Below are 72,089 nucleotides of genomic sequence, written 5' to 3'. Positions count from 1 at the left end.
AATGCATACATATGAGGAGAATGCTGAAGCCTTTACCTATCCATTGTTATATCCCCTGTCTGATTCCCAGTTCATACGTTGGAGAGCAGTAGGAGATCCCATGATGCCTCTTAGCCACTTACTGCAGAACCAGTTGTGTCTGGTTTGGGTAGTGAGTCACTGAGCCAAAATGGCTGAACGGATTTTCAAGCCCGACATCTTAAAATGACACTAGCAATCGGGGCTTTTAGTTTTGTAATATAAGGCACAGGTGAGGAATCTTCAAACGTATCTTCCTATTGTAAACGATTAAACAATGGTGCATGTGGAGGATGCATACAAGGTAATATGGATGGAGAAGCTATTTTTTTGACCTTTATTTAACCAGGCAAGTCAGTTAAGAACAAATTCTTATTTTCAATGATGGCCTAGGAACAGTGGGTTAACTGCCTGTTCAGGGGTAGAACAACAGATTTGTACCTTGTCAGCTCGGGAGATTTGAACTTGCAACCATCCGGTTAGTACTAGTCCAACACTCTATCCACTAGGCTACCCTGCCGCCCCAAACGTGCAATTACCGTGATTACTAAATGCTTGTACTTTTGGTGGCTTGACCTACATTGCATACTCTATGAATATGACCATAACGCATTGATTTATGGCCTTTATGGGGGAGGTGGGGTGGTTGTGGAGATTCTTATGACATGGCCAGCTGTAAGATCAGAGTTTAACAGGTTGATGAAGTACATTTTCCTCCATACAATAAAAAGTAAAGTGCCTTGAGCACCTGGGAAAGCTTTATATAAATCAAAACCATTGATGAATTCCTACATTTGTACATACAGATACAGACATGGTGAGAATCATGTCATATGTTATTTTGGGATTGAATGTTCTCAGTATACTGTCTAGTGAACTAAGTACTTTAAAGTTTTCTGCTAAGTCTATGGGGGGGAGAGTGTTGTCGACGCGCAGCGGGGTGTCTAGGAAACACAGCAAACGCATGGCTACAAGCTCACACCGCAGCTGGCTGTTTCCAAAACATTGCAAATTATTCATAAACGTGAGCTTGCGTTATTGAATAACTTATAACCCGAAAAACGATCAGAAGACATGACTTATTCAGCAGCATTGTTAGAAAAGGTGGACCCGTTGTTGTTGTTGTTTCGAGGCTAATATGATGATTCAACACAGATGTGGGGAGAGGAATTTTAACAACAACCCAAAAAAATGTTTAAAGCATTGACATATAGTATTTACCTAGCGTCTTATTCATAATCCGTACTCCCATCTTTTCAAGAAACAAAATGGATAACTTTAGTTAGCAGCACCTTTGGAACTATTCCACCTGTTCCATTGGGCCAGACTACGCATATTGACCACCTGCGCAGTATTTGAAGGGGGGGGGGGGGGGGGGGGGGGGGGGGGGGGGGGAAATAACATTATTTTGACCAATAAGGGCTGATACTGATAAGAACATTCTGCTTGTCTCCAAACCACTTTCAAATAGGGCCTCATGTATAGCATCCCTTGTGAGTGTTCCCCATTTTGAGGTTGACATTGGCCAAATGGCCTCCTATTCTCTACATAGTGCGCTATACTTGACCTGGAAATAGGGTGCCATTTGAGACGCATAGATTGAATGCCACACTGCTATCTCTACCTCTGGGGTTCAAATGTTGTGACCACCGCAAAGCATGTCCACCCGGCCTTAAAAATGACTTCTCCCCCAGGCCAGAGCTACAATAACATGTGTAAAAAAATCGATGCAAGGAAAACTTTGGTAAGTCCTCAATAGGGACGGTGGACAACCAACGGCGGTATTGTCAGAAAGACAAATTCTTCAAGCGGTACTGGGCCTCCGTTCATTAATATATACTAAAACATATCCCACTGCCATCTGTTTAAAGATGACACAAATGGGTTTGGTTTTGTGTGCGCCAAGCACTCAGGCAGCAGGGAGCTCATCTGAACCTACACTACGGGCCGATTAAGCCTTTGTTATCATTTATGTCGAATGCCCCTCTGGCTTTGCTAATAGCGTCCGTTTGGCCTCCAAAAGGGAATTGACAACGGCGATGCCAGGAGCTCTGGAAGGATGAGGCATTGTTGGAAGGCTCTGGGAATCCCATTTGGTAGAGAGCGTGACGTGTGTTGTACTGTTTTGTGTTGAGAGGGAGACTGGGGATGCCAATCCAGTCATTGAGAAGTGCTGGAGAGCACTGGGAGATCAGCACCGTGGCTGCTGAATGACAGATGTGTGAAATTGCATTGTCAAGGTTGACAGCTGGGTAACTGGGCGGCTTCAGCTTGGAAGGATAATGGCATTTCACTTAGAGGGCTGCTGGTATGGAAGTATGAGGTGATGTGCTAAGTACGTAGTTGGAATACCAGTGTGGAGGATGACTGGGGGAGACACTGCAATAAGTGAAACCTAAGCAAGCCTAAATATCTTGTTTTGAGTAATAATTCACTTCACAAAAAAATTCACTTAAAATGTGTTTTTCTTTTCAATTATCACTCAAAATAAGATATTTAGGCTTGCTTAGGTTTCACTTTTTATTGTGTAGGCCTTGAACTGCATTACATTGCACAATCATGATCCATTTATTTGCTGATGCAACTCTAAGTAGAAGGTAAGAACTTTTAATGTGATTATACCATGCTGCTCACTCTAGAGTAGACTGAAGATGTATAGAGTACATTTACAGTATGCAGGATATGACACGTTGAGTGGTTTATGCGTTCGCTTTGAATGAGTCAAGATTGGAAGACTGAGTGATGTGATTGCCGTACAGTACATGATAACATACACAAAAGGTGCCGTTGACAGTCATTCAACACATTTTCTCAAAGTGGATAGACGCTCTCCCCTTGCCCATTCAGTTATAATACAAATGACCTTCTGCTGATTTAAAACAGAGCGCTTTGGACGCAAAAGCCCAGAGGAATGAGCTGACTTACATTACAAAGCAAACTGTCGAGGGAAACTCCCGAAGTCTGCACTATTGCTGCTATGCGTTCCATTTATAAGCCACCTCCATCAACCTCAATACTTTTGTCTTCCACCACTACAAATATCACCTGCAGGTCGATGGTGAATTTTGATCTGGGATGGTTCCTAGGATTCATGGCGGAGCTAGCTGAAAGGCCGTTTCCAAACAGAACCACTGGAGCAGGTACAAAGCATTTGGATGTATGTGTGCTGTGTGCGTGGGGCCCGGGGCTGTGGTGTCGCTCACCGTAGAGGCTTGCAAAGGGAGCTAATTTTTCATAATCAGTGCCTGTTCCACAGATGTCAGGCCTTAAGTAACCATGGACCACGGAGGAAGAAAACGTTGAAGATTCCGGTTGAGTGACAAGGGCTGGTTAGAGAGGGGGAGAGGAGAAAGAGGATGAGGGAGACTTTGTAAAAGAGAGAAAGAAGGGGAGTGAGGCAGGAGGGAGGGGACAGAGAGAGAGAGGGAGTAAGGAAGGAGAAAGGAGGGAGGAGAGAGAGACTGGGTGAGAGAAAGAGACAGTGAGAGGAAGAGAGAGAGAAAAAACAAGAGAGAGGGAGAGGGAAAGTAATTACATTTGAGACCCTGGTGCAATACGAAACCTTCTTAATGTCAGGCCTGATGAAGGAGAGTGCCCCCATGCCTCCACGCCTCTCCCTGCACGGTGTTGCATCTCGAGTGTTGGTCAATTAAAGCGGCGGTCACGGATGACTGGAGCTGGCAGGCAGGCAGCGGGCGTGCTACGTGAGATTTGAAGGCACCGTGCTCGGTGGGTCGTGGTCACCCATGGATAGCCTGATAGGTCTCTCTGTGGAATGTAGATGAGGACAGTCTTATTCCTCTGTACTCTCCTCCACCTCTCTATATGCATCCCAAATTGCACCCTATTTAGTGCACTACGTTTGACCAGAGCTCTATTGGGCCCAGGTCTAAATGAGCTTTTTATTAGGGAAATAGGGTGCCATTTGGGACGCACACCCTCTCTACCTCGTCTAATTCCCTCGTCTTCCCTCTTTCTCCATTCTCCACATTTGCTTTTCCTATCTCCTCCCCCATGCTTTGGATTAGCTTCCTCAAGCCCAGCGTTTCCTCCTCCTCTTGCATACCTTCTTTTCTGGACTCAACAGCGAATAGAAAATGAGGTGGAAAAAACTGGCCATCACACACACACATATATACAGTGGGGAGAACAAGTATTTGATACACTGCCGATTTTGTAGGATTTCCTACTTACAAAGCACGTAGAGGTCTACATGGGTACACTTCAACTGTGAGAGATGGAATCTAAAACAAAAATCCAGAAAATCACATTTGCATTTTATAGCACGACATAAGTATTTGATCACCTACCAACCAGTAAGAATTCTGGCTCTCACAGACCTGTTAGTTTTTCTTTAAGAAGCCCTCCTGTTCTCCACTCATTAGCTGTATTAACTGCACCTGTTTGAACTCATTACCTGTATAAAAGACACCTGTCCACACACTCAATTAAACAGACTCCAACTTCTCCACAATGGCCAAGACCAGAGAGCTGTGTACAGGACATCAGGGATACAATTGTAGACCTGCACAAGGCTGGGAGGAGAAGGCAACAACTGTTGGCACAATTATTATAAAATGGAAGACGTTCAAGATGACGGTCCATCACCCTCGGTCTGGGGCTCCATGCAAGATCTCACCTCGTGGGGCATCAATGATCATGAGGAAGGTGAGGGATCAGCCCAGAACTACACGGCAGGACTTGGTCAAAGAAAACCATTAGTAACACACTACGCCGTCATGGATTAAAATCCTGCAGCACACGCAAGGTCACCCTGCTCAAGCCAGCGCATGTCCAGGCATGTCTGAAGTTTGCCAGTGACCATCTGGATGATCCAGAGGAGGAATGGGAGATGGTCATGTGGTCTGATGAGACAAAAATAGAGCTTTTTGGTCTAAACTCCACTCGCCGTGTTTGGAGGAAGAAGAAGGATGAGTACAACCCCAAGAACACCATCCCAAGCGTGAAGCATGGAGGTGGAAACATCTTTGGGGATGCTTTTCTGCAAAGGGGACAGGACGACTGCACCGTGTTGAGGGGAGGATGGATGGGGCCATGTAATCGCGAGATACAACCTCCTTCCCTCAGTAAGAGCATTGAAGATGGGTCGTGGCTGGGTCTTCCAGCATGACAACAACCCAAAACACACAGCCATGGCAACTAAGGAGTTGCTCCGTAAGAAGCATTTCAAGGTCCTGGAGTGGCCAGGCCAGTCTCCAGACCTGAACCCAATAGAACATCTTTGGAGGGAGCTGAAAGTCCGTATTGCCCAGCGACAGCCTCGAAACCTGAAGGATCTGGAGAAGGTCTGTATGGAGGAGTGGGCCAAAATCCCTGCTGCAGTGCGTGCAAACCTGGTCAATAACTACAGGAAACGTACGATCTCTGTAATTGCAAACAAAGGTTTCTGTACCAAATATTAAGTTCTGCTTTTCTGATGTATCGAATACTTACGTCATGCAAAAAAATGCAAATTAATTACTTAAAAATCATACAATGTGATTTTCTGGATTTTTGTTTTAGATTCCGTCTCTCACAGTTGAAGTGTACCTATGATTAAAATTACAGACCTCTACATGCTTTGTAAGTAGGAAAACCTGCAAAATTGGCAGTGTATCAAATACTTGTTCTCCCCACTGTATATGAGGGTAATAACACACAAAGACAATGTCACTTGTCGGAAACAACATCTAGTTGAGCACACAACCAAGGTCTTCAGGAGGCCTATAGATACAGTGCAATATCTCCATGAACAGTGTCATGACAGCCTCTAGTCACAACACCAGCGTTTTCCCAAACTCGGTCCTCGGGATCCCAAGGAGAGCACATTTATTTTTTTGCCCTAACACTACACAGCTGATTCAAATGATCAAAGCTAGATGATTAATTTATTATTTGTATCAGCTGTGTAGTGCTAGGGCAACAACTAAAACATGCACACCCTTGGGGTCCCGAGGGCCAAGTTCAGAAAACCCTGCACAACACGCTAAGACAATTCCAACATTTCACTAATCTAATCACCATCCGACACTGCCATATCACTATGTCTACATCCTAAATGCCACCCTAATCCCCATTGACCATAGGGCTTCTTGTCTAACGTAGTGCACCTTGTTAGGGAATAGGATGCCATTTGAGAAGCATATCCGTCTTCAGGGAGTCAGAGAACTTAAGTGAGGCCTCCATCTGTTCAATTGGGAAGTGTCAAAACTTTGAGCCGCCGAGTGATCCCGAGACAAAATCCCACGTCTCCTTTGGTAATGAATTGTAATCATGCTAATGAGGAAAGTATAGCCAGCGGCGGTTAGCAGCTGGAATGTCCTAATCAGACTGACGTATGGTTTTGTCATGTCTCTGCTCTGTTCGGGCCTCTGAGGGGTTGGATCTGGTGGGGTTGTGGCTTAAATCACACTGGGGATTATGTCCCAATTGGCATCCTATTCCCTGTCTATTGGACTACTTTTGACCAGAGCCCTATGAACCCTGGGCAAAAGTAGTGTCCTATAAAGGGAATGAGGTACCAGTTGGGACGCAGACACCCATCTCTGACGGACACTTCTGCTCTGAGAGATAGGCAGCCCTTCACTGGAGTAATTGGATAGGATGAGGGAGAGTGCACACACACACGTTCGAAGTGCACGTGCATACGAGTAGATGCAAACAAGCACATACAAGTACACCTACATGCAAGTGCGCATGGATATTCACGGCTATAAATGTGTACGCACCGGTAAATACTCCCACAAACACATTCATAGAAATACAGAAACTAAACAAACACGTACATACACACTTTCTCCCCCTTTCCACAGCTATACATTGGGTGCGATTGACAAATGCACCAGGCTACTGCACACATAAGTGGGGAGAGCACCGCCTGGCATCCAGGGCGTAGGATGTCACTAAAGACTGGCTATAATAGAGGCCATGGATCAGGTTGGATCCCCCCCCCCCCCCCCCCCCCCCCCCACACACACACACCTTATCGCTACAACACTGCATTCCATCAGGGCTTTATCTGTTTATCTGTTTATTTGCCTTTAGCGAGCATGGCGGCAGGAAAGGCAGCGGAAAGCGGCAAAGGAACGGCGCCTTGCTCAATCTGTTAACAACGTCAGGCTAAAGTTGTTTCACACACATGCTGCTCATTCATGTAAACTGATGATGCTTATATTCCTTTACGCCCTTGCTTTTGAGTGGTGGCCACGTGTATGCTCGTGTGTGTCTGTGTGTAGGAACAACAGGCCAGGGCGTGCTCAAATGCTACGTGGCGCCACATAACTGCTAAAGTGTGCTAATTTCAAGCCTGGAGGAACAGTAGTAAAGAAGAGAGAAACTAACAAGGAGCGTCAGGCGAAATTGTGAAACAAAAAAAAATGATAAAGGCGGTGAGGAGGAAGGAGAGCGTTTCCCATGTTACGTGAGAGGGTAGGATTGCATTAAACGCACTGATGGGTTTAAAGTGTCGGATAGTGCCAGGCTTCGGCGTGGCGGCGCCTCCACATTTCATCAGCTCTTTGGTGGGAGGGGGATTGGATATACACCGACGCACGGCCTTTCAATTAACCCCGGGCCCCTCATTCCATTCGGCACAGGCAAGAATCAGCTGACCTTTTTTGAGATTGATGGCGCAATGAAAGTGACAAGGTTATGAAAATATAGGCAGGCCGCCCCCCTGACACGGGTGCGAGTGGAGAGGCCTTTAGACTAACCTTTAACGGGTTACACCCTTGTAGGTTCGGCCCTAATTCGTGTGCTCTCTGTCACCTTCGACCGCATGGCAAATGGCTCAACAAAACAAAAAAGACAATGCCCAAAGACCAGTCAGCTTTCCCCTCTCTGAGGGGCCAAAATGTATCTCCCTACAGTATCCAGAGGACTAATACTATAGTATTCATGTCTGGTATCTACTGTATCTGAAACGTGTCCCCTAAGGAGGACTCTGATGCCATCTATATGGATGTGCTGTATAATCTCTGTGGTAACTTGTAGTTGTTCAGAGTGAACTCTGACGACACCGTATGCAAATGTCCTCTCAAGAATGTTGTCTTCTCTATTGTAACCAGCCCACCCCCTCCCTCAGGTCATCATCACACATAGATGCGACCCCCTTCCTAGAGGATGTTGGCTGGTTTGATCTGATTGGATGTCTTAGTTGTACTACCTTTTGGTTTGGCCTGTGGATTGGTCAACAGTTGATTTTGAATAGAAAATAAGTCAGATCTGGAATAAACGGAACCGTTTGTTGCTCCCTCTCTTCTCCTGTATCCTGCCCATGGAATAAGGTTGTATGGACATTTTTATTTTGTGAGCTACCCAAGCCTATGGCCTGAGTAGGTCTGATTAGCTCATGCTTTGTCTTGTGAGTTAACTTTAAGATCTGTATGCCTAGAATAAAAGTGTTAATGCTTTGAAACTTAAATGTAATGCCTTGTATGTGAATCCATTCATTTTACAAAGTAATTAAACACACTTTTATTTAGAATTCGCTTCTCATGACCGTTCCTTGATAATAGACAGCTAAATGCATAATACTTGATTGCACACAGTTTTACTACAATATCAGATGGAGTCAGATAGTCAGGTTTATCAAATGTAGTTTGTTAAGTATTATTTAGCGCTACAGTAAATGGCGACCTCTGACTTGTTGCATCTTAAAAGAGAATGCGTCTGAATATAAACCGTGTAGCTATTCCCTCCGCAAGGCAATCAAACAAGCAAAATGCCCGTACAGGGGACAAGGTGGAGTCCCAATTCAATGGCTCAGACACGAGAGGTACAGTGCAGTCCTTGTTAGCAGGCCTCGACGTTGGCACTGTATTATCCTTAAAGCGGGCAAAGAAGGTCTTTAGTTGTTCTGGAAGCGTGATGTTGGTGTCCGTGACATGGCTGGATTTCTTTTTGTAGTCCGTGATTGTCTGTAGACCCTGCCACATACAGTGCCTTGCGAAAGTATTCGGCCCCCTTGAACTTTGCGACCTTTTGCCACATTTCAGGCTTCAAACATAAAGATATAAAACTGTATTTTTTTGTGAAGAATCAACAACAAGTGGGACACAATCATGAAGTGGAATGACATTTATTGAATATTTCAAACTTTTTTAACAAATCAAAAACTGAAAAATTGGGCGTGCAAAATTATTCAGCCCCTTTAAGTTAATACTTTGTAGCGCCACCTTTTGCTGCGATTACAGCTGTAAGTCGCTTGGGGTATGTCTCTATCAGTTTTGCACATCGAGAGACTGACATTTTTTTCCCATTCCTCCTTGCAAAACAGCTCGAGCTCAGTGAGGTTGGATGGAGAGCATTTGTGAACAGCAGTTTTCAGTTCTTTCCACAGATTCTCAATTGGATTCAGGTCTGGACTTTGACTTGGCCATTCTAACACCTGGATATGTTTATTTTTGAACCATTCCATTATAGATTTTGCCTTATGTTTTGGATCATTGTCTTGTTGGAAGACAAATCTCCGTCCCAGTCTCAGGTCTTTTGCAGACTCCATCAGGTTTTCATCCAGAATGGTCCTGTATTTGGCTCCATCCATCTTCCCATCAATTTTAACCATCTTCCCTGTCCCTGCTGAAGAAAAGCAGGCCCAAACCATGATGCTGCCACCACCATGTTTGACAGTGGGGATGGTGTGTTCAGCTGTGTTGCTTTTACGCCAAACATAACGTTTTGCATTATTGCCAAAAAGTTCAATTTTGGTTTCATCTGACCAGAGCACCTTCTTCCACATGTTTGGTGTGTCTCCCAGGTGGCTTGTGGCAAACTTTAAACAACACTTTTTATGGATATCTTTAAGAAATGGCTTTCTTCTTGCCACTCTTCCATAAAGGCCAGATTTGTGCAATATACGACTGATTGTTGTCCTATGGACAGAGTCTCCCACCTCAGCTGTAGATCTCTGTAGTTCATCCAGAGTGATCATGGGCCTCTTGGCTGCATCTCTGATCAGTCTTCTCCTTGTATGAGCTGAAAGTTTAGAGGGACGGCCAGGTGTTGGTAGATTTGCAGTGGTCTGATACTCCTTCCATTTCAATATTATTGCTTGCACAGTGCTCCTTGGTATGTTTAAAGCTTGGGAAATCTTTTTGTATCCAAATCCGGCTTTAAACTTCTTCACAACAGTATCTCGGACCTACCTGGTGTGTTCCTTGTTCTTCATGATGCTCTCTGCGCTTTTAACGGACCTCTGAGACTATCACAGTGCAGGTGCATTTATACGGAGACTTGATTACACACAGGTGGATTGTATTTATCATCATTAGTCATTTAGGTCAACATTGGATCATTCAGAGATCCTCACTGAACTTCTGGAGAGAGTTTGCTGCACTGAAAGTAAAGGGGCTGAATAATTTTGCACGCACAATTTTTCAGTTTTTGTTTTGTTAAAAAAGTTTGAAATATCCAATAAATGTCGTTCCACTTCATGATTGTGTCCCACTTGTTGTTGATTCTTCACAAAAAAATACAGTTTTATATCTTTATGTTTGAAGCCTGAAATGTGGCAAAAGGTCGCAAAGTTCAAGGGGGCCGAATACTTTCGCAAGGCACTGTATGTGGCAGGGTCTACAGACAATCACGGACTACAAAAAGAAATCCAGCCATGTCACGGACACCAACATCACGCTTCCAGAACAACTAAAGACCTTCTTTGCCCGCTTTAAGGATAATACAGTGCCAACGTTGAGGCCTGCTAACAAGGACTGCGCCCCCCCTCTCCTTCTCCTTGGCCAAAATGAGTAAAACATTTAAGCGTGTTAACCCTTGCAGGCCAGCTGGCCCAGACGGCATCCCTAGCCGCGTCCTCAGAGCATGCGCAGACCAGCTGGCTGGTGTATTTACGGATATATTCAATCGCTCCCTATCCCAGTCTGTTGTCCCCAAATGCTTCAAGATGGATACCATTGTTCCTGTACCCAAGAAGGCAAACATAACTGAACTAAATGACTACCGCCTCGTAGCACTCACGTCTGTCATCATGAAGTGCTTTGAGAGACTAGTCAAGGATCGTATCACCTCCACCTTACCGGCCACCATTGACCGACTTCAGTTTGCATACCGCCCCAACAGGTCCACAGACGACGCAATTGCCATCGCACTTCACACTGCCCTATCACATCTGGACAAAAGGAATACCTATGTAAGAATGCTGTTCATTGACTACAGCTCAGCATTCAACACCACAGTACCCTCCAAGCTTATCATCAAGGTGGATGCCCTGGGTCTCAACACCGCCCTGTGCAATTGGGTCCCAGACTTTGATGGGCTGCTCCCAGGTGGTGAAGGAAGGAAACAACATCTCCACTTCGCTGACCCTCAACACTGGGGTCCCACAAGGGTGCATGCTCAGCCCCCTCCTGTAATCCATGTTCACCCACGACTGCGCGGCCATGCATGCCTCCAACTCAATCATTAAGTTTGCAGATGACACAACAGTAGTGGGCTTGATTACCAACAACGACGAGACGGCCTACAGGGAGGAGGTGAGGGCACTCGGAGTGTGGTGTCAGGAAAACAACCTCTCACTCAACATCAACAAAACAAAGGAGATGATCGTGGACTTCAGCATAGGGAGCACCCCCCTATCCACATCATCGAAAGGACAGCAGTGGAGAAGGTGGAAAGTTTTAAGTTCCTCGGCGTGCACATCACAGACAAACTGAAATGGTCCACCCACACAGACAGCGTGGTGAAGAAGGCACAACATTGACTCAGTACCGGTATACTCTGTCTATAGGCTTGTTATTGTTATTTTATTGAGTTACTTTCTATTTTATTTGTTTGTTTAGTAAAGTATTTAGTAAATATTTTCTTAGCTCCATTTCTTGAACTGCATTGTTGGTCAAGTGCTTGCAAGCATTTCACTGTCAGGTCTAAACTTGTTGTATTCGGCGCATATGACAAATAAAATGTGATTTGATCTTACGAATAATTTGTAGTATTATTGATAACTCTGGAAGTCTGGTCCGGTTCGAGCAAGTTTTTTTTTTCTAGCTTTTGGCATTTTGGAACAGTCCACAGTCTACTGTAAAATATTTAAGTATCCTTCAGTGTTGTATACCTGCTGGGCTTCAGGATGTTATTGTCACGTCCTGACCTTAGTTCCTTTTTTATGTCTCTATTTTTGGTTTGGTCAGGGCGTGAGTTGGGGTGGGCATTCTATGTTTTTGTTCTATGTTTTGTATTTCTGTATTTGGCCTGGTATGGTTCCCAATCAGAGGCAGCTGTCTATCGTTGTCTCTGATTGAGAACCCTACTTAGGTAGCCTGTTCCAACCTGGTGTTTGTGGGTAGTTGTTTCCTGTTCTGTGTTATGTCACCTTTCAGGACTGTTTCGAAATTCGTTGTTTCACTTGGTTATTTTGTATTTCGTGTTCAGTGATATTAAATTAACATGGACACTTACCACGCTGCGTTTTGGTCCGATCTTTCCTGTTCCTCAGATGAAGAAGATCGTTACAGTTATTATTAATTCCCCGATGTACACTGAGTGTACAAAGCCAGGTGAAAACTATAATCCCTTATTGATGTCACTTGTTAACTCCACTTCAATCAGTATAAATGTAGGGGAGGAGACAGATTAAATAAGGATTTTTAAGCCTCGAGACAATTTAGACATGGATTGTGTATGCGTGCCATTCAGAGGATGAATAGGCAAGAAATAAATATTTAAGTGCTTTTGAACGGGGTATGGTAGTAGGTGCCAGGTGTACTGGTTTGTGTCAAGAACTACACCGCTGCTGGGTATTTCATGCTCAACAGTTTTCCCGTGTGTATCAAGAAGTGCCCACCACCCAAAGGATGGTACACAGTGTATAACGAACATGTAGCCTATGTAATGGACAAGGTGCAAACTACAGACCTTTTCCAGTTAAGTGAATCTTGTATTCATTGAAGAAGAAGGATAAGAATGGTCTTAATATTCATCTGACAAGTGAATACTTGATTACTGCTAAACAATTGCCATGCATAAAAAGGAGAACACATTCTAGAGGTTAATGTGCATTTGCTGAGCAAACAACAAAACCTTTTTTTTTTTTGCATTTTAGAACTCCTCTCTGACGAAATGCGTTCCAAAAACTATTCTTGTTAAAATAAACATGAGCAAAATGTTGAAAATGTAGCCTCCTTAGAGTGTCAATGTAAAGTGCAAGAAAAAGTGGTGTTGGCTTTTCAGGCGACTGTGGAGAGCGCAGCTGGACTCCAGGAAAACACTTTCTGCCGCCCTCCTATTCGAACTCTCAGCCGCTGTTGTACTCGTCATAGACTAGCGAGTCCATTTAGGGCAGTAAAGCAGCTCATTTTTCAGTCCTTAGGACATTGGCAAACAATGCAGGCACATCTGTCATTTTGCACCGGTTAACATCCAGGGAGACCACCTCTCACCAAAATAATATTGGACCATTCCCAGTGAAATCTCTATTCACACCATAATGGGAACAGGTGAAGACCCAGTATAATGTGTATAGTATAGAAATGTGAGATGTATGGGAAGCACTTTTGGCTCTCAATTCAAAATGAAATTGCCCACAGAGCCACAGATGATTTCAACGATGGCACAATTGTCAACCAGCTGTTGACAATGAAACCAATTCCAGACAATTTAGAGTGGCTCAAAGCAAACTTGCTTGCTCTTCGGGGGTCCATCTCATGCAGACTGGACTAGGGTCTTGTGTGCCCTGCCTCTAAGCAGGGCACACACGAACCTTTCGAGCTGTACACAGTGCGACTGTGGAAACTATTTTATGAATGTTCTGGCCAAGAAACCCTATCACGTGACCATGACGTGCTACGGACAATTCAAACACGCAACTCAGGCTCTCCACCTGAGTAAAGCATTAGATTTAGGGGGTTCTGCAGACAACACATTCCAAGAAATTGTTACAGGGGCCATTAATATTGAATCTAGGACAGGATATTCAAACTAGGCATGTTCTGTTGCATATAAATATGTTATCCTTAAACAGAACACTATACAGTGTACTCAACTCTTATACTCCCAGTCAATGTACTGGCTGTCACGGGACGGGTGTTGGAACCTTGTATTCGGGAATATACCTACCTTTATGCAAATGTTTCTGTCCCTGGTGGCGGCCACATCCGTGCCTTTCTCCAGCATCTAGAGAGGCCAAGATACAGAGCTCAGACATTTTTGTTCTACATTTGTTTGCTTGTTGTTATAAAGATGAAACTTCTTCAGGCTAGTGTCGTTTTTTCTCAATTTCCACCTGACTGACGTGCCCAACGTAAAGTGCCTGTTGCTCAGGCCCTGAAGCCAGGATATGCATATAACTGGTACCATTGGAAAGAAGACAAATTGAAGTTTGTAGAAATGTTAAAATATTGTAGGAGACTGTAACCCAATAGATATGGTAGGAGAAAATCCAAAAAAACAACAACCAAAAATTGTTTTTTTTTGAGAGCCCATGCTCTTACAATGGAAAGTATAGGGAAAAATTAAATCTAGCTCCCAGTATGCAATTCCTATGGCTTCCACTGGGTGTCAGCACTCAATGTTCAAGGTTTCAGACTTGTTTCTTCCAAAACGAGTACGATTAACGAGTTTTATTACAGGGACACAGTCTTGGAAATTTGTGTATGCACACGATGAAGAGGAGACGCACCTGCTAACATCGTTCTCATTTTGAAGGAGAGCGTTTCCCATGTTACGTGAGAGGGTAGGATTGCATTAAACGCACTGATGGGTTTAAAGTGTCGGATAGTGCCAGGCTTCGGCGTGGCGGCGCCTCCACATTTCATCAGCTCTTTGGTGGGAGGGGGATTGGATATACACCGACGCACGGCCTTTCAATTAACCCCGGGCCCCTCATTCCATTCGGCACAGGCAAGAATCAGCTGACCTTTTTTGAGATTGATGGCGCAATGAAAGTGACAAGGTTATGAAAATATAGGCAGGCCGCCCCCCTGACACGGGTGCGAGTGGAGAGGCCTTTAGACTAACCTTTAACGGGTTACACCCTTGTAGGTTCGGCCCTAATTCGTGTGCTCTCTGTCACCTTCGACCGCATGGCAAATGGCTCAACAAAACAAAAAAGACAATGCCCAAAGACCAGTCAGCTTTCCCCTCTCTGAGGGGCCAAAATGTATCTCCCTACAGTATCCAGAGGACTAATACTATAGTATTCATGTCTGGTATCTACTGTATCTGAAACGTGTCCCCTAAGGAGGACTCTGATGCCATCTATATGGATGTGCTGTATAATCTCTGTGGTAACTTGTAGTTGTTCAGAGTGAACTCTGACGACACCGTATGCAAATGTCCTCTCAAGAATGTTGTCTTCTCTATTGTAACCAGCCCACCCCCTCCCTCAGGTCATCATCACACATAGATGCGACCCCCTTCCTAGAGGATGTTGGCTGGTTTGATCTGATTGGATGTCTTAGTTGTACTACCTTTTGGTTTGGCCTGTGGATTGGTCAACAGTTGATTTTGAATAGAAAATAAGTCAGATCTGGAATAAACGGAACCGTTTGTTGCTCCCTCTCTTCTCCTGTATCCTGCCCATGGAATAAGGTTGTATGGACATTTTTATTTTGTGAGCTACCCAAGCCTATGGCCTGAGTAGGTCTGATTAGCTCATGCTTTGTCTTGTGAGTTAACTTTAAGATCTGTATGCCTAGAATAAAAGTGTTAATGCTTTGAAACTTAAATGTAATGCCTTGTATGTGAATCCATTCATTTTACAAAGTAATTAAACACACTTTTATTTAGAATTCGCTTCTCATGACCGTTCCTTGATAATAGACAGCTAAATGCATAATACTTGATTGCACACAGTTTTACTACAATATCAGATGGAGTCAGATAGTCAGGTTTATCAAATGTAGTTTGTTAAGTATTATTTAGCGCTACAGTAAATGGCGACCTCTGACTTGTTGCATCTTAAAAGAGAATGCGTCTGAATATAAACCGTGTAGCTATTCCCTCCGCAAGGCAATCAAACAAGCAAAATGCCCGTACAGGGGACAAGGTGGAGTCCCAATTCAATGGCTCAGACACGAGAGGTACAGTGCAGTCCTTGTTAGCAGGCCTCGACGTTGGCACTGTATTATCCTTAAAGCGGGCAAAGAAGGTCTTTAGTTGTTCTGGAAGCGTGATGTTGGTGTCCGTGACATGGCTGGATTTCTTTTTGTAGTCCGTGATTGTCTGTAGACCCTGCCACATACAGTGCCTTGCGAAAGTATTCGGCCCCCTTGAACTTTGCGACCTTTTGCCACATTTCAGGCTTCAAACATAAAGATATAAAACTGTATTTTTTTGTGAAGAATCAACAACAAGTGGGACACAATCATGAAGTGGAATGACATTTATTGAATATTTCAAACTTTTTTAACAAATCAAAAACTGAAAAATTGGGCGTGCAAAATTATTCAGCCCCTTTAAGTTAATACTTTGTAGCGCCACCTTTTGCTGCGATTACAGCTGTAAGTCGCTTGGGGTATGTCTCTATCAGTTTTGCACATCGAGAGACTGACATTTTTTCCCATTCCTCCTTGCAAAACAGCTCGAGCTCAGTGAGGTTGGATGGAGAGCATTTGTGAACAGCAGTTTTCAGTTCTTTCCACAGATTCTCAATTGGATTCAGGTCTGGACTTTGACTTGGCCATTCTAACACCTGGATATGTTTATTTTTGAACCATTCCATTATAGATTTTGCCTTATGTTTTGGATCATTGTCTTGTTGGAAGACAAATCTCCGTCCCAGTCTCAGGTCTTTTGCAGACTCCATCAGGTTTTCATCCAGAATGGTCCTGTATTTGGCTCCATCCATCTTCCCATCAATTTTAACCATCTTCCCTGTCCCTGCTGAAGAAAAGCAGGCCCAAACCATGATGCTGCCACCACCATGTTTGACAGTGGGGATGGTGTGTTCAGCTGTGTTGCTTTTACGCCAAACATAACGTTTTGCATTATTGCCAAAAAGTTCAATTTTGGTTTCATCTGACCAGAGCACCTTCTTCCACATGTTTGGTGTGTCTCCCAGGTGGCTTGTGGCAAACTTTAAACAACACTTTTTATGGATATCTTTAAGAAATGGCTTTCTTCTTGCCACTCTTCCATAAAGGCCAGATTTGTGCAATATACGACTGATTGTTGTCCTATGGACAGAGTCTCCCACCTCAGCTGTAGATCTCTGTAGTTCATCCAGAGTGATCATGGGCCTCTTGGCTGCATCTCTGATCAGTCTTCTCCTTGTATGAGCTGAAAGTTTAGAGGGACGGCCAGGTGTTGGTAGATTTGCAGTGGTCTGATACTCCTTCCATTTCAATATTATTGCTTGCACAGTGCTCCTTGGGATGTTTAAAGCTTGGGAAATCTTTTTGTATCCAAATCCGGCTTTAAACTTCTTCACAACAGTATCTCGGACCTACCTGGTGTGTTCCTTGTTCTTCATGATGCTCTCTGCGCTTTTAACGGACCTCTGAGACTATCACAGTGCAGGTGCATTTATACGGAGACTTGATTACACACAGGTGGATTGTATTTATCATCATTAGTCATTTAGGTCAACATTGGATCATTCAGAGATCCTCACTGAACTTCTGGAGAGAGTTTGCTGCACTGAAAGTAAAGGGGCTGAATAATTTTGCACGCACAATTTTTCAGTTTTTGTTTTGTTAAAAAAGTTTGAAATATCCAATAAATGTCGTTCCACTTCATGATTGTGTCCCACTTGTTGTTGATTCTTCACAAAAAAATACAGTTTTATATCTTTATGTTTGAAGCCTGAAATGTGGCAAAAGGTCGCAAAGTTCAAGGGGGCCGAATACTTTCGCAAGGCACTGTATGTGGCAGGGTCTACAGACAATCACGGACTACAAAAAGAAATCCAGCCATGTCACGGACACCAACATCACGCTTCCAGAACAACTAAAGACCTTCTTTGCCCGCTTTAAGGATAATACAGTGCCAACGTTGAGGCCTGCTAACAAGGACTGCGCCCCCCCTCTCCTTCTCCTTGGCCAAAATGAGTAAAACATTTAAGCGTGTTAACCCTTGCAGGCCAGCTGGCCCAGACGGCATCCCTAGCCGCGTCCTCAGAGCATGCGCAGACCAGCTGGCTGGTGTATTTACGGATATATTCAATCGCTCCCTATCCCAGTCTGTTGTCCCCAAATGCTTCAAGATGGATACCATTGTTCCTGTACCCAAGAAGGCAAACATAACTGAACTAAATGACTACCGCCTCGTAGCACTCACGTCTGTCATCATGAAGTGCTTTGAGAGACTAGTCAAGGATCGTATCACCTCCACCTTACCGGCCACCATTGACCGACTTCAGTTTGCATACCGCCCCAACAGGTCCACAGACGACGCAATTGCCATCGCACTTCACACTGCCCTATCACATCTGGACAAAAGGAATACCTATGTAAGAATGCTGTTCATTGACTACAGCTCAGCATTCAACACCACAGTACCCTCCAAGCTTATCATCAAGGTGGATGCCCTGGGTCTCAACACCGCCCTGTGCAATTGGGTCCCAGACTTTGATGGGCTGCTCCCAGGTGGTGAAGGAAGGAAACAACATCTCCACTTCGCTGACCCTCAACACTGGGGTCCCACAAGGGTGCATGCTCAGCCCCCTCCTGTAATCCATGTTCACCCACGACTGCGCGGCCATGCATGCCTCCAACTCAATCATTAAGTTTGCAGATGACACAACAGTAGTGGGCTTGATTACCAACAACGACGAGACGGCCTACAGGGAGGAGGTGAGGGCACTCGGAGTGTGGTGTCAGGAAAACAACCTCTCACTCAACATCAACAAAACAAAGGAGATGATCGTGGACTTCAGCATAGGGAGCACCCCCCTATCCACATCATCGAAAGGACAGCAGTGGAGAAGGTGGAAAGTTTTAAGTTCCTCGGCGTGCACATCACAGACAAACTGAAATGGTCCACCCACACAGACAGCGTGGTGAAGAAGGCACAACATTGACTCAGTACCGGTATACTCTGTCTATAGGCTTGTTATTGTTATTTTATTGAGTTACTTTCTATTTTATTTGTTTGTTTAGTAAAGTATTTAGTAAATATTTTCTTAGCTCCATTTCTTGAACTGCATTGTTGGTCAAGTGCTTGCAAGCATTTCACTGTCAGGTCTAAACTTGTTGTATTCGGCGCATATGACAAATAAAATGTGATTTGATCTTACGAATAATTTGTAGTATTATTGATAACTCTGGAAGTCTGGTCCGGTTCGAGCAAGTTTTTTTTTTCTAGCTTTTGGCATTTTGGAACAGTCCACAGTCTACTGTAAAATATTTAAGTATCCTTCAGTGTTGTATACCTGCTGGGCTTCAGGATGTTATTGTCACGTCCTGACCTTAGTTCCTTTTTTATGTCTCTATTTTTGGTTTGGTCAGGGCGTGAGTTGGGGTGGGCATTCTATGTTTTTGTTCTATGTTTTGTATTTCTGTATTTGGCCTGGTATGGTTCCCAATCAGAGGCAGCTGTCTATCGTTGTCTCTGATTGAGAACCCTACTTAGGTAGCCTGTTCCAACCTGGTGTTTGTGGGTAGTTGTTTCCTGTTCTGTGTTATGTCACCTTTCAGGACTGTTTCGAAATTCGTTGTTTCACTTGGTTATTTTGTATTTCGTGTTCAGTGATATTAAATTAACATGGACACTTACCACGCTGCGTTTTGGTCCGATCTTTCCTGTTCCTCAGATGAAGAAGATCGTTACAGTTATTATTAATTCCCCGATATACACTGAGTGTACAAAGCCAGGTGAAAACTATAATCCCTTATTGATGTCACTTGTTAACTCCACTTCAATCAGTATAAATGTAGGGGAGGAGACAGATTAAATAAGGATTTTTAAGCCTCGAGACAATTTAGACATGGATTGTGTATGCGTGCCATTCAGAGGATGAATAGGCAAGAAATAAATATTTAAGTGCTTTTGAACAGGGTATGGTAGTAGGTGCCAGGTGTACTGGTTTGTGTCAAGAACTACACCGCTGCTGGGTATTTCATGCTCAACAGTTTTCCCGTGTGTATCAAGAAGTGCCCACCACCCAAAGGATGGTACACAGTGTATAACGAACATGTAGCCTATGTAATGGACAAGGTGCAAACTACAGACCTTTTCCAGTTAAGTGAATCTTGTATTCATTGAAGAAGAAGGATAAGAATGGTCTTAATATTCATCTGACAAGTGAATACTTGATTACTGCTAAACAATTGCCATGCATAAAAAGGAGAACACATTCTAGAGGTTAATGTGCATTTGCTGAGCAAACAACAAAACCTTTTTTTTTTTTGCATTTTAGAACTCCTCTCTGACGAAATGCGTTCCAAAAACTATTCTTGTTAAAATAAACATGAGCAAAATGTTGAAAATGTAGCCTCCTTAGAGTGTCAATGTAAAGTGCAAGAAAAAGTGGTGTTGGCTTTTCAGGCGACTGTGGAGAGCGCAGCTGGACTCCAGGAAAACACTTTCTGCCGCCCTCCTATTCGAACTCTCAGCCGCTGTTGTACTCGTCATAGACTAGCGAGTCCATTTAGGGCAGTAAAGCAGCTCATTTTTCAGTCATTAGGACATTGGCAAACAATGCAGGCACATCTGTCATTTTGCACCGGTTAACATCCAGGGAGACCACCTCTCACCAAAATAATATTGGACCATTCCCAGTGAAATCTCTATTCACACCATAATGGGAACAGGTGAAGACCCAGTATAATGTGTATAGTATAGAAATGTGAGATGTATGGGAAGCACTTTTGGCTCTCAATTCAAAATGAAATTGCCCACAGAGCCACAGATGATTTCAACGATGGCACAATTGTCAACCAGCTGTTGACAATGAAACCAATTCCAGACAATTTAGAGTGGCTCAAAGCAAACTTGCTTGCTCTTCGGGGGTCCATCTCATGCAGACTGGACTAGGGTCTTGTGTGCCCTGCCTCTAAGCAGGGCACACACGAACCTTTCGAGCTGTACACAGTGCGACTGTGGAAACTATTTTATGAATGTTCTGGCCAAGAAACCCTATCACGTGACCATGACGTGCTACGGACAATTCAAACACGCAACTCAGGCTCTCCACCTGAGTAAAGCATTAGATTTAGGGGGTTCTGCAGACAACACATTCCAAGAAATTGTTACAGGGGCCATTAATATTGAATCTAGGACAGGATATTCAAACTAGGCATGTTCTGTTGCATATAAATATGTTATCCTTAAACAGATCACTATACAGTGTACTCAACTCTTATACTCCCAGTCAATGTACTGGCTGTCACGGGACGGGTGTTGGAACCTTGTATTCGGGAATATACCTACCTTTATGCAAATGTTTCTGTCCCTGGTGGCGGCCACATCCGTGCCTTTCTCCAGCATCTAGAGAGGCCAAGATACAGAGCTCAGACATTTTTGTTCTACATTTGTTTGCTTGTTGTTATAAAGATGAAACTTCTTCAGGCTAGTGTCGTTTTTTCTCAATTTCCACCTGACTGACGTGCCCAACGTAAAGTGCCTGTTGCTCAGGCCCTGAAGCCAGGATATGCATATAACTGGTACCATTGGAAAGAAGACAAATTGAAGTTTGTAGAAATGTTAAAATATTGTAGGAGACTGTAACCCAATAGATATGGTAGGAGAAAATCCAAAAAAACAACAACCAAAAATTGTTTTTTTTTGAGAGCCCATGCTCTTACAATGGAAAGTATAGGGAAAAATTAAATCTAGCTCCCAGTATGCAATTCCTATGGCTTCCACTGGGTGTCAGCACTCAATGTTCAAGGTTTCAGACTTGTTTCTTCCAAAACGAGTACGATTAACGAGTTTTATTACAGGGACACAGTCTTGGAAATTTGTGTATGCACACGATGAAGAGGAGACGCACCTGCTAACATCGTTCTCATTTTGAACATACTTCTTTCCGTATGAAATATTATAGTTTGATTACATTTAAGGGTATCTGAGGAATCAGTAGAAATGTACTTTTACTTGTTTTAACCTTTCTAGCGCAGGTGTTCCGCTAGCGGAACCCCTCGACAACATTCCGCTGAAAAGGCAGTGCGCGAAATTCAAAAATATTTTTTTGAAATATGTAACTTTCACACATTAACAAGTCCAATACAGCAAATGAAAGGCAAACATCTTGTTAATCTACCCATCGTGTCCGATTTCAAAAATGCTTTGCAGCGAAGCACAACATATGATTATGTTAGGTCATAGCCAAGTCAAAAAAACACACAGCCATTTTTCCAGCCAAAGGGAGAAGTCACAAAAAGCAGAAATATAGATAAAATTAATCACTAACCTTTGATGATCTTCATCAGATGACACTCATACGACATCATGTTACACAATACATGTATGTTTTGTTCGATAATGTGCATATTTATATCCAAAAATCTCAGTTTACATTGGCACATTACGTGCAGTAATGTTTTGATTCCAAAACATCCGGTGATTTTGAGGAAATACTCATAATAAACATTGATAAAAGATAGAACTGTTATTCACAGAATTAAAGATAGACTTCTCCTTAATGCAACCGCTGTGTCAGATAAAAAAAAAACTCAGAGCCCAATCCAGCCAGAGAAATATCCGCCATTTTGGAGTCAACAGAGGTTAGAAATAACACTACAAATACTCACTTACCTTTGATGATTTTCATCAGAATGCACTCCCAGGAATCCCTGTTTGACAATAAATGACTGATTTGTTCCATAAAGTTCCATAAAGTCCATAATTTATGTCAAAATAGCCACTTGTTGCTAGCGTGTTCAGCCCAGTAATCCATCTTCATGAGGAGCGAGCACTTTGTCCAGACAAAAACTCGAAAAGTTCCTTTACAGGTCATAGAAACAAGTCAAACGATGTATGGAATCAATCATTAGGATGATTTTAACATAAAACATCAATAATGTTCCAACCGGAGAATTCCTATGTCTGAAGAAAAGCACTGGAACGAGAGCTAACTCTGTCAGGAGCGCACGTCACGAGCCTGAGACACTCTGCCAGACCACTGACTCAAACAGGCCCCTCCTTTGTAGTAGAATCCTCAAACCAGTTTCTAAAGACGGTTGATATCCCACTTCCTGGTTGGATTTTTCTCAGGTTTTCGCCTGCCATACTAGTTCTGGTATACTCACAGACATCATTCAAACAGTTTTAGAAACTTCAGAGTGTTTTCTATCCAATACTAATAATGATATGCATATATTAGCATCTGGGACAGAGTAGGAGGCAGTTCACTCTAGGCACGCTATTCATCCAAAATTAAAATGCTGCCCCCTATCCCAAAAAGGATTGATTAATAAAGTTTAGCGGTAGATTTTTGGATTCCTTTCTCTGCATGTTAAATGAATGGATTACTCAAATAGATGCCACCAACTAAACTGACTTTTTGGGTTATAAAGAAGGATTTTACCTAACAAAACGACACTACATGTTATAGCTGGGACCCTTTGGATGACAAATCAGAGGACGATTTTCAAAAAGTAAGTGAATATTTAATCGCTATTTGTGAATTTATGAAACCTGTGAAAAATATTTTGATGTGGGGTGCCGTCCTCAAACAATCACATGGCATGCTTTTGTGTGAATTCTACTGTAAATCGGACAGTGCTGTTAGAATTTTATATTTCAACCGATATAAGACACTTGTATGTACATAAATGTTTAATATCCATAATGTTTATGATTATTTATTTGAATTGCGCGCCCTCTAGTTTCACCGCTAGTGGGATCCCTATCCCAGAGAGGTTAATTAACTTCTTCTTTACAAAGCAAATACGACTTTTACAAAAAACTTTTTACGACTCAACCTATTGCTGTATTTTGACAATCACTGACAATATGGAAAGCTCAGTCCTTTCGGCTCTATGCCCCTTTCATGTGCACAATAAAAGGGAATCACGTCAACCTGGTTGGTTTTCCATGCCAAACTCAGCTCTCAATATAAAACAGGGGATGTTAATGTGTTTTTAATGGGAAATTATGATTATCTAAAAAAATTTTAACTGACTTTGATAGAAGTCCTTGGCCAAGACAACTCCTTCACTTTGTCTCATATATATAGGCCTACATTTGCCCATGTTACAGCATATGTTGCATGTCTTACTTGTTGAATGTTTCTGTCCTGTTTTGAGAAAAAAATTCTTAAAAATTATACTGACACCCTTACTAACACACAGCTAACATGTCTTGTTTCAGGTTACGCTGAAACAATTCCAACCATTGTTTTATTTAACCTTTATAAAACTAGGCAATTCAGTGCTTTGGACACGTTAAATTGAACTGTTCTTCCTTTGTTGTCACACACGATGCTAGACAAATGGATTACATGGCTGTGCAAGGGACCAGTTAATGAGGATATGGCGCATATGGTAAAATCTTCCTGTTGACCACACCCACCTTGATGTGTGTGTTCAAGGTGAGGGGGGTATCTCATATCCTTCACTGAATTATTCCGATTTGATCTACACAAGCTGGGGGTGAGCTTTGGATCTCACTCAAGTTTAATTTAGAATTTTCCTATCATCCTCATCTGATAAGTAACTTGATTCATTTATCTTTGAATGTGATTTTGTCAGGTTTAAAAAATAATAATTGTTGCATGCGACTGCTCTGTCTTTATACCATTTAATCCGTGTTTAATAAAGATGCGGTCGAGTCTCGACTTCCAGATCGGGTCTAAACACATTTCGGCACATTTACTTCGCAGACCCTCTGTTGGTTTAGAAATATGTTCTGTTTCTTTTCATCTAAACTCAATAATTGATCTGGGGGTGATTTTTCTCCCCTCATGAATATGGTTTTCATATTTTCAAGGCAAATCTCCTCCCAGAGGGGCGAGGCTATTTCAATCTGAACTTTTTCACTTCCTCAAAGAAAAGTATAACTTAACACATGATAGAGTGTAACTTTAATAATACATTTCATGGCCTTTCATTCCATTTTATATTCGTCTAATTAATACTTCATAAACTTTGAAGTTACCATTTGCCCAGACCAACCGATCTGACCATCACACAGAGCAAAACAGTGACTGGTAACGCTTGACTGTGATAATGTTTCACCAAATGCTGATAATTCATGTAATCTCTATGCCCTTAACAAAGAACAAAGATGTTTTATTGAGCTCGGTTGAAGGAATGTGTACCTAGGGACATTTACATTTGTAAAGCACATTGTCAACACTCCCCTGGAAGATACACCTGATGCAGTGGGCCCAAGGACTAGAGGTTGGATTGCATAAACTGGACTGAAGACTCGAGAACAAACTCATGTGGTACAGGTCGTTTCTTCCTGTATTGGACACAGGCTATTCATGTTCATGTACAGCTTCTGTCCAAGGGGGATTTGTAGGTGTGGCCCTAATCTACAGTGCCTTGCGAAAGTATTCGGCCCCCTTGAACTTTGCGACCTTTTGCCACATTTCAGGCTTCAAACATAAATATATAAAACTGTATTTTTTTGTGAAGAATCAACAACAAGTGGGACACAATCATGAAGTGGAACGACATTTATTGGATATTTCAAACTTTTTAAACAAATCAAAAACTGAAAAATTGGGCGTGCAAAATTATTCAGCCCCCTTAAGTTAATACTTTGTAGCGCAACCTTTTGCTGTGATTACAGCTGTAAGTCGCTTGGGGTATGTCTCTATCAGTTTTGCACATCGAGAGACTGACATTTTTTCCCATTCCTCCTTGCAAAACAGCTCGAGCTCAGTGAGGTTGGATGGAGAGCATTTGTGAACAGCAGTTTTCAGTTCTTTCCACAGATTCTCGATTGGATTCAGGTCTGGACTTTGACTTGGCCATTCTAACACCTGGATATGTTTATTTTTGAACCATTCCATTGTAGATTTTGCCTTATGTTTTCGATCATTGTCTTGTTGGAAGACAAATCTCCGTCCCAGTCTCAGGTCTTTTGCAGACTCCATCAGGTTTTCATCCAGAATGGTCCTGTATTTGGCTCCATCCATCTTCCCATCAATTTTAACCATCTTCCCTGTCCCTGCTGAAGAAAAGCAGGATGCTTTTACGCCAAACATAACGTTTTGCATTGTTGCCAAAAAGTTCAATTTTGATTTCATCTGACCAGAGCACCTTCTTCCACATGTTTGGTGTGTCTCCCAGGTGGCTTGTGGCAAAATTTAAACGACACTTTTTATGGATATCTTTAAGAAATGGCTTTCTTCTTGCCACTCTTCCATAAAGGCCAGATTTGTGCAATATATGACTGATTGTTGTCCTATGGACAGAGTCTCCCACCTCAGCTGTAGATCTCTGCAGTTCATCCAGAATGATCATGGGCCTCTTGGCTGCATCTCTGATCAGTCTTCTCCTTGTATGAGCTGAAAGTTTAGAGGGACGGCCAGGTCTTGGTAGATTTGCAGTGGTCTGATACTCCTTCCATTTCAATATTATCGCTTGCACAGTGCTCCTTGGGATGTTTAAAGCTTGGGAAATCTTTTTGTATCCAAATCCGGCTTTAAACTTCTTCACAACAGTATCTCGGACCTGCCTGGTGTGTTCCTTGTTCTTCATGATGCTCTCTGTGCTTTTAACGGACCTCTGAGACTATCACAGTGCAGGTGCATTTATACGGAGCCTTGATTACACACAGGTGGATTGTATTTATCATCATTTGTCATTTAGGTCAACATTGGATCATTCAGAGATCCTCACTGAACTTCTGGAGAGAGTTTGCTGCACTGAAAGTAAAGGGGCTGAATAATTTTGCACGCCCAAATTTTCAGTTTTTGATTTGTTAAAAAAGTTTGAAATATCCAATAAATGTCGTTCCACTTGATGATTGTGTCCCACTTGTTGTTGATTCTTCACAAAAAAATACAGTTTTATATCTTTATGTTTGAAGCCTGAAATGTGGCAAAAGGTCGCAAAGTTCAAGGGGGCCGAATACTTTCGCAAGGCGCTGTATGTGCTCTCTGTCACCTTCGTCTGCCTGGCAAATGGTTCAACAAAACACAGAAGACAATGCCCAAGGACCAATCAGCCTTCCCCGCTCTGAGAGGCCAAGGTGTATCTCTCTACTGTATCCAGAGGACTGAACATTGAATGTGTGATAGATACCAGACATGGATACTATAGTATTATTATATCTCAGACGTGTCCCCTAAGGAGGACTCTGATGCCATCTATATAGGTGTATGACCTCTGTGGTAACTTGCAGTTGTTCAGAGTGAACTCTGACGACACCGTATGCAACAGTCCTCTCAGGAATGTTGTCTTCTCCATTGTAACCAGCCCACCCCCTCCCTCAGGTCATCATCCCTCATAGATGTGACCCCTTCCTAGAGGATGTTGGCTGTTTTGATCTGATTGGATATCTTAGTTGTACTACCTTTTGGTTTGGCCTGTGGATTGGTCAACAGTTGATTTTGAATACAAAACAAGTCATATCTGGAATAAATGGAAAGGTTTGTTGTTCTCTCTCTTCTCCTGTACCCTGCCCATGGAAAAACATTTACTTTGCATGCGACCCAGGCCCATGGCCTGAGTAGGTCTAATTAGTTCATACTTTTTCTTGTATATTAACCTTAAGCTCTGCCTAGAATAATGCCTTGTAATGGTTGTTAATGCTTTGTAACTTAAGCTTAATGCCTGGTATGTGAATTCATTAATGTTACAGTTATTTTCACTTGTATTTAGAATTCGCTTCTCATGACCATTTCTTGATATTAGTCAGCTAAAGCCATAATTATTGATTGCACGTGGTTTTACTATAATATCAGATGGAGTCAGATAGTCTGGTTTATCAAATGTAGATTGTTAAATATTATTTAGTGCTACACTCTCAAACATCCGTGTTGCACAACGCACTGTGGGATGTGCATAATTGAGTCAGAGAATACAGACCTTAAAACCTCTTACCGACGTGATCCCTGCACAGGATCACCTCAGCGGAAATTTCAGAGCGCCACCTATAGTACTGTCGAGTATAGTATAGTACTCGATAAATCTCAAACTTTCATTAAAACACACATGCAAGGTACTGAATTAAAGCTACACTCGTTGTGAATATAGCCACCAAGTCAGATTTGTAAAATGCTTTTCGGCGAATGCATGAGAAGCTATTATCTGATAGCATGCACCCCCCCAAAATACCAAAACGTCACCTAAACAACAGATTTTGCGGTAGATGGCGCTACACAAAACGCAGAAATAAAATATAAAACATTCATTACCTTTGACGAGCTTCTTTGTTGGCACTCCTATATGTCCCATAAACATCACAATTGGGTCTTTTTCCCGATTAAATCCGTCATTGTATACCCAAAATGTCATTTGCTGAAGGCCAGTCAGATCCTGGAAAATGCCCCTTTACAAGATGCAACGTCACTTTTTAAAATTACAAAACTTGCCTATAAACCTTTACAAATCACTTGAAACGACATTTCTAAACCAACTTTAGGTATTAATAAACGTTAATAATCTATAAAATTGATCACGGGGCGATCTGTATTCGATAGCAGCAAGTCTGGAAATCATCGTCCATGTTTTCAATTTCACAACATCCTGTGGTGCGCCTCAAGACAGGAAGGGCCTATTCGTGACGTAACCAAGGATAAATGAGGCAGAAATTGACAGCAATGGCGACATCGTGTGGAAGCTGTAGGCGGTTACAGCGGATATATTTTCTGTCGCCTTAGACAATTCATTGAATGGTGGATGAATATTATTTTTGTGTTTTTGGTAAACAGTTTTACCAGGGATTTTTTAACTGCTAAACACGTTCTGTTATAGCCACAGACCCGATTTAACCAGTTTTAGAGACTTCAGAGTGTTTTCTATACACACATACTTATCATATGCATATACTATATTCCTGGCATGAGTAGCAGGACTTTGAAATGTTGCGCGATTTTTAACAAAAAGCTGCGAAAATTGAAATCAAATGTTCAATGATTATTCAGTTACCACAAATTGCATATGCAGATGCATTCCGATTAAGACATTAGATCAAGTGGTGTCATATGTTTGGCAGGAAATTACAGCGACAGCCAGGGTTTTTTATCTTTAGGCTTTGTAGGCCTACAGTACATCATTCACCCCTAGGCCTGCATCCCAAATGGCATCCTGTGCCCTATACAGTGCAGTATTTTTGACCAAAGCCCTATCAGCCCTGGTCAAAAGTAGGGCACTCTATAGTGAATAGGGTGGCATTTGAGAAGCAGCCTCTGTCTAAATGCTCGAAGGGCCTTTGTTCTGTGATATACATCACTGTTCTGAATAACGCATCTTTAACGTGGTGGGGAGAGTGGGTGGAGGGGAGGGGGCGTCGCTATATTGCATTATGTTATTCATTTCGATCATTTACCACACAGGATCCCATGACACGCATGCCAATATTTTCCCCCTTTTATGCCTGCCATACGCTATTAAGCTAATAGTATTGGATTACTGCGCCATGCCATTTCTGCACTTACTGCTGAGCACAAGTGGCAATGATTTCCCCCGGCTCGATATGCAGTTGTTTGATTTCATCATTTATTCCTTGATAGTTAATTCAACCGGACGTGAGACACGGGGGTGTACACAGTGGTACAGGGGATGGATTGTTTAATTGAGGGACCCGCCACTACCGATTGCCCTTAGAACAACCATATTCATCAATGAAATGCTCAAAATAAGAAGGAGAAAAAAATCCAATCAAAATGGATCACTTGATGGAATGAAAATGATTTCTACGCATTGCTAAATGCATGAGAAATGTACAGCTGTAGGTCTATAAAAATCCTTCGGTCTACATAAGGACAGTCCCATGAGGGTTGTAGACCACACGAGCTGACTGCCCAAAACATCTCAAATGCATTGCTTATGACACAGATGTTAAACTGATTCCATGGAGGGCCAAGTGTCTTCAGGTTTTCACTCCTCCCTGGTACTTGATTGATGAATTAAGGTCAACAAGTAAGGAACTCCCCGCACCTCGTTGTCTTGGGCTTATTTGAAAGGAGAACACAAAAACGTGCAGACACTAAGCCCTCCATGGAATTAAGATTGACACTCAATATTTCCAACTACGGACTCGAAGAGAAACTCATACTGCTCTGAAACACAGTCGACAGCAGAGTTTATCCACCATTGGAGGTTACATTTATTTACAGATACTACTGAATCATAATTGGCAAAAAGTAGTCCTTAACTCTCCACTGTGATAGCTGATGTGTGGTGAGCTTTCTACTGCAAAATGGCTTCTGTGCCATTACCAAAGAAAATGATAGAGGCCTTTAGAGGCCAAAACGCCATATTAACATGTGCAGCGCCATTGATGACTTTCACCATTCTTCCGCCATTTTAAAGTTGTCAAAGTAGTCAACTGGGTGGGGATTCCTGTAGAGCACCACAGTATGAGTCATAATACCCATAAAACATAGAGGTTAAACAGGGAAATGGTTCCAATCGTTTTTCCTTAAAATAAGGGCTGTGTTTCGTGTAGGCTTACCCTGGCATGACATTTTGATAACCATGTCAATCTCTCCAGGGCAAGGTGACTTTTGTCAATATTTTCCTGTATTTACCCTCCCAAAAAAGTATATGCTAATTAGCTGCTAATGTAGTTATCATAAAGAAATACAAATGCCACGATGATCTGGAAGAGACTGCCGAATCGAGGCAAAGGTAAGAATCTCTGGAGATAGAAATGACGTGCAGGAGCTTGCAGAGATTTGTAGTTTTGCATGTCTACTTTGATGCTAATTATCATTTTTTAATAGATAAGTCACCTTGTCTGAGAGAGATTTACATGGTTATCAAAATGTCATGCCAGGGGGAAATTAATGGTTTTAAAATGACTGGAACCATTTCCCTGTTTGACTGCTAGGTTTTATGGGTATTATGACACCTGCACTGTGGGGCTCTATGGGTTGCAGCCTCAATTGTAGCCTAAATGGTACTGTCCATTGTGTTACTCCATTGTGACGAAGAACAGTAGTAGGAAGGATCGGAGGACCAATGCGCAGCGTGCTGTAACATAACAAAATCTGCAAAAAGTCAAAGGGGTCTGAATACTTTCCGAATGCACTGTATTAGCCTGCCTAGCTTAAAACCTAGGCCTGGTCACAGAGTCAACGCAGAAGTGTTCATATTGCTTACTTTTAATAGAACACTGAAAAGTACAAAATAACAACGTGAATAAACGAAACAAACCAAACAGTCCCGTGTGGAACAAACACTGACACGGAAAATAAGTATACCTAAGTATGGTTCTCAATCAGGGACAACAATTGACAGCTGCCTCGGATTGAGAACCATACCAGGCCAAACACAGGAATCCCAAATTATAGAAAATGGAACATCGACTGCCCACCTCAACTCACGCCCTGACCCTACTAAAACAAAGACAAAACAAAGAAACTAAGGTCAGAACGTGACTGGCACAGATATAAAGATGAGTCCTCTATCTACCTGTATGGGTATTACCCAGCCCAGGTGGTATCCACCTAACTATGTTAAGAAATTGTCATCATACAAAAATTGCAGAACTCAAAAGGTAGAAAAACAAAATAAAACCGAAGTACAACATAAACTTCAAATTCCAGGTCAAAAAGTGGCTTCAGTCCTTTGTTGATCGTTTTTGTGATTGACAGCTGCGTTGAGCTGTATGCAAAGCTTGATGAGCCACAATTGCATGCGCCTGTGCTGTGGCCTGATTGTAGGCTAATGGGACTTGTAGTGAGCAGGGTGGTGGCCCACAATGCCACACACACTATACAATTTGAGAGCTTGGGACTACAAGGTTTTATCTGCAAAAAGAGGATTTGAATGGTGTCACCAATTGTATATTGTATTCTTTTGAATGTGAAAAACATGATTTGGGGTATTTGGAATACTAAATAGGCAGATTACATCGAAAAGTCATTTGTACATAAATGCAGATAGAACCTTATAGTCCTAAACTCCCGAATTGCAATTAATTATTACAGAGGCAGCTAAATAGGCTAAATCAGAGCTCTCCAATCCTGTTCCTGGAGAGCTACCATCCTGTACCCGATACTAACAATTAGCTGGTTGATAAGCTGAATCATGTAAATTACAACTGGGGTTGAAGCGAAATCCTACATGAGGGTAGCTCTCCAGGAACAGGGTCGGAGAGCCCTGGGCTAAATGATCTTGTAAAGTCAATAGATTTTTCCATCAATAAGACATTGTCTTAAGTGCAGTGCACCGGAATGTTATGTCTCATGGGTTTCATAACCACGTCTTTATAGCAATTCAATAACAACGAGACGGGATACTGGGATCAGTTTAACCATTTGTCTAGAACGTGCTCATCTCAAAACAACCCCCATGATGCCCTGCGGCACAACCCCAAAACACAACGAGTCCTCCCCTCCTACATGAATGATTCCTTTTATGAACAGCCATTATGAACAGCCTTACAAGTCAACACATCATGGTGCGCGCCTTGAACGGAGACTTGTAGAGGCCCGTTGCATTAATGACGTGTCTGAGGAATTGAAGAATGCACATTTGTACTTACGAACTCGTAGTCCTTCAATTTCTGTAAGGTTGCATTCAAGTTCTGGAGGTGGTCCTCCTTGTCCTTTCCAGTAATAAGGATGTCATTCAGGTAGCATTGTACTCCTGGCAATCCACTCAAGATTTGGTCCCATCACCCTTCGGAACAGCGCTTAAAATGATGGACGAGCAGCTCCTTTGACTTTTCATCTGCTGTATGTGCATCTGCAAGTAGGCTCGACAGAGGTCTATTTTTCTGAACTTTTGTGGTAGAGGATACTGCTCAGTGGACAACATATCGTCAGCTGTGACTTTAGTCTCCACATATCCTGATTTAAAGTCTCCACATATCCACATATCCTCCACATATACCATCCTTGTTAAGGACTGGTATGATGGTATTACCCATTCACCCACTCTGACCGGCTCCAGTACTTTGTTCTTGTCTAAGCGTCCAAGTCAGCCTTGAGATTTGGTCTCATAGCATAATGTGCACGTCATGCTTTCAGAAACGTTGGTTTGCTGTTTGGCTTAAAGCCAAGATTCACTGTAATGTCTTTCATGCTACCCAGCTCTCCATTAAATACATCTCCATGTTTCTTTAAGAGACCTGTGTCTCCATATGTCCTTGTAGGCACTGATGGCCAGTGCCATTTTCTCCAGCCATGAACATCCCAGTAGCGATGGATAGTGTCCTTTCACCTCAGTGATGCATCTCACAGCGGCAGATTCGCTTGTATAAGTCTTTAACACGATGTGTGCTGACTGAAGTGGCAGGTGTTTTAGTGCCTTTTTTGTAGACTATCTGACACGGGATACTGCTGCCCCTGTGTCAATCTCTTTACGCACCGGATGCCCCTCTAGCAAGGGAGAGACATAGTACCCATGCGGCACACCAGCAGCAGTCAGTATATTCTGTGTGACTTCCTCATCTGAAGAGTCACTCACCTCGGTGTTCTCCTGTTCAACAGCGTGAACATGTCTCTTTTTTGTTCACTGGAATGTCCCTTAGTTATTGTCAGTCTGACGTTTTCTCCAAGCTTTTCTTGTTTCTGCAATCTCGTTCGATGTGGGGACTTTTTGTTTTACCAGAGACTCTGCAATCCATGTCCTTTACGCCAGCATATACATAGATGACTCATGTCCCTCTTGCCACAGCGGAAGCAGTTTCCTTGATTTCCCTGTCGCCGATTTTCAGTTTCAACTCTGTGCACTCGTCCTGATGAACTCAACTGCTGAGCCTCTTTAGCAGCTAGTTCCTTGGACACGCTGATTTCCATGGCCCTTGCCAAGGTCAGATTACTTTCAGTCAATAGACTATTTTGTGTAGCTTCACTCCCTAGCCCACATACTAGTCTGTCCCTAATGGTGTCATTTAGAACCTCATTTAACTCACAGTGCTCTGATAGTTTATTTATTAATGCAGCAGCAAACATTGTCACCGATTCTCCTTCTTCCTTAACAAAATATCCGTTCTGAATATGAGCTCCACTGCTCAACACTTTCATCAAACTGTTGTTCCTCAATAGGCTCCTGATTGTCACTCAAGGCAATATTTTCCTCAGCCACGTATCTTCATTCATTTCACTCATTCATTTCACTCACTGACGTCTCATCCTTAAAGTTCTCTCAGTTTTGAATTCCAAATTTGTCTTCACAGTAAATGTTCTTTCCTTTACTCATTCCTCCCTTTTTGATCACGTTGGTTTTCCCACTCCGACGCTCGTCTCAGATCCTTTTTTTGTTGTCCATGACGATGCTAACTCACTCTATGCTAGCTAGCTAGCTCAACTAAGAACCTGCCTCTGCTAGTAATACACTGTGCTACCATGGAAAATAAGTTTTGAACTTGTAGAAACCCACTTCTCCCCGACAGAATAGTTCCCGTAGGTTCATACTTCCTCGTCGTCTGTCTTTTATGTTATGTTTTGTTGGTTATATAATCATGTCTTTATAACAATTCAATAATGATGGGACAGGAGAGAGGAATCAGTTCAACCATTTATCTAGAACGTGCTTATCTCAACACATTCAACCCCCACGATGCTCTGCGGCACAACCCCAATACATAAAATAAGAGTCAATTGTTTTCCTTGTACACCATGGTGACAGTTATCTTAGTGTAACATGAGTTACTTTTTCTGCGTTGACTCTGTGACCAGGCCTAGGTTTTAAGCTCAGCAGGCTAATACAGTGCATTCGGAAAGTATTCAGACCCCTTGACTTTTTGCAGATATTGTTATGTTACAGCCTTATTCTAAAATATATATTTTTAAAATCCTCATCAATCTACACACAATACCCTATAATGACAAAGCAAAAACATTTTTTTTTTTATATTTCATGAAAATAAAAAACAGAAATACAATTTTTAAACAAGTATTCAGACTCTTTGCTATGAGACTTGAAATTGAGCTCAGGTGCATTCTGTTTCCATTGATCATCCTTGAGATGTTTCTGCATCTTGATTGGAGTCCACCTGTGGTAAATTCAATTGATCGGACATGATTTGGAAAGGCACACACCAGTCTATATAAGGTCCCACAGTTGACAGTGCATGTCAGAGCAAAAAACAAGTCATGAGGTCAAAGGAATTGTTTGTAGAGCTCCGAGACAGAATTGTCGAGGCACAGATTGGGGAAGGGTACCAAAATAATTTTGCATCATTGAAAGTCCCCAAGAACACAGTGGCATCTATTATTCTTAAATGGAAGAAGTTTGGAACCACCCAAACTGAGATATCGGTGGAGAAGGACCGTGATCAGGGACGTGACCAAGAACGCGATGGTCACACTGACAGAGCTCCAGAGCTCCTCTGTGGAGATGGGAGAACCTTCCGGAAGGACAAACATCTCTGCAGCACTCCACCAATTAGGCCTTTATGGTAGAGGGCCAGACAGAAGCCACTCCTTAAAACAAAACAGTTTCATATATTTTAGAATACGTCTGTAACGTAACAAAATGTGGAAAAGGTCAATGGGCCTGAATACTTTCCGAATGTACTGTACTTGTACAGTATATGCACTGGCACACAGGAGCCACAGGTTTGAACCCCAGTCAGTCACGTAAGGACACAGTCATAATCATGAAGGGAAAATGGCCAACTACTGTATATAGTAACTGTATCATTCATGATCATTCTTCCACTGACTAAACAAATCAGTGTCAGTACAATTTTCACAGCTGATCACATTCATTGCATCTTTGTCCCTGGGATTATTAGCATGTGAGATTTAGCTAATCTTGGCATGCCAGATTACCAAAGCCTTGGTCTGCCAACACCAGTAGCAGCGTGTGCAAATAGAATGCAAGGAAAAAGAAAGTCATGTCTGAAGCTCGACAAGAGAAAATATTTGCGAGAGGAAGATCGGGCGCCAAATTTCATGGTGCTTTTCAATGTCAATTAGCAATCTGGACATCCCGCTAACTGCATCAGTCTGCCCCCAAATGCACAACACAGCGATGCAAACACTGGCATCATAATGGTGACCTTCAAAAACGCTATACCACTCAGAAAATGTGTACAAAAACCATTACAGAGCTAAACCGTGTCAACATGTGGAGTGCCAGCATATGTGGTGAGAATAGATATTGTGCGTCATCGTACTACAACAGTATGTCCAATGTAATTAGACTTATTGTAGAAATCAATATTTGTTTACCCATAACCCCATACGGTATCGCTATGGTTCTTATGAACAAAATCCTGAACTGTCTGGGGGCAGGAAGGGATTTTACTGGAATGCCTCGCTTCTCTCATCCATCTTATTCTGGCTACTTGGGTCACCTCCGGCGATATTCGCTGTCTATCATTTCCATTTTCAGATCTTGTTCTTCCAATAGCTAGATGAAGCAGAATATCAGGGAAACAGAATACCTAGTCAGTGTGAATTCTTCCACATTTAACCCAACCCCTCTGAATCAGAGAGATGTGGGGAGTGGCTGCCTTAACTGACATCATCAATGCTCTTAACCGCGCGGCTGCCTGCCACCCAGAGCAGAATACAGCAGCAGTATACAGTGCCTTCAGAAAGTATTCACCCTCTTGACTTTTTCCTCATTTTGTTGTGCTACAGCCTGCATTTAAAATGAATGAAATGTAGATGTGTCACTGATCAACACACACTACCCCATAATGTCAAAGTGGAATTATGTTTTTAGAAATGTTTACAAATGAATGCAAAATGAAAAGTTGAAATGTCAATAAATGTATTCAAGTATTGAAATCTTTTGTTGTGGCAAGCTTAAAGAATTTCAGGAAGAAAAATGTGCTCAAAAAGTCACAAGTTGCATGGACTGACTGTGTGCAATAATGGTCTTTAACAGGATTTGTTTTATGATTACCTCATCTCTGTGCCCCACACACACAATTATCTGTAAGGTCCATCAGTTGAGCAGTGAATATCAAACACAGACTCAACCACAAAGACCAGGGAGGTTTTCCAATGCCTCGCAAAGGACACGTATTGATACAGTGGTTGCTCTTTTGAAAGTTGTGTCATATTGCAGCACACCTTGCGGGCTGCTGCAGCATCCTGTGGCACGTTATCTAACTGCCAGCCATTTTTTCTGTTAATGCAAGTTAGTGCTAGTTTGACCACCAGAAGGCATCTTTGAGAAACATCTGCTAGTCTTCCATATTGGCATTGTAATAACATAGTATATGGGATTGATTTTAAGAAATTTGACCTAATTAATTCAATTAATATTATGGTGTTTCTATTCCAAGAAACACAAAAAACCCTCTGGGTTTCCGTTAGGATGGAACGGAAAATATGGCGCTGTACAACGTGACGGTCGGCAGTACAGCACTGGGCTATTTAGCTAAAGAATCTCTGTGTTGTGAGGGCACACGTGATACTGGGGTTCAATTCCCCGATGGGGAGGAAGGAGTAGGCCATCCTTGTAAATAAGAATTTGTTCTTAACTGACTTGCCTAGTTAAATAAAGGTTACACTAAGAGCATAACATTTCTGCACTCTAATTTTCTAATTCTAGTCTAACCAATACCCAAATGGAGATTAAGTGAAAATAAAAATCTCATTGATTTATCAAGACCAGTCCCCATGCTTGTCTTAGAGCAGCGCGAAACGGTGCTAAAATAGTTGTAGGTTTTTGCTTCTAACTTCAATAGGCTCTTTCAATACATTTTACCTACACCAATTTTAACAGCACATTACTCAACACTAGTGAGACTTTTTCCCCTTTCCACATGTTAAAGATTACAATTGATAGAGTTTTTAGCCACAGTTGGCCCCAACCCCAATTAATACATTTGTGCACAGTCAATAGTGTCGCTTGTTTCATTACATTATTATGCCGGTCTCAAGAGCAAATAGCCTGGATTGTTACTCCCATCTAGTTCCTTGCCGTCTTCCATGCATCATACTCCGACTGAGTGTCGTACTGGCAGGATATGAATCTAGAATCTATGGTTGTGCAAAAATTCTGCATGGCAAGCCTGTATAAATGTCTGGTTATTTATTTTTATTGTTTTCATACATAGCATCATTCAAATAATGGAGTTTGATACACCTGGTATTGGATATGACTGAAAAAAAACCTTGCTAAATAGCGATTTTCGTAAATTAACTTTATGACAAAAACTTATGCACAATCTTTTGTCTCTACATTAACTAATATATTCCTCTCAATTGTAAATGTTTTGCTTGAGTCGTTATGACGTTATAATTACTTACATTTGCTTCCACCGTAATGTTATGTCAGCCATCTTTGTTGAAGAAATGGGTTGGGTGGCTCGCGTCAAATGCACAATGAGTGCTCTAACTCCCCCTTGCGGTGGTCTGGAGCAATTCATCTGTGACGCTGGGTACCTCTACGACCCACGGTGTAAGCTTGCAACTTTTAAAGGAGGAGCCACTGTAGATGGCGAAACATCTCAAACGGGATGAGGTCAGGACTCTGACTGGGCCACTCCAGAAGGCATATTTTCTTCTGTTGAAGCCATTCTGTTATTGATATACTTCTGTGTTTTAGGTTGTTGTCCTATTACATCACCCAACTTCTGTTGAGCTTCAATTGGTGGACAGATAGCCTAACATTCTCCTGGAAAATATCTTGATAAACTTGGGAATTCCTTTTTCCGTCGATGATAGCAAGGTGTCCAGACCCCGAGGCAGCAATGCAGCCCCAAACCATGATGCTCCCTCCACCATACAGTTGGGATGAGGTTTTGATGTTGGTGTGCTGTGCCTTTTTTCTCCACACATAGTGTTATGTGTTCCTTACAAACAACTCAACTGTTTCATCTGTCCACAGAATATTTTGCCAGTAGCGCTGTGGAACATCCAGGTGCACTTTTGTAAACTTCAGACGTGCAGCAATGTTTTTATTGGACAGCAGTTGTTTATTTTGTGGTGTCCTCCTATGAACACCATTCTTGTTTAGTGTTTTATGTATCAAAGACTCGTAACAGAGATGTTAGCATGTTCCAGACATTTAAAATTGAGCTTTTTGGCCATCAATGAAAATGCTATGTCAGACGCAAACCCAACACATCTCATCACCCTTAGAACACCATCCTCACAGTGAAGTATGGTGGTGGCAGCGTCATGCTGTGGGGATGTTTTTCATCGGTAGGGACTGGGAGACTGGGATGGAGGTTCACCTTCCCGCATGACAATGACCCTAAGCATACTGCTAAAGAAACACTTGAGTGATTTAAGGGGAAACATTTAAATGTCTTGGAATGGCCTAGTCAAAGCCCAGACCTCAATCCAATTGAGAATCTGTGGTATGACTTAAAGATTGCTGTACACCAGCGGAATCCATCCAACTTGAAGGAGCTGGAGCAGTTTTGCCTTGAAGAATGGGCCACAATCCCAGTGGCTAGATGTGCCAAGCTTATAGAGACATACCCCAAGAGACTTGGAGCTGTAATTGCTGCAAAAGGTGTCTCTACAAAGTATTGGCTTTAGTTGGGGTGAATAGTTATGCACGCTCAGGTTTTCAGATTTTTTTTTGTCTTATTTCTTGTTTGTTTCACAATAACAAATATTTAGCATCGTCAAATTGGTAGGCATGTTGTGTAAATCAAATGATACAAACCCCCCAAAAATCTATTTTAATTCCAGGTTGTAAGGCAACAAAATAGGAGAAATGCCAAGTAGGGTGAATACTTTCGCAAGCCACTGTATATCAGGTTAGGCTGTGTTTTTTAATGCTTTGGTATGTTACATGTTATATGGAATGGTTATAAAGTATTATTCTATGGTGGCAACAGAAGCATCATTAACAGTGGTAGAGGAGGGAGACGGATGAACAGGGGGATGGAAATATTCACAGGGATTAGCATTTATACATCTTGGGACTGTCACAGTGAGAGATCACTGGGGAGAACATGCAGCCAAAACATGCTGTCTTCAGTGGCTCTCACTATGAATTTGCTATGTCATGTAACCAGGAAACTGTACAAAAGGAGAGACAAAATGAGCTTAGGATAAAGAGTGGAGAAAACAAGGGGGGAAAATAGAATAAAATACACTGACGAATAATCCGACCCACATACAAGAAATGCTCAGTCATTGACAAGGTGTAAAAGGGGCTGCTGCCGGTGAGGCGCGACAATTTATCAAGCTCTCGAGGGAGGGAGAGGAGTCATTTTGGGATGTGATCAGGCGAAATGGGCATTTTTGCAGTCGGATCACATCCTCGGCTGAGGAAACGCAGCGCTGCAGTCCTAACAAGAGATGGCTGCTCTCTACTGCGGCTCTCTGACCATGTAAAACTCCTGCCACACTCCCCTCCCTCACTGAGAAAGGGGTTGGGAAAGGTAACATTTGGAAAAGGAGATGAATGTGTGAATGTGTGATGACGCATTGTCAGCCCTGTATCAACAACAAGAGCAGGAATGATTCATTCTTAAATTGTCTGAACTGACATGTGGTATTATTTTGAGATGGTCATACTATGGATCATTTAGCTATTTGATGTAGAACTTTGGGACCCCTTTAGGTATACAAAAATGACTACATTTTATTTTTAAAAATGGTTTGGCCTTTACTTCTATAGCCCTGATAGAGGCATTGAATAACACATTCATAAATGGCAACAAAAGAAAAGACTCTCAAAAAAGAAATCATAAGAAACACGGACATTTTAAATGAAATAGATAAATTAAATTAAACCAATTTAAATAATTCAATTGGTAGGCACACAAGTACCTTCATACTTCCATACATGTTTTTAAACTGGTACTGGTTACCTTCAGAGAAGTCCCGTCCCGTGAGACTTGTGGGGGTCGCAGAGCAAACCCGGAGAACACAATCAAGTTTGTGAGAATCTCACCTTTCTGTAGAGTTTGCAGGTCAAACCGTTGGGACGCCACAGACGTTTCCGTGAGAACACCAATGTTCGGGATGTCTCCTGGTCTGACAAACACGCTCTAGCTCTGTCACCTTTCACCACAGATGCAGAAGTGCGACATTGGAGGATGCGTTGGCTTGAGACGCATCCAAGAACAGAAAAGCTAAATGTGCTTGATCTTTCCTGAGACAAAGAAAAGCACATTTTTTCTTGTTAAAATAAATGGAATCAGTAGGCCAATATGGCAAAAAGTCGAACAAAATATGCTCTCTGTCCAAAGGGTGATTAAAAATCATGTATTGAATCCCAAATGTATTTGGCCCGAGGTATTTGTTTTCTCAATAGCCCAGCAGCAATCCCGTTTCATAGCGATATCATAATGGAGTAAAATGATACATTTGCATACAATTAAGTCAGACCCCCACTTTTTTTGGACAATCCAAATTAATGTTAAGAAATGATATTCATGGAATGTGACAAGATGAAAGTGAATGTCATAAAGCGAAACCTCCAGGTAACGACACACAGATGGACATTACCAGATGTCGGATGTTTCATTTAATGTCTGTAAGCAAAATTCTCACCAGATAATGGATGGTTAGAGATGTAGCGTTGAACGTGCTATTCTCTACGAGCTTGAAAAAGCCATTTAAATTAGTGACTCCTCCCAACAGTCTATTATAAGTCTACGAAGAACAACAACAGCTGAGTGACTGTATGTTTTAACATGTAAAGTTAGGTTATGTTTCTAATGCAAATGGGCTTTTAATTAAGAAAATTACAGTATGTATGTTTGCGTAATTTAGATGTGTGTCGTTTATATTAAAACCTCAATTGATCGACTATGGGGACCTCTTGTTATTTTCATCAGGCTAACAATGTACTGTAACTATCGCAAATAGATGTAAAAAAAAATGACTTTGCTGCTTTCGTAAAAACAACTTCGCTTTCTCCTCCCTGCATCATTTAGCTAAATTCCTTTCATGGTTTATGGGATTTAAGGGAGAGACATACTGAAGTTTACTTGTTATTGCTATGCAGGAACACACACACACACACAATGCATCGGTAATAGGCATATACTTTAAATTCCTCTCTGTTCCTAACACTCTAAGGCAGCTGGCCCAGGTCAATAATGGATGAAGTTTTGGACCTGTGGTAGTGCAACACATGAGCCTATTGCTTAACTACCAGACTGTGTGTGTGTGTGTGTGTGGTTTTCCTGACTACTGAAGCACCTGGAGTCAATCGATCCCAGGTTGAAATGGACTAGTACACATTTAATTATCTAGGCTAGCATGAAAAAACAATGCCTGTGCTGATGAGCCATATCCAGCAATGTATATATCTCTCAAACAGACAATGCCACACAATACATTATAACAATACAATATCAAACTCGACAAAGTAGAATAGAGTTACAGGGGGTAACACAAGCCCCCGGGCAGATACTCATTAAAAAAACAGCTGGAAAATAAACCTCTCCTGACCGTAGACACGATACAAACGCAACCATCTTTTAGAGTCATTTGCCCAAACTGGGTGTTTTACAGGAGCCTGAAACAAATGTTTGGTTGGGTTGTGTACAACATGGCACCCTTTTCCCTAAATAGTGCACTACTTTTGACTGGAGCCCTATAAGCCCTGGTCTAAAGTAGTGCAGTGTAGAAGGGTTGTGGTGCCATTTGGGATGCAGAAAAAAATACTCTCTTTGATGTGGGAACAGTGGCCTTGTAATGATTTGGACATCATATTCATGAATATTGATCTCTGCCAGCAGCCTGTGACTGAATACAAAACACAGAAACCAAATCTTCTGCTTCTTTGCCTCTTGTCTGACTGAAGCCAAAATGGCCGCTGGCTGACAAATGAATCCAGATGGGACAATTATTGAATCTTGCGTTTAAACTTTGACAACGTTGACCAATCAACATTCAATCTCAGGAAAGATTGTCCTGAACAGTGAACATTGTCTGAATACACTTAAGCCGTCTCATTGAATTGATCGTTCTCAAAGTCAATGATCAGTATCAATAAGCCTACTGTAGCATTAGCACAGCTAGCATGAGGTCTTAAACACGGAGGGTGCTGAGAAGACTATTAATGGAGAGTAATAAAAGGCGGATAGTCTCTCTCGTGCTCTCTCTCTCTCGCTCTCTCACCTCAGCCTGCCCTCATTAACTCGCAAGACCTTGAAATACAGGGCACCAGAGAGAGAAACATGCTCAATGGAGTATGGCGGGGTGTGTGTGTGTTTGAGTGTGTGTGTGTGTGTCTAATATTGTGCTTGATCTCCAAGAGAGAGAGAGATGTCCTCATGGTTAGCCCTGGTGGCCATGTTTGACTCACATTAATAGACGCGTGTGGCACTGATCTAGACATGTGCAACTGTTTTGAGAGAACTAAAAGCAGCTGATTGGCCGTCAGTCATGTGCCTGTAATGATGGTGACCTTTGTCACGGTTGTTGTTGTTGTCCACTGACTTTGAGTTCAATTGACCTGGGTCTGCACGTGTCAAGTTAATTCAACCTTTTGGATAGGCAGCCAGATGGAGAGATGTTTCCCTTCAAATGTAATTTCTTCCTCATTTGGAGCATAGCTGACCGACGTCTGAGTTACACGTTCCGGGTTTGAGCTACATAACCATGGCAAAATCCCCCAAAACTGGCAGAGTTGGCGAGGAAAGGTTCTGTGTCAAGAAAACGTTTGGTTGTCCACCTTTTTGAATCCATAGAATAGTGTTTAGGAGTGACCTAGAAATCCTGATAGAATCAGATTCCGTGGCCTGGTTGTGTCCAATGGGGAAATAGACTCCCCAATAAACAATGACAAATCAAGAAAATATACTCTATGTTGTAGCACTTGAGAGAATGAAAAATATGTTGCAAAGGCGGACCGCACTCTAGAAAATTTATTTGGGGTGTTTTTTGGGGCAGTGAAAATCATCTCGTTTCGAACTGACATGGGCAAGGCTTTTAGCATATCCATAGCTGCATCAGACAAGGGCGTTAAATCACCCTGGAGATGAGTTCGCCAGGGTAGATAGATGTGTTGCTCAGTGGGTAGGTGACTAAAAACATCAGGGTCGTGGGATCGATTCCCTCTGGGGCCAACAATAAGAACATGTACGCACTTGTTGTAACTCGTTTAGGATTTTTTTTTTTTTAAAACATCTGCTTAAATGACATACAGTGGTTGAAAAAAGTATTTAGTCAGCCACCAATTGTGCAAGTTCTCCCACTTAAAAAGATGAGAGAGGCCTGTAATGTTCATCATAGGTACTGTACACTTCAACTATGACAGACAAAATGAGAAAAAAAAAATCCAGAAAATCACATTCTTGGATTTTTTATGAATTTATTTGCAAATTATGGTGGAAAATAAATAACAAAAGTTTATCTCAATACTTTGTTATATACCCTTTGTTGGCAATGACAGAGGTCAAACATTTTCTGTAAGTCTTCACAAGGTTTTCACACACTGTTGCTGGTATTGTGGCCCATTCCTCCATGCAGATCTCCTCTAGAGCAGTGATGTTTTGGGGCTGTTGCTGGGCAACACAGACTTTCAACTCCCTCCAAAGATTTTCTATGGGGTTGAGATCTGGAGACTGGCTAGGCCACTCCAGGACCTTGAAATGCTTCTTATGAAGCCACTCCTTCGTTGCCCGGGCGGTGTGTTAGGGATCATTGTCATGCTGAAAGACCCAGCCACGTTTCATCTTCAATGCCCTTGCTGGTGGAAGGAGGTTTTCACTCAAAATCTCACGATACATGGCCCCATTCATTCTTTCCTTTACACGGATCAGTCGTCCTGGTCCCTTTGCAGAAAAACAGCCCAAAGCATGATGTTTCCACCCCCATGCTTCACAGTAGGTATGGTGTTCTTTGGATGCAAATCAGCATTCTTTGTCCTCCAAACACGACGAGTTTAGTTTTTACCAAAAAGTTCTATTTTGGTTTCATCTGACCATATGACATTCTCCCAATCTTCTTCTGGATCATCCTAATGCTCTCTAGCAAACTTCAGACGGGCCTGGACATGTACTGACTTAAACAGGGGGACACATCTGGCACTGCAGGATTTGAGTCTCTGGCGGCGTAGTGTGTTACTGATGGTAGGCTTTGTTACTTTGGTCCCAGCTCTCTGCAGGTCATTCACTAGGTCCCCCCGTGTGGTTCTGGGATTTTTGCTCACCGTTCTTGTGATCATTTTGACCCCACGGGTGAGATCTTGCGTGGAGCCCCAGATCGAGGGAGATTATCAGTGGTCTTGTATGTCTTCCATTTCCTAACAATTGCTCCCACAGTTGATTTCTTCAAACCAAGCTGCTTACCTATTGCAAATTCAGTCTTCCCAGCCTGGTGCAGGTCTACAATTTTGTTTCTGGTGTCCTTTGACAGCTTTTTGGTCTTGGCCATAGTGGAGTTTGGAGTGTGACTGTTTGAGGTTGTGGACAGGTGTCTTTTATACTGATAACAAGTTCAAACAGGTGCCATTAATACAAGTAACGAGTGGAGGACAGAGGAGCCTATTAAAGAATAGACAGGTCTGTGAGAGCCAGATATCTTGCTTGTTTGTAAATACTTATTTTCCACCATAATTTGCAAATAAATTCATTAAAAATCCTACAATGTGATTTTCTGGATTTTTTTTCTCATTTTGTCTGTCATGGTTGAAGTGTACCTATGATGAAAATTACAGGCCTCTCTCATCTTTTTAAGTGGGAGAAGTTGCACAATTGGTGGCTGACTAAATACTTTTTTGCCCCACTGTATATGATACAGTCTTTTGTTGGTTGTTTGCCTATTTGCCCACTATCTTCCATACAAAGCTAAAGGATACAGTGTTCGGAGTGTTGACTGTTGTTTGTTTGTTTTAATTGGTCTATTAGCTAATTAGCTATGTATCCCTTCACCACTGTAGTTCTCAAATGTAACTGTGCAATTCATTAAATTCCTTCATTTGGCACTCTGTTGAAAACAGTCTTGATTGTGGAGTAATTTGGATCATTTCAATCAGACTTCTTATATCTCTCAGATGTTTGCTGCCACACAAGCAAAGAAAGGATGAAAACATGGCCTCTATACCCATTACAGGTTTGGAGGGGGGGGGGGCATGTTTTATTTGGTGTTTTCCGTGTACAGTGTAAAACACACAAATAATGCATGCAGAGCAGAATTAGGATGATTCCCGCTAATCATCAAAATCCAGAAAAGAACAATTAAATTCTACAACCACCTAAAAGGAAGCGATTCTCAAACCTTCCATAACAAAGCCCTCAAGCTGGAGACTTATATCTCCCTCACTAACTTTAAGCATCAGCTGGCAGAGCAGCTTACCGATCATTGCACCTGTACATAGCCCATCTGTAAATAGCCCACCCAACTACCTCATCCCCATATTGTTTTTTTGCTCCTTTGCATCCCAGTATCTCTACTTGCACATTCATCTTCTGCACATCTATCACTCAAGTGTTTAATTGCTAAATTGTAATTATTTTGCCACTATGGCCTACTTATTGCCTTAACTCCCTAATCTTATGACATATGCACACACTGGATATATACTTTTCTAATGTGTTATTGACTGTATGTTTGTTAATCCCATGTGTAACTCTGTGTTGTTTGTGTCACACTGCTTTGATCTATCTTGGCCAGGTCGCAGTGGTAAATGAGAACTTGTTCTCAACTGGCCTACCTAGTTAAATAAAGGTGAAATAAAATGTAAAATTAAAAAAATTAAACCCACAGAGAGATGAACCTGGAGAAGATTCCCTTCAGCTAGCTGGTACTTGGACTCTGTTCAGAAACACAGACATACCCCACAGAGCCTCAGGACAGCAACACAATTAGACCCAAGCAAATCAGAAGAAAACAAAAAGAGAATCAATAAAAAATACATAAAATTGGAATGTGGTTTGTCTCTAAACAGGGAATACACAGTAGCAGAATACCTGACCACTGTGACTGACTCAAAATTAAGAAAACTTTGACTACGTACAAACTCGGTGAGCACGGCCTTGCTATCGAGAGGGGCCGCCACAGACAGACCTGGCTCTCAAGAGAAGACAGGCTATGTGCACACTGCCCACAAAAGGAGGTGGAATCTGAGCTGTGCTTCCTAACCTCATGCCAAATGTGTGACCATATTAGAGACAAATATTTCCCTCCAATTACACAGACCCACAGAGAATTTGAAAACAAATGTGTGCGCTTCACTGGTTGTCCTTTTCTTGTGGCAACAGGTCACCAATCTTGATAAACTCCCATTTCTATTGGGTGAAATACCACAGCCGCAAGATTTGTGACCTGTTACCACAAGAAAAGGACAACCAGTGAAGAATAAACACCATTGGAAATACAACCCATATTTATCTGTTTATTTATTTTTTTCCTGTCATACTTCAACTATTTGCACATTGTTACAACACTGAAATGTCTATATATATAAAAAAATAATTTTTCACGGATCCTTTCTGATAGACAATTAACAAAAGTGGAAAATACTATTTCACTTGCTTTGGCAATGTAAACATATGTTTAACATGCCAATAAAGCCCTTTTGAATTGAAATGAGAGAGAGAGAAACACGCATGTGAATTAACACTGGTAAAGCCAGAGTTCAGCCCTCGGCGGGGACCCGTGATAGCTTGCGACAGGAAGGTTGGGAGAGTTGTTGTTAAGCAGGTGGCAGAATATTAACCACTGACGCCACCACCTCCGTCCCCTATACCCCCCCGTCTCCCCTCCTCCCTCCCTCGCTCCACGCCGCCACGCTAGAGTTCTTAATTGCCGTCTTCTGTCATCTTCTGGGTTAGTAATTGACCTGCGACACAGGGGTGTCATAAGAAGAAGAAAAAAACACTGCGCTGCCTCGCCGTCACCTTTGGTATCACAGGCTTGACATGAAGTGCTGCTGTCTGCTCCCCGGCGTTGCGGCCGTGACAGCGGAATAATACAGCATATTAAACCAGACACAGAGAGTAGTTAATGCTGCCGTGGGCTACGGCACTGTAGGCCTGTCATGAGTAAAGCTTCAAAAGACTCTGGTTCTGCTGGTGGTTGTGTTTTCGCTGCTGTGTTTCTGTACCGTATAGCGCGAGGTGCACTATATATTGTCAAAAGATCAACCTTCCGGTTACTCTGATAATGTGTGAGATGCCGAAACAAGTATTTGAAAGAGAACTAGGTTGTGTGATCTTCATTGATGCATCATCGGGTTTTCGAGGTTAGGGGTAATTGGCGGTGACCTTTTCTTGTGCTGTACATGCAACAGCGGGATACCACAACAAAAAAAGATACTAAAACTCTGTTTGACTCATAAGATGTAGCATACACGTAACCTGCAATGTCATTCGATCTCCAGTGAGTTCCCCGTTACTATGTAAGCACTACAATCTAAATCCAATCAATTATTTGAGAGGAACAGACACTACCCTTGTCCTATGTCTATATGTGCAACCATAGGGTCTCTATGGCATATGTGTACAACACTAAGCCTGCATCCCAAATTGCATCCTATTCCCTACATAGTGCACATAGTGTGGAATACGGTGCCATTTGGGACGCATAATATCTAGTATGTGAGTGTTCAGTATGTGAGTGTTCACCTGTTTCTACCCACAGCCTGGGCTATTGTGGTGCAGGGAGTAGCACTTGTCTTCTGCACCACAGGATCTTAATACCCAGCCTATTGTGACTGCTGTTCTCTCTCAGGCAACGTTAGGATGCAAATAACAGAACATTGAGGATAAAAGTGTATATTCATCTCATACCTCACATGCAGGGCTGAGATGAAGAGGCAATGCCCTGTATGACAACACTTGTGGAACCTGTCTGATGTTTGCGGTAATGGCCCACATGAGCAGTGGTGCATGGCAATGAGTAGGATATGTTTTTGGACCGGGAAAGGGAAAAAATAGAAATTGAATTGGTTATAAGGAGTGAAACTTGAGGGGAAAAAAAGGGATTTGAAAAAGACAATTACCACTCGAATCTCAAAGCAATCAAGAGAACCTTTTATCATTTTCCAAAGATCCAATTTCTCCGCATGACGGAAAATAAATTAATTATGCATGCAATCATATAAAAAGGCTTTTTGGAAATATTCAGAGGATGGTTGAATGCATGTGTGTGTGTGTGGGTGCATCGTTTTGTAATGTTTTTTTCCAAACGAGAGGAGGAAGTGGAATTCAATCAGTTGAGATCCAGACAGGCATCTTGCAGTTGTGAACAAACCACAAGACCAAAAAAGTTGGAGCATTGTACACATAACAATCCACTCAACCAATAGAGTCAATAAAGAGACAATTAAGACTTCATTACTAAACTGGCAATGTGGGCAGGTTGATACAAAACAATTTCAATATGACACAAACCACCATTTCAGTATAGCGTTTTTTGTATTTCAGGTGGTTGACTCAAACCACCATTTCAGTGTAACGTGTTTGTATTTCAGGTGGTTGACTCCCACCACCATTTCAGTATAGCGTGTTTGTATTTCAGGTGGTTGACTCAAACCACCATTTCAGTATAGCATGTTTGTATTTCAGGTGGTTGACAGCCACCACCATTTCAATATAGCGTGTTTGTATTTCAGGTGGTTGACAGCCACCACCATTTCAGTATAGCGTGTTTGTACTTCAGGTGGTTGACTCCCACCACCATTTCAGTATAGCGTGTTTGCATTTCAGGTGGTTGACTCCCACCACCATTTCAGTACGGTATATGTATTTATTTCAGACCACCATTTCAGTACGGTATATGTATTTATTTCAGACCACCATTTCAGTACGGTATATGTATTTATTTCAGACCACCATTTCAGTACTGCATCATGTATTTACTTCATTCCTTATTCATCTGTGTTTTCAGGTTTAGGCCTTGACAGTTCAGCAGACCATGATATTTCCTTAAACTAAATGTCAGAGAGCCATTCGGGCATGAAATGTCAGACTAATTCAGGGCATGGGGAAAGTGTGTGCTAGCAAAAAAGCCCAGGACCCAGCCATACATTGTTTTTGGCGTGGTGTAATTCATCAAACGGAAAAGGTGGCGAACAATTTGTGAGGTAAAGCGAGAGCGAGCTCACAATTGATTTTGCAACAAAAGTGTATTCAAAATCTTTCTCCACCTGAATGAGAAATCGTAGGGCGCTCATTCCCGAGAACAAAATCCATACTGTACATCATGTTGCCGTGGGGGTGTGAGCAAAATATTGTCTAGCTGCCACAACGCTGGGGAAAACACTATCCTGTAAATATGTATTGACAACTATTTGGACACACACAACTTATCATTGCACTAGGAAAGTATCAAATGGTCATATGTTACTATTACCTAAAACACAGATTGAAAAGAAAGTCTGTCTAATTCATGAAGACCTCTCACATTAACGCTGTAAAACCATTTTCATAACGAAGGTTAATCTGTATTTAAAAGACAGCAAAAAGAAAATGTCAGTACTGTTCATTGTCAGTCGTCTTAATTGAAAAAAATCACATTTAATGGAACGCTCTTATGAAGGAGTTTCATTTCTGGAGACGGTTGAGTGGCAGTGCTGTGTCCCTAAGTAGGTCTGAGTACGCACACACAAGTAGGTCTGAGTACGCACACACAAGTAGGTCTGAGTATGCACACACAAGTAGGTCTGAGTACGCACACACAAGTAGGTCTGAGTACGCACACACAAGTAGGTCTGAGTACGCACACACAAGTAGGTCTGAGTACGCACACACAAGTAGGTCTGAGTACGCACACACAAGTAGGTCTGAGTATGCACACACAAGTAGGTCTGAGTATGCACACACAAGTAGGTCTGAGTATGCACACACAAGTAGGTCTGAGTATGCACACACAAGTAGGTCTGAGTACGCACACACAAGTAGGTCTGAGTACGCACACACAAGTAGGTCTGAGTACGCACACACAAGTAGGTCTGAGTACGCACACACAAGTAGGTCTGAGTACGCACACACAAGTGGGTCTGAGTACGCACACACAAGTAGGTCTGAGTACGCACACACAAGTAGGTCTGAGTACGCACACACAAGTAGGTCTGAGTATGCACACACAAGTAGGTCTGAGTACGCACACACAAGTAGGTCTGAGTACGCACACACAAGTAGGTCTGAGTACGCACACACAAGTAGGTCTGAGTATGCACACACAAGTAGGTCTGAGTATGCACACACAAGTAGGTCTGAGTACGCACACACAAGTAGGTCTGAGTATGCACACACAAGTAGGTCTGAGTATGCACACACAAGTAGGTCTGAGTATGCACACACAAGTAGGTCTGAGTACGCACACACAAGTAGGTCTGAGTACGCACACACAAGTAGGTCTGAGTACGCACACACAAGTAGGTCTGAGTACGCACACACAAGTAGGTCTGAGTACACACACACAAGTAGGTCTGAGTACGCACACACAAGTAGGTCTGAGTACACACACACAAGTAGGTCTGAGTACGCACACACAAATGAATGCCGAATGAAAATTGGAACGTCAATCTGTGTTCAAGCACAGATTTTTGGAAAAGTACTTGGAAATATTTTGCAAATGAAAGTAATATGTATGAACATTCAGAATCCACTCTTGGTGATGAGCTATTGACAAAAAGCGAATCACTTGAAGTGGCTTCGTTAAAATCTAGCCTGAAGAAAAACACGTGGCAATCATGTTTATCACATGTATCACTTACATCAACTGTGTTTCTATTGATCAAAGTTTGATGTGATGTCACAGAGTCCAGAAAGACATTGACAGAAAGATGGAGAGAAATGATCAACTAGAGGGGGGGTCAGGAAAGACTATTTGTTACTATGGCAACAGTTGAAGAATGACAGTTTTATACCGTCAAATGAAAATGACTTTTCCCTTCCCATTAAGCCTTGTTTGACTATTCATATTTTTATGATTGATTATAACGACATATGATTAAATCAAATGCTGAAAGTGAAACGCGTGAGATTTACAAGACGGGAAGACAACGCGACTCAACCCCCATGGCAGTAGAAAGGGTGTGCGCAGCAGTAATCACTCTGATCTTGTGTAGGCAGAGTGATATTTATTCAGGGCTTCCATTCCTCAGTGATGAATCCTTTTCTGATCTGGGTTTTAAATGGAAATTCAGAACCGAATAACCATCACAGGCTTACATAGCCTGGTGGCCCTGTCTGTATGCTTTGACCAGGATTTGTAAGCTCCTTTTCAGTAAGCTCGCACCACACAGACACTCACACACACACACACACACACACACACTAATACCGGTGTAATCACGGTGCATTACAACAGCCAAGCACAGTGAAATTTCCTCCAAGTCATCCTTAAAAGCATTGACCGAGCCAAAAGTAATCATTGCATCATCTACTGGACTGGAAAGACGCTACATGGTCTATTATCATGTTATCACAAGGTCATCATAACTTTTAAGGCGGACTTCTTTAAACCCGTTGCCTTCTCCAGAGCTTATGTATGTACCATAACACTTCAATTAAGAGCACAGGTGTGTATTTGGTTAAATTATTGAACACAACAGGCTTCTATTTGAGTCAGGCGTCCAAGTTCCTTAATGCACACCGCTTTTTCTCATTTGAATAGTTAATTGTTTAATTCCAGCATTCACATCCAGCATTCACTTCCAGCATTCACTTCCAGCATTCACTTCCAGCATTCACTTCCAGCATTCACTTCCAGCATTCACTTCCAGCATTTTAATTCATTTCTTAATTTCCTGCACTAATGTGTTGTCATTTACACACTGTTTCATATTTGTATTTTTTTATATTAGTATGCATGCCTCTAGTTCAAAATAATTGACAGAATAAGTATTCTCCTCTTTGACCACGCATTAACGTCACTACAGGGCGATCGGCCGATTCCTAGGGGTCTGTACTTCCGAAGGCTGTTGACTGTGTTTGTGTTTGCCAGTTCGCTACCAGTTCTCAGCTGTTAGCAGCCAATGGCTAGCAGTTTCTTACTGCCGACAAAAACAGGTGATTTAATTTATATATTTTTTGTCACTACTGAATGATTTAATGTAACAAATCAAACATTAAACATCAAACAATTCATGGTAACTTCGTAAACAATTCATTTCGACCCTGTGTTTATTTGAAACAGGCGTGAATTGTGCGCCGCACTATGGGGTACACGATCACGTCCGGTTGTGATACAGCCCAGGATCGAACCATGGTCTGTAGTGATGCCTCTAGCACTGAGATACAATGATTTAGACTGCTGCGCCACTCATTTCAAGAAGCTGATTTAAATAGCATGAACATTACACAGGTGCACCTTGGCTGGGGATAATAAAAAGGCCACTATAAAATGTGCCGTTTCTGTCCCACAACACAATGCCACAGATGTCTCAAGTTTTGAGGGAGCATGCAATTGTCATGGTGACTGCAGACATGTCCACCAGAGTTGTTGCCAGAGAAATGAACGTTCATTTCTCTACCATAATCCGCCTCCAATGTCGTTTTATAGAATTTAGCAATACGTCAAACCGGCCTCACAACTGCAGGCCACGTGTATGGTATTGTGTGGGCGAGCGGTTTGCTGGTGTCAATGTTGTGAACAGAGTGCCCCATGGTGGCAATTGGGTTATGGTATCGGCAGGTATAAGCTACGGACAATGAACACAGTTGCATTTCGTCAATGGCAATTTGAATGCACAGAGATACCGTGATGAGATCCTGAGGCCCATTGTGAGGCCTTTTTAAAAATGTTATGAAGGCATTTGTGACCAACAGATGCATATCTGTATTCCCAGTCGTGTGAAATCCATAGATTAAGGAGTAATGAATTTCTTTCAAGTGACTGATTTCCTCATATGATCTCATATAATGAAATTGTTGCATGTTGCGTTTATACTTTGTCTCACTGAGAATTCTGTAGACTTCATCCAGAATTAAACGCTAGCAACTACTGATGGCTGAGCTAACAGACGGTGGGTAAGAACGATCCGAGTTTGATTAACTCTGCAAATATTCCCTTAGGGACAGGGCAGTTCGTAATGGTGTGTACTTTTGGAATCATTGCCACAATATTCAATATTGAAGCTTTTCTTTGACTATAGCCTTGAATATCAGACAAGCACACACACACACACACACACACACACACACTCACGACTGCCAGCGGGATGGATTATTAGTCTTAGTTTCCATGAATTCTGTCATTATTAAATTCGAAATGAACTTTGGTTCGTGATCCCGTGCTTTTCCTGATATACGACAGCGAGGGGATTGAACTTTGGGAGTTTTGTGGCACCCCAAGGCTTTTAACTGGGCACTTTAAAGTTCACACCGTGCATGTCTACGCAAAATCAACATTTCCATCCCAATAACCTGTGGGAGACGTCTGTGGATTAGGGACACTCATCACACCCACATGAAAACAGTTATACTATCACTATTATACTAATAATATTGCTATTTAAAGCCCCCCCCCTACATGCCACCTTTATCCTTTATTTGGACCCCCTTTAGCGACCGATAGTATTCCTGTCCTGGGGTCCAATCCACTTGCCTCACTGCATGCCTCATACTATGCTGTGTATTATAGCCCTACTACACATGAACTGCATACCACGGACAACGGAGTTATGCCCGTCGTAACTCTGCACCCCGTGTTATTTTGGGCTGTCTATCTCTGGCCGGGTCACAACCGCACATCATTTTTGTGAGCCGGGATATTTCTCCGTGGCGGTTTGAGAGGCCTGAGGCTTTGGCAGAGAGGGAAGCGGTGATAACCATTGATCAAGGATCTTTATGGGCATAAATAACTGAATCAGACAGTGAGTTTATTGTACTGTATGGCCCGGCCTGGGTAACGTCAACAGTTATCCTCAACGAGATGGAGGGGAAGAGGGACGTTGGAGGGAAATGAATACGACCTTAATGTCAAAAACATGTAGACCTGTTTTTGTTCGGGATATGGCACCCTTCTAAGAATCAAATCATGTTCATTAGGGATATATGCCTTTTTCTAAGAAACTGTGTCTGAGTCCCCAAAATACGTCCTAGTGCCTTCCGTTTGACCTGGGCCCATGGTCAAAAGAAGTGTACTACACAGAGAATAGGGTGCCATTTGGGACATAAGATTGTATAATCCTCCTAATAAGACTGACATTGAACATGAGAATCGAATCTCAGTCACACTTTGCATTACAGCGTCCTTGTTAAATATGAATATCCACAATTTAATAAGAGCACTGTAATTTCAGAGTGTTTCCCACATATCAAACTGTTAAGATTCAAGGAGCGGGACAAAAATGCCTCAAAAGTACAAAATGAAAATGTGGAAATTAGTGGAAAATGAGAATCAACCTACAAAATCTGCTCGCACAACCACACACACGCGCGCGCGCACGAAAAAACATACACTGACACACACACACCGCTGAGCCAAATTCACAAATTACCGAAAATTGTAATCAGAAAAAAAAGGTTCCTTTGTGTTTTCTCCATCCTTGAAAGAAAAATTGAAAGAAAAATAACCCACCATCCATAATTACATGGAACATTTCTCCCTCTCTCTCTGCAACTTTGCTTTCAAGGTTTAAAAAAAAAAATCTTTAATTCTACTCGTGGCACATGAAAGAACCTCAGATAACTAAAAGCACTGCTCTTTGTTACTGTACGTAGTGGATGTGTTGTAGTGGAGGCTTGGGTGCCATTCAGCTCTTATAATAATGGTCAACAATGCTAGACGAGGCTGATTCCCCGCCGGGGAATGCGAAGGCTATCATATCGGGCCTCCACTTCCTTTCCAGTCTGTGTTTCGGTTCAATTTGATTGGGTACGTAGAGGTGGATTTAACTAAGCTGTAAATTTTGTATTTTCCTTTAGGAAGTCTGGACCTAACAATACTTTTCAACATCCGTATAGACCAATCAAACATGGATTAGTGTCAGCCTTGCACATTGAACGTTATAAAGAAAGCTCCTTCCTACTTCTGATACAAATGCCACCCCAAACAGAGTGATATTACGAGGACACGCGCCGCCGTGAGGGCGGCTTAATTCATTTAGACATATTTGCTGAACTTATTAGGGAAAGACAAGAAACCCTTATTGAAGCCAAGCAATTCATACTTGTGGAAGTGACAGAGAGAGATCCAGAGAGAGATGGAGAGAGAAACAGAGGGAGATCCAGAGAGAGATGGAGAGAGAAACAGAGAGAGATCCAGAGAGAGATGGAGAGAGAAACAGAGGGAGATCCAGAGAGAGATGGAGAGAGAAACAGAGGGAGATCCAGAGAGAGATGGAGAGAGAAACAGAGGGAGATCCAGAGAGAGAGATGGAGAGAGAAACAGAGGGAGATCCAGAGAGAGACGGAGAGAGAAACAGAGGAGGGAGATCCAGAGACAGAGATCCAGAGAGACGGATAGAGAAAGGGAGGGAGGGAGACAGAGAGACAAATAGTGAGATACGGAGAGAGAAAGGGAGGGATGGAGACAGAGAGAGGGGGATCCAGAGAGAGACAGAGAGAGAAAGGGAGGGAGACAGAGAGAGATACAGAGAGAGACAGAGAGGGAAAGGGAGGGATCCAGAGAGAGACAGAGAGAGAAAGGGAGGGAGAGAGTTACAGAGAGAGACGGAGAGAGATACAGAGAGAGACGGAGGGAGGGAGGGAGGCAGAGAGAGAGAGGCCACAGCAGCTGCTGTGAGAATGCTTATTAGGCCTGACCCTCTGAATCTAATACGGACGAGTCCACGCAGCTCATTACATTGTCGTTTTAATAAACCTGTCAATTCCCGAGATTGTATGGGTGACCCCTATTTATGCATGCCTGTTTAAATGGCACCCTGGGAGACTTGCTTCTTTTTTACGGCTTGCGGTACATAACGGGTCAGAGCACTTAATCAGTCGCCTATATTATAATCCACCATCTACCCTAAACTATTGAATGGTGCGAGGCTCATAAACAAATTACAGTGTTCAATCTGGGATCGTTTAATTGCATTAGGGAGAGTTACTTGGGAACCAGAAGTCAATTTTCAACAGAGGCTTATTTAGGAAATCAAACTGGCATAGAGGTATTGCGTAATTCTTGACACAAAAACAATACTTGATGTATTTAACCATATTTTCCTAAGCGTAAAGCCACTGCTGTCTAACGGGGCTTTACAAAACGTTTCGAAAAATGAAATGGCCAAACAATATTGAAAATCGTACGGCGCATATCAAAGACGAGGCTTTTAATTGTATCATTTCAACAACAACTGTAAAACGTACAAAACAAGAAGAACACCTTCCTTCCTAATATTGAGTTCCACAGGGATCGCTGGCCCATGTCGACTCCAATGCTCCCCACAGTTGTGTCATGTTCTTTTGGGTGGGGATCCTGCTTTGTTCTTGTTCCTACTGCTGATTCCTGTTTTAAACCGTCTCCTCCCCTTCATCTACCCTGGTGGAAGTGGATTTAGTGGAAGTGACGAATAAGGGATCATACTTTTCACCTGGATTCACCTGGTCAGTCTGTCAAGGAAAGAGCAGGTGTTCCTAATGTTTTGAACGCTCGGTGTATGCCCAACGGCAGCTTCTAGGTTTGAAACATTGATGGTGAGGCCTAAAGAGACAGAGACATTTCACCTCGTCTCACCTTGTCTCTAGGTTCTCAGTTCTCTGCTCCTACTGTGCTTTGTGATGACGGGCTCCGGAATGATGCAGGTTGACTTTTATTGTCATCAGTCTTGTCCTGGAGGCAGATCTGAGCCATTTCCCCTTAGATAGGACAGCTTCAAAGTCAAAATATTACATTGTGAAAATGACTGAAAACAAGACATTAACTTTAAGGTTATAGGTATGCATTAGGGTCAGCGGTGTGGTTAAGGTTAGCGTTAGGTGTAACGGCTGTTTGAGGAAGAAGGTGAGGACCAAAGCACAGCGTTGTACGTGTTCATGATTTTATTAACTGAACACTGAAATAACAAAAATAACAAAGAGAATGAACGAAAACCAAAACAGTCCTGTCAGTTGCAGAAAGACACAAAACAGAAAACAACTACCCACACCACCACAGGTGGGAAAAGGCTACCTAAGTATGGTATTCAATCAGAGACAACGATAGACAGCTGCCTCTGATTGAGAACCACACCTGGCCAAACACACAGAAATAGAAAACATAGAACCCACAACATAGAATGCCCACCCCAACTCACGCCCTGACCAAACCAAAATAGAGACATAAAATGATCTCTAAGGTCAGGGCGTGACATTAGGTTTATAATCTGAATTTATGACTTTGCGGCTGTGCCAGCGAGTGACCACTCTGCAGAGCTGCCTCCAGAACAAGATTTATGACAAATATTGCTGTTGGAATGATTGGAACTGAGAACCTTATCAACAACAACAGCGAGAGAAAGGGAGTCATTTTACAGAATGGGACTTTCATACCACACAATTCACTCATCAAATAGCTAATATTTTATTAAATCACGTTTTCCATGAACCATGGCGTTTAAATATTTTGCCAGCTCTATTCAGAACTTACAATTGTCTGATCAAGAGTAATGTGGGAATTTGAAGGCAGTTGCCAATCTTGGCCATTTCTACATTTGCCAAAATACCTTAGCAAACAAACAATTTAGCTTTTTGTTCACAGTTCTTCAAATGGGAGCTCGTGATTTAGTTCCAAGAACACCATCTACAGTGGGCACTTTAAATTCTACTAAAGAAATCTGGTTGAAATACATGCTCTCTGAGAGTGCTGTCAACATTCATTGTAAATCAAAATAAGTGTTCCAAAGAAATCAAAACGCCCAACGTGAGCAGGTAGGCTTGTCATACAATTGCAAATGAATGCTATAAATCAAGAACAATCGGGGGGTTACTGGAAGTGAGGCATATTGCAAATGGCAAATAACACAGGGCATATTCCACTGCAATAACCTTGAGGCCTGTGTGATGAGCAAAATGTTATGTTAATGATGCTATAATTGTCATTTTGTATGCACGTGGATCAGAGAAGGCTTCCTGCAGCAAAGCAAGGCTGTCGTGCAATGACCAAATGCAGAGCAAGCAACGAGGGCAAAAAAATGAATCTCTTCTGAACGTGTTTTTACTTTACGAACAGATCCCATTGGATTGCCAAAGAAGATGTATAGAACCCGTTCTATCTATTCGTGTCTCTGTTTTCCGTTCAAGTCAAAAAGCAAACAACAAAAAAACACAAACTTTGAAATTTGACCTTTTCAATGCAGTTTCGAGAAATCAGACCAATTATGGAAGAGTTCAATTGACAACGTTTTCCGACTGACTCGACAAGTAGGTCAAGTGGTTAAACCATTATTTATCGTCTCCCAAATCACAGAGAAATCGAGACAAAGGACTTACGAACGTTATCAGGGATTGCATTACCAGCAAATAACCCAGGGGTTACTACAATACAACACAGGCCCTTCTTTCCCTACCATGAGTCAGGAGGCCAGTAGATCCGTCAACACGTAGACGCATTGTCCTCCACGACTCGTGACATTCCGCGAGACGACGTGAACTAATTGTTCAATTGAAAAATGATCCCTCATCCCTGGTATTGAAACTAATCTGGTCTCTGTTAATCACGCATGCTGTACCAGCGTGCCGATATGATAAGACAAATTGCTATAACGTGAGCCAAAAGAGTGACTATCGGGACATGGAAAGGGAGATGGTGGTGACATTTTTTCTCATGTACGGTCAATTAATACCCAATTTGGAATTGATTTCTCACAGTTCTGTTGAGAATGTTTGTGGAATTAACGGAGCCACTAGTACATATGTGCAGGTATTAACTAATGTTGATGAATATTCATCCACTTCTCCTCCCAAGGTAATGAGATTACACTAACAACTCTACAACTGAAGCCTCTGTATGAAGATGCTATTTATTAAACTTTACTTTTGTGTGCCTCTTTATCGATCGCAATTTAACATCCACATGGCCGGTAATGGAGTAATTTGTTTTGTGTTTGTGATTAATATTTCATATTTAAAGGGGTATCCCATTCCTAGATATCAGGGAGATAATACAATACTTATGATGCAATACATTATGCTTGGAAGGCTATTGTTTTTGAATTCTCATGTGTCCCCTTAGTCCAGAGTGTGATCTACAGTTGTACAGAGCTGCCGAAGTGAGTAATATTCACTGTTCACTTTTTGCTTATTTCACTTGCTTTGGTAGTGTAAACATGTTTCCCATGCCAATAAAGCTCCTTCAATTGAGTGAGGGAGGGAGGGACAGGGGAGAGACAAACAGACGGAAAGGGGGGGACAGAAAGGGGGGACAGACAGACAGAAAGGGGGGAACAGAAAGGGGGGGACAGAAAGGGGGGAACAGAAAGGGGGGACAGAAAGGGGGGGACAAACAGACAGGAAGGGGGGACAGAAAGGGGGGACAGACAGACAGAAAGGGGGGACAGAGACAGACAGAAAGGGGGGAACAGAAAGGGGGACAGACAGACAGACAGAAAGGGGGGACAGACAGACAGGAAGGGGGGACAAACAGATGGAAAGGGGGGAACAGGAAGGGGGGGACCGAAAGGGGGGACAGACAGACAGAAAGGGGGGAACAGAAAGGGGGGGACAGAAAGGGGGGAACAGAAAGGGGGGGACAGACAGACAGAAAGGGGGGACAGACATAAAGACAAAGGGGTGACAGACAGACAGAAAGGGGGGAAGAGAAAGGGGGGACAGACAGACAGACAGAAAGGGGGGACTGACAGACAGAAAGGGGGGAACAGAAAGGGGGGAACAGAAAGGGGGGAACAGAAAGGGGGGGACAGAAAGGGGGGACAGACAGACATAAAGGGGGGACAGAAAGGGAGGACAGACAGACTGCCGGACGGGACGACGGACAGGGGGATAGACAGACAGACAGATGGGACAGACTGACAGACAGACGGGACAGAGAGGGGCAAAAGACAGAAAGACAGACAGGAGCGACAGACAGACAGACAGACAGACAGACAGACAGACAGACAGGGGCAAGAGACAGACAGGGGCGAGAGACAGACAGACACCAACAGACACAGACAGACAGACAGACAGACAGACAGACAGACAGACAGACAGACAGGGGCGAGAGACAGACAGGGGAGAGACAGACAGACAGAAAGGGGGGACAGACAGACAGACAGACCGACAGACAGAGAGAAGCGAGAGACCGAAAGACAGACAGACAGACAGACAGACAGGATGGAGAGACAGATAGACAGGGGGAGATACAGACAGACAGACAGACAAACAGACAGAAAGGGGGGAGACACAGACAGAGACAGAAAGGGGGCAGAGACAGACAGAAAGGGGGGAGAGACAGACAGGCAGGCAGGCAGGCAGACAGACAGACAGACAGGGGGGGAAGACAGACAGACATGGGGAGAGACAGACAGACATGGGGAGAGACATACAGACATGGGGAGAGACAGACAGACATGGGGAGAGACAGACAGACATGGGGAGAGACAGACAGACATGGGGAGAGACAGACAGACAGATGGGGAGAGACAGACAGACAGACAGACATACCGACAGATGGGAGAGAGAGACGGGAGAGACAGACCGACAGACAGACAGATGGGAGAGACAGACCAACAGACCGACAGACCGACAGTCAGACAGACAGACAGACAGACAGACAGACAGACAGACAGACAGGGGGGAGAGACATAGACAGATGACAGGGGGAAGATCCAGACAGACAGAAAAACAGACAGCAAGGGGGAGAGAGACAGACACACAGGTGGGAGACAGACAGAGACAGAAAGGGGGAGAGACAAATAAACATAAAAGGGGGACCGATGAAGACGGGGGAGAGATAGACAGACAGAAAGGGGGGAGAGACAGGCAGACAGAAAGGGAGGCAGAGACAGACAGACAGAGAGGAGAGAGAGATACATCTGTAGATAGTGTCATGACGTTGCCCTCTGAGTACAGCGAGCACCATCCCCCACTCTCTGCTTCTATAACCAGACTGCTGTGGTCAGAGGTCGTAAATTCCTGAGAAGACCTCATGGACACACAGTTATAGAGAGTCGTTTTTCATGGAGACAAAGGAAATCCTTCCACCTCACAGAACTTGAGGTACGAACAAATATCATGTTCCAGAGAAAGTGTAAAAGATCAGTGAAGAATCCAGCTACGAACTGGTCTGTTTGTCACAACTTGGGAGAGGCGGTGTGGCAACATTACCATAACGCTGTTTATACAATAGCCTCAGATATGAGGTTTACATCTAATTGTTGTATAAGATGAACGAGTGAGTATGATACTGTTTGTATAATTGATTGTGGACTGTTTAATGAAGAAAAATACAATTCCCTTTTGATTTGAACTAAATTAGAGGACCGCTCCTGAGCCCAGTTAGGGTCAGGCATCCTGGGACAGCCCCCTTCTGCCATTCCGAATAAAACCCAACTTTGAGAAATTATCAGCAGACCATGTTTTTCTCCATTAGGGGAGGACAAAGGTTGCAGACCAAGCTTACCTCAATTACGAGATGGCTAAAGGTTGCAGAATCTTTTAACCATACCACGTGGTTAAACTCTCGATACCGACAGAATAAGAACAAGTCTTTGATACTAATTACTAGTCTGCAGCTAGGAATTCGGTATCATTGAACGCGAAGAACGAGAACCGCCGAAACATCCATTCTATAATGGATGTCACTTTGAACTATCCCCTCTAACCAAGACAGAGAGAGAGGGAGAGAGACGGACAATTCTACAAAATAAAGACTTTTCACCAGCGATCAAGACGACACACTGAGCGTAAAGATATATATATTGATTGCAATCGTTCCCGAATGAGTGAGCCTTCATGTGTAAAGGATTAGCATTTTAATTGTTATAATTAACTCTGTAGTCACTTCTTGGTAAAAAAAAACACTTCCCTTTTGTCTAACAAGCCGCCATGCCGGTTCAGCCCACTAGGGCACATTCTATCATTTCTTGTAACCATATTTACTGTTTGTTTATGCATTTCTGTGAATTACTTAGTTAGTAATAAATAAATGATTTAAGACAATTGATGTATGGATGACTCATAGTGAATACTGGGTTCGTGCAAATAACCAACTGAGACTAACGTGAGGTAAAATAAACAAATCATTAATCAGAAGACTATTGATCAGATATGAAAATTTCTGAAAGGTTATATTGGGAAATTATAACTTTGTAATCTCAATACTTTCCTTGGTGCCCCGATTTCCTAGTTAATTACAGTTAAATGATTATTCAGTTTAATCGAGTAACAAATTACAGAGAATCTTTGATAAAAACGAAGTCTTCAGTTTAATGATAGAAAAGACACGACAATAGACAGACAGAAAGGAGAGAGAGAGAGATAGATTGATAGACAGACAGAGAGGAGAGAGAGATAACAGACAGACAGACAGACAGAAAGGAGAGAGAGATAGATAGATTGATAGACAGACAGAGAGGAGAGAGAGATAACAGACAGACAGACAGACAGAAAGGAGAGAGAGATAGATAGATTGATAGACAGACAGAGAGGAGAGAGAGATAACAGACAGACAGACAGAAAGGAGAGAGAGATAGATAGAGTGATAGACAGACAGAGAGGAGAGAGAGATAACAGACAGACAGACAGACAGACAGAAAGGAGAGAGAGATAGATAGATTGATAGACAGACAGAGAGGAGAGAGAGATAACAGACAGACAGACAGACAGACAGAAAGGAGAGAGAGATAGATAGATTGATAGACAGACAGAGAGGAGAGAGAGATAACAGACAGACAGACAGACAGAAAGGAGAGAGAGATAGATAGATTGATAGACAGACAGAGAGGGGAGAGAGATAACAGACAGACAGACAGACAGAAAGGAGAGAGAGACATATAGATTGGTAGACAGACAGAGAGGAGAGAGAGATAACAGACAGACAGACAGAAAGGAGAGAGAGATAGATAGATTGATAGACAGACAGAGAGGAGAGAGAGATAACAGACAGACAGACAGACAGACAGAAAGGAGAGAGAGATAGATAGATAGACAGACAGAGAGGAGAGAGAGATAACAGACAGACAGACAGACAGAAAGGAGAGAGAGATAGATAGATTGATAGACAGACAGAGAGGAGAGAGAGATAACAGACAGACAGACAGACAGACAGACAGAAAGGAGAGAGAGATAGATAGATTGATAGACAGACAGAGAGGAGAGAGAGATAACAGACAGACAGACAGACAGAAAGGAGAGAGAGATAGATAGATTGATAGACAGACAGAGAGGAGAGCGAGATAACAGACAGACAGACAGACAGAAAGGAGAGAGAGATATATAGATTGGTAGACAGACAGAGAGGAGAGAGAGATAACAGACAGACAGACAGACAGAAAGGAGAGAGAGATAGATAGATTGATAGACAGACAGAGAGGAGAGAGAGATAACAGACAGACAGACAGACAGAAAGGAGAGAGAGATAGATAGATTGATAGACAGACAGAGAGGAGAGAGAGATAACAGACAGACAGACAGACAGAAAGGAGAGAGAGATAGATAGATTGATAGACAGACAGAGAGGAGAGAGAGATAACAGACAGACAGACAGAAAGGAGAGAGAGATAGATAGATTGATAGACAGACAGAGAGGAGAGAGAGATAACAGACAGACAGACAGACAGAAAGGAGAGAGAGATAGATAGATTGATAGACAGACAGAGAGGAGAGAGAGATGACAGACAGACAGAAAGGAGAGAGAGATAGATAGATTGATAGACAGACAGAGAGGAGAGAGAGATAACAGACAGACAGACAGACAGAAAGGAGAGAGAGATAGATAGATTGATAGACAGACAGAGAGGAGAGAGAGATAACAGACAGACAGAAAGGAGAGAGAGATAGATAGATTGATAGACAGACAGAGAGGAGAGAGAGATAACAGACAGACAGACAGACAGAAAGGAGAGAGAGATAGATAGATTGATAGACAGACAGAGAGGAGAGAGAGATAACAGACAGACAGACAGACAGAAAGGAGAGAGAGATAGATAGATTGATAGACAGACAGAGAGGAGAGAGAGATAACAGACAGACAGACAGACAGACAGACAGAAAGGAGAGAGAGATAGATAGATTGATAGACAGACAGAGAGGAGAGAGAGATAACAGACAGACAGACAGACAGAAAGGAGAGAGAGATAGATAGATTGATAGACAGACAGAGAGGAGAGAGAGATAACATACAGACAGACAGACAGAAAGGAGAGAGAGATAGATAGATTGATAGACAGACAGAAAGGAGTGAGAGATAGATAGATTGATAGACAGACAGAGAGGAGAGAGAGATAACAGACAGACAGACAGACAGAAAGGAGAGAGAGATAGATAGATTGATAGACAGACAGAGAGGAGAGAGAGATAACAGACAGACAGACAGAAAGGAGAGAGAGATAGATAGATTGATAGACAGACAGAGAGGAGAGAGAGATAACAGACAGACAGACAGACAGACAGAAAGGAGAGAGAGATAGATAGATTGATAGACAGACAGAGAGGAGAGAGAGATAACAGACAGACAGACAGACAGACAGAAAGGAGAGAGAGATAGATAGATTGATAGACAGACAGAGAGGAGAGAGAGATAACAGACAGACAGACAGACAGAAAGGAGAGAGAGATAGATAGATTGATAGACAGACAGAGAGGAGAGAGAGATAACAGACAGACAGACAGACAGAAAGGAGAGAGAGATAGATAGATTGATAGACAGACAGAGAGGAGAGAGAGATAACAGACAGACAGACAGACAGAAAGGAGAGAGAGATAGATAGATTGATAGACAGACAGAGAGGAGAGAGAGATAACAGACAGACAGACAGACAGACAGAAAGGAGAGAGAGATAGATAGATTGATAGACAGACAGAGAGGAGAGAGAGATAACAGACAGACAGACAGACAGACAGAAAGGAGAGAGAGATAGATAGATTGATAGACAGACAGAGAGGAGAGAGAGATAACAGACAGACAGACAGACAGAAAGGAGAGAGAGATAGATAGATTGATAGACAGACAGAAAGGAGAGAGAGATAGATAGATTGATAGACAGACAGAGAGGAGAGAGAGATAACAGACAGACAGACAGACAGAAAGGAGAGAGCGATAGATAGATTGATAGACAGACAGAGAGGAGAGAGAGATAACAGACAGACAGACAGAAAGGAGAGAGAGATAGATAGATTGATAGACAGACAGAGAGGAGAGAGAGATAACAGACAGACAGACAGACAGACAGAAAGGAGAGAGAGATAGATAGATTGATAGACAGACAGAGAGGAGAGAGAGATAACAGACAGACAGACAGACAGAAAGGAGAGAGAGATAGATAGATTGATAGACAGACAGAGAGGAGAGAGAGATAACAGACAGACAGACAGACAGAAAGGAGAGAGAGATAGATAGATTGATAGACAGACAGAGAGGAGAGAGAGATAACAGACAGACAGACAGACAGAAAGGAGAGAGAGATAGATAGATTGATAGACAGACAGAGAGGAGAGAGAGATAACAGACAGACAGACAGAAAGGAGAGAGAGATAGATAGATTGATAGACAGACAGAGAGGAGAGAGAGATAACAGACAGACAGACAGACAGAAAGGAGAGAGAGATAGATAGATTGATAGACAGACAGAGAGGAGAGAGAGATAACAGACAGACAGACAGACAGAAAGGAGAGAGAGATAGATAGATTGATAGACAGACAGAGAGGAGAGAGAGATAACAGACAGACAGACAGACAGAAAGGAGAGAGAGATAGATAGATTGATAGACAGACAGAGAGGAGAGAGAGATAACAGACAGACAGACAGACAGACAGAAAGGAGAGAGAGATAGATAGATTGATAGACAGACAGACAGAGAGGAGAGAGAGATAACAGACAGACAGACAGACAGAAAGGAGAGAGAGATAGATAGACAGACAGACAGACAGACAGCGAGGAGAGAGAAATAGACTCAGTGAGCATAGCCTTGCTATTGAGAAAGGCCGCCATAGGCAGACAGGCTCTCAAGAGAAGACAGGCTATGTGCACACTGCCTACAAAATGAGGTGGAAACTGAGCTGCACTTTCTAACCTCCTGCCCAATGTATGACCATATTAGAGACACATATTTCCCTCAGATTACACAGATCCACAAAGAATTCGAAAACAAACCCAATTTTGATGAACTCCCATATCTACTGGGTGAAATTCCACAGTGTGCCATCACAGCAGCAAGATTTGTGACCTGTTGCCAAAAGAAAAGGGCAACCAGTGAAGAACAAACACCATTGTAAATAAAACCCATATTTATGCTTATTTATTTTGTACTTTAACCATTTGTACGTTGTTACAACACTGTATATATACATAATGTGACATTTAATGTCTTTATTGTTTCGAAACTTCTGTATGTGTAATGTTCACTGTTCATTTGATTGTTTATTTCACTTTTGTATATTATCTACCTCACTTGCTTTGGCAATGTTAACACATGTTCCCCATGCCAATAAAGCCCCTTGAATTGAATTGATTTGAACAGACAGACAGACAGACAGACAGACAGACAGACAGACAGACAGACAGACAGACAGACAGACAGACAGACAGACAGACAGGAGAGATGGATAGAAAGACAGACAGAGAAGAAAGACAGACAGACAGAGAGAGGAGAGAGAGACAGACAGACAGAGAGGAGAGAGGGATAGGCAGACAGACAAAGAGGAGAGAGAGACAGACATAGATAGACAGACAGACAGAGAGGAGAGAGAGACAGACAGAGAAGAGAGAGAGATAGACAGAGGAGAGGGATAGACAGACAGAGAAGAGAGACCGACAGAGAAGAGAGAGAGACAGACAGACATACAGAGGAGATACAGACAGACTGACAGACAGACAGAGAGGAGAGAGAGATGGGACAGACAGACAGAGAAGAAAGAGAGACAGACAGACAGAGAAGAAAGACAGACAGACAGACAGAGAAGAAAGACAGACAGAGAGGAGCGAGAGACAGACAGACAGACAGACAGACAGAGGTTCAGACAGACAGAGAGAAGAGACAGACACAGACAGACAGACAGACAGAGAGAGAGGAGAGAGAGACATACATACATACATACATACAGACAGACAGAGACAGACAGTCTATCTCTCTCTCCTCTTTGTCTGTCTGTCTGTCTGTCTCTCTTTCTTGTCTGTCTGTCTGTCTGTCTATCTCTCCTGTCTGTATGTCTTTCTGTCTGTCAACCCCATAGAAAATCTTTGGAGGGAGTTGAACGTCCGTGTTGCCCAGCAACAGCCCCAAAACATCATTGCTCTAGAGGAGATCTGCATGGACGAATGGGCCAAAATGCCAGCAACAGTGTGTGCAAACCTTGTGAAGACTTACAGAAAACATTTGACCTCTGTCATTGCCAAAAAAGGGTATATAACAAAGTATTGAGATAAACTTTTGTTATTGACCAAATACTTATTTTCCACCATCATTTGCAAATAAATTCATTAAAAATCCTACAATGTGATTTTCTGGATTTTTTTTTCTCATTTTGTCTGTCATAGTTGAAGTGTACCTATGATGAAAATTACAGGCCTCTCTCATCTTTTTAAGTAGGAGAACTTGCACAATTGGTGGCTGACTAAATAGTTTTTTGCCACACTGTATGTATGTATGTATGTATCTCTCCTCTCTGTCTGTCTCTCTCTCTCTCCTCTCTGTCTGTCTGCCTGTATCTCCTGTCTGTCTGTATATCTCTCTTTCTTTTCTGTATGCCTGTCTATCTCTCTCTCTTGTCTGTCTGTCTATCCCTCTCTCCTGTCTGTCTGTCTAGCCCTCTCTCCTCTCTGTCTGTCTATCCCTCTCTCCTCTCTGTCTGTCAGTCTGTCTGTCTGTCTGTCTGTCTGTCTGTCTGTCTGTCTGTCTGTCTGTCTGTCTGTCTGTCTGTCTGTCTGTCTGTCTGTCTGTCTCTGTCTGTCTGTCTGTCTCTGTCTGTCTGTCTGTCCTCTCTGTATGTATGTCTGTCTCTCTCCTCTCTGTCTGTCTGTCTGTCTGTCTGTCTGTCTGTCTGTCTGTCTGTCTTTCTCTCCTCTCTGTCAGTCTGTCTGTCTATCCCTCTCTCCTCTCTGTCTGTCTGTCTCTCCTCTCTGTCTGTATGTATGTCTGTCTCTCTCCTCTCTGTCTGTCTCGCCTCTCTGTCTGTCTGTCTGTCTCTCTCCTCTCTGTCTGTCTGTCTCTCTCCTCTCTGTCTGTCTGTCTATCTGTCTGTCTGTTTGTCTGTCTCTCCTCTCTGTCTGTCTGTCTGTCTGTCTGTCTCTGTCTGTCTCTCCTCTCTGTCAGTCTGTCTGTCTATCCCTCTCTCCTCTCTGTCTGTCTGTCTCTCTTCTCTGTCTGTATGTATGTCTGTCTCTCTCCTCTCTGTCTGTCTCGCCTCTCTGTCTGTCTGTCTGTCTGTCTGTCTGTCTGTCTCCTCTCTGTCTGTCTGTCTCTCTCCTCTCTGTCTGTCTGTCTGTCTGTCTGTTTGTCTGTCTCTCCTCTCTGTCTGTCTGTCTGTCTGTCTGTCTGTCTGTCTGTCTGTCTGTCTGTCTGTCTGTCTCTGTCTGTCTCTCCTCTCTGTCAGTCTGTCTGTCTATCCCTCTCTCCTCTCTGTCTGTCTGTCTCTCCTCTCTGTCTGTATGTATGTCTGTCTCTCTCTTCTCTGTCTGTCTGTCTGTCTCTCTCCTCTCTGTCTGTCTGTCTGTCTGTCTGTCTCTCAGACAGATAGACAGACAGACAGACAGACATACAAGAAAGAGAGATAGATAGACAGACTGAGAGACAGGCAGGGGAGAGGGATAAACAGGGGACAGACAGACAGACAGACAGAGGTATAGACAGACAGACAGACAGTGGGATAGACAGACAGACAAACAGACAGACAGAAAAGAAAGAGAGTCAGACAGAGACAGAGAGTAGAGAGGGATAGACAGACAGACAGAGAAGAGAGAGAGACAGACAGAGAAGAGAGAGAGATAGACACACAGACAGAGAGAGAGATAGACACACAGACAGAGAGAGGAGAGACAGACAGACAGACACACGGACAGAGAGAGGAGAGACACACACACAGACAGAGAGAGGAGAGACAGACAGACAGACAGACAGACAGACAGACAGACAGAAAAGAAAGAGAGTCAGACAGACAGACAGACAGAAAAGATAGAGAGTCAGACAGACAGACAGACAGACAGACAGACAGACAGACAGACAGACAGTAGAGAGGGATAGACAGACAGACAGAGAAGAGAGACACAGACAGAGAAGAGAGAGAGATAGACACACAGACAGAGAGGACAGACAGACAGACAGACAGAGAGAAGAGAGAGAGACAGACAGAGAAGAGAGAGAGACAGACAGACAGACAGAGGACAGACAGACAGAGGACAGACAGACAGAGAAGAGAGAGAGAGATAGATAGTCAGACAGCCAGAGAGAGGAGAGACAGACAGACAGAGAGGGGAGAGGGATAGACAGGCAGACAGACAGACATAGACAGAAATACAGAGAAGAGAGAGAGACAGACATAGAAGAGAGAGAGATAGACAGCCAGAGAGAGGAGAGACAGACAGACAGACAGACAGACAGACAGACAGACAGAGACGAGAGAGGGATAGACAGACATAGAGGAGAGAGGGATAGACAGACAGACTGACAGACAGAGAGGAGAGACAGACAGACAGACAGACAAAGAGAAGAGAGAGATAGACATACATAGACAGACAGACAGGGGAGAGGGATAGAGATACAGACAGAGAAGAGAGACTGACAGAGAAGAGAGAGAGAGAGAGAGACAGACAGACAGACAGACGGACAGACGGAGAGAGAAGAGAGAGGGATAGACAGACAGACAGACAGACAGACAGAAGAGGACAGACAGACAGACAGGGGAGAGGGATAGACAGACAGAGAAGAGAGACAGACAGACAGACAGACAGACAGACAGACAGACAGACAGACAGACAGACAGACAGACAGAGAAGAGAGAGAGACAGACAGAGAAGTGAGAGAAATAGAAAGACAGACAGAGGACAGACAGAAAGAGATAGATAGTGAGACAGATAGACAGACAGAGAGAGAAGAGAGAGAGACATACAGAGAAGAGAGAGAGATAGTTAGTCAGACAGCCAGAGAGAGGACAGACATACATACAGACAGACAGACAGACAGGGGAGAGGGATAGACAGACAGACAGAGAAGAGAGACAGACAGACAGAGATAGAAAGACAGACAGAGGACAGACAGAGAGAGAAGAGCGATAGATAGATAGCCAGACAGCCAGAGAGAGTAGAGACAGACAGACAGACAGACAGGGGAGAGGGACAGACAGACAGACAGACAGACAGACAGACAGACAGACAGACAGAAATAGAGAGAAGAGAGAGAAACAGACAGAGAAGAGAGATAGACAGACAGAGAGGACAGACATACAGGGAAGAGAGAGAGACAGACATAGAAGAGAGAGAGATAGATAGACAGCCAGAGAGAGGAGAGACAGACAGACAGACAGACAGAGAGGAGAGAGATAAGGGACAGACAGAGAGGAGAGAGAGACAGACAGACAGACAGACAGACAGAGAGGAGAGAGAAACAGACAGAGAAGAGAGATAGACAGACAGAGAGGACAGACATACAGGGAAGAGAGAGAGACAGACATAGAAGAGAGAGAGATAGATAGACAGCCAGAGAGAGGAGAGACAGACAGACTGACAGACAGAGAGGAGAGACAGACAGTCAGACAGACAGGAGATTCAGACAGACAGAGAGGAGAGACAGACAGACAGAAAAAGAGAAGAGAGAGATAGACAGACAGACAGACAGACAGACAGGGGAGAGGGATAGAGATACAGACAGAGAAGAGAGACAGACAGACAGAGAGAGAGAGAGACAGACAGACAGACAGACGGACAGGAGAGGACAGACAGACAGGGGAGAGGGATAGACAGACAGAGAAGAGAGACAGACAGACAGACAGACAGACAGACAGACAGACAGAGAAGAGAGAGAGACAGACAGAGAAGTGAGAGAGATCGAAAGACGGACAGAGGACAGACAGAAAGAGAAGAGAAAGATAGATAGTCAGACAGATAGACAGACAGAGAGGACAGACATACAGAGAAGAGAGAGAGACAGACATAGAAGAGAGAGAGATAGATAGTCAGACAGCCAGCCAGACAGACAGACAGACAGTAGAGAGGGATAGACAGACAGACAGACAGACAGAGAAGAGAGAGACA

Source organism: Oncorhynchus mykiss, chromosome 10 (genome assembly GCF_013265735.2).
Source record: "Oncorhynchus mykiss isolate Arlee chromosome 10, USDA_OmykA_1.1, whole genome shotgun sequence".
Lineage (NCBI taxonomy): Eukaryota > Metazoa > Chordata > Actinopteri > Salmoniformes > Salmonidae > Oncorhynchus > Oncorhynchus mykiss.
Note: the sequence above shows the minus strand (reverse complement) of the source record.